This window comes from Centroberyx affinis, unplaced genomic scaffold (genome assembly GCF_046629955.1).
Source record: "Centroberyx affinis isolate AG114_WGS23_722 - 3 ecotype Tasmania unplaced genomic scaffold, CSIRO-AGI_Caff_v1 ptg000721l_1, whole genome shotgun sequence".
NCBI lineage: Eukaryota > Metazoa > Chordata > Actinopteri > Beryciformes > Berycidae > Centroberyx > Centroberyx affinis.
The window spans coordinates 165,750-226,697 of record NW_027279338.1 but is presented as its reverse complement, the minus strand read 5'-3'; the positions used below and the strand labels follow the sequence as shown (position 1 = coordinate 226,697).

General features: G+C 41.4%; 1 protein-coding gene across 1 annotated transcript; it reads right to left on the bottom strand.

The window, feature by feature from the left end:
* Positions 1-3,691: 3,691 nt before the first annotated feature.
* On the bottom strand, positions 3,692-13,956 carry LOC139644257 (scavenger receptor cysteine-rich type 1 protein M130-like). The gene is made up of 10 exons (XM_071519680.1): positions 13,839-13,956; positions 13,441-13,743; positions 12,569-12,874; positions 12,180-12,473; positions 7,130-7,435; positions 6,738-7,034; positions 5,116-5,241; positions 4,404-4,733; positions 3,931-4,001; positions 3,692-3,811 (listed from the first exon to the last, which is right to left on the bottom strand). The coding sequence occupies exons 1-10, from the start codon at positions 13,954-13,956 to the stop codon at positions 3,692-3,694; spliced, it is 2,271 nt and encodes a 756-aa protein (XP_071375781.1).
* Positions 13,957-60,948: the final 46,992 nt, after the last annotated feature.

Here is a 60,948-nt window from a genome sequence, read left to right as displayed (position 1 = left end):
CATTCTTTGCATAATGTTGCACAGTTTACGTTGTTTACAAGTTTATGAGTTCTATGTAAAGTGTCGTTTACACAAACCCAGATGAAGATTTGTCACCTTAATAGTGCACTTCAGTAATTTACTAATTTAGAGATAAATGATTTTAGCCGGCTTTCATTCCAAAGCCCAGTGCACTTGTTGCCATAACGACGGGCCCCGGACAGATTTGGCAGTGACATGCACAGCCGATAACCACAGCGTAGTAACAAAACACCAAGCTCGTTGATTTCAGTGAGGCACCTTTATTTGACACGATTCATTAATTTATTACTATTCATATTGCACGTCCAAAGGAAATGCAATCAAACCTGTAGCCTATCTCAAGTTCCAATCATTCACTTATTCATCATACCCATTTATATACAGTCAATAATAAAGTGTACTTCTTCTTCTTCTTCTTCTTCAGTGGTCATACCCCAGCGCCAGACAGAACAGCGCCTCCCTGAGTGCCGTGAGAAGACTGCAGTGTAGCTTTTTATGTAACAATTAAATGTGCATTTTCAATAAAATGTATTTGAGTGGAATGAAAACTAAAGAAATGGCGTTCTGCCATGCTATTCAGCTCATGTCTTGGCTGTCTCTTGAATTCTGATCTCATTCAGCTGTAAAGGAATTAGTTGGAAACAGATTGACAGGTAGCTACAGTGTGTATTGACTATAGTAAATCATTGGATAAATAATTGAATTGAATATTTTTTGATGCAAGAAGCCCATACCTATTAATATTATTGTTAAAAGAGCATACTAGACTTTTCCGTCTACTCACACACTCAATAGTATGGTTGATAATTGAGGTAATTGAAATAGATTACACATTCCATCTTCATAAATGAAAGAACTATTAATCTGGTTCTCTATTCCTTATAAATATGCAGCTTGACATGATCATTGCACTCAACAATAGAAATAGTCAATACACACTGTAGCTACCTGTCAATCTGTTTACAACTAATTCCGTTACAGCTCAGTCACCATCTCAGCTCTCTACTGTGTCTCTAAGACCAGCAGGTGGCGCTGTTTCCTCATTTCTCACCACCTGAGTCCACTGAGCTTCTCTTTCAGCCAGCAGCATTCAGCAGGTCAAGAGAAGAGAGGAGAAGAGAGAAGAGAAGAAACGAGAAGACATGAGATGAGAAGAGGAGAAAAGAGAGGAGAGAACAGAACAGAAGAGAACAGATAAGATAAGAAGATAAGAGAAATCCTTCCATTTACGTCTCTTAGTTACTACTTTCCCGCTGAGCAACATTTGTTGTTTTTAATTCAACAGCAATATTAATATTATTCATCATCATCTTGTCAAAAATCTCACTTGACTCACTGTAATTCTCTTTTGATTCAAATAAAATCTTCAAGTGCTGAAAGGGCAAAACGATGCAGATCAGTTAGATCATCAAACATGTCAACAAGTCCCACACTTTGTCACCAAAATGAAACGGCTGCATCACAACTCTGCTTCAACACAGTAATATATACAGTTCAGTAATACAGTTATATTCAGTGATATACAGCAATATATTCAGCTCTACTGTGTGTCTCTATGCCCAGCAGATGGAGCTGTTTTCTCACAATTCTCAACACCTGAATCCACTGAGCATTGTTTTCATCTAGCGGCATTCAGCAGGTCAAGAGAATAGAATAGAATAGAACAGAGCATTATGTCTCAACAGATGCTGTTGAAAGTGTAGCGGTTCCTGCTGTATGTGGGAGACTGCTGACAGCCTGTTTGAAGTGCAGCGCTCTTTTGATAAAGTTCATATCTTTAACTTTCAGAGTCTGGCTCAGCAAACTGTAAAAACATGGCTGTGCTGCATTGAAACCAATGAGAATCAGAAGGCAGAGCTGTAGACACACAGACTGACTTCCTCCACTGCAGAAAGGCTGGAACACACTCAGCAGGACAGACACTTCGTTTTCCTCAACCACTTTTTGTCTTTATTGAGTTTTTTTGAGTTTCAAAGAACAAACATAAAATAGGGAAAATATAAAAATTCAGCTGTATAACACTGTTCTCTTTAAAAAGGCAATTTTTCAGCAGTGAAGTAGAAACGTTTTAGGTCTGAGCTCTTAAATGGGTTTCTTGGGCCCTGAGCTCATCAAGATCGGACCATGCAAACTTTTAATTCAAGCAAAATCTTCAACTAAAAAAATGAGAAAGTTGAGGTTACACAAGGTGTTTACAGGATAGAAGTGATAAGTAACAAAATGAATAATAACAAAATAAAGCAATATACAAATGAGTGTTGTAGATTTGTTTAGCATTTAGCTGACAGTCTTATCCAGACCTGGGTCGGACCAAAACCACCAGACCGTCTCCTCTCTCCTCTTCTGTGTGGTAAAGTTGGTGGAGGTTCGGATCTTCACAGCCAGTCAGTACAAACACTCATGAAGATGAACGATAGACTCTTTAAAATCTTTTCACAAGTTTGCTTTTCCTTCCCAAGTCTACTGACTGAAGCTTCACACAACATCACAACACTAAGCTTACACATCTAAATCAATACATTTGAAGCACATAATGATCTATAAATGATCTATAGAATTTTCTCAACCCATAGAGGAGCATGTGACACTTCAATTAAAATTAAAACAGGAAAATCACCAAACTGAGTTATGAGGTTTTTCCCCAACAGCGACAATATATGTTATATAGTAACAATATTTCAATTTGGCAGCCAAGCAAAATTACTAAATTGCTAAAATGACTTGTTACTTGCACACGCAGCAAAAATAATTTCCTCAGGATCTTTATCACCAAGATTTGTAGATGAGCTTCTCTCCTCCCAGAGGAATGAATGGAGGCTGTAAACAGAGCAGGACTCCTGCTGTCTGTTGTCAAGCCTTCACCAACTGACATGGAGGTCAGTATATATGGTCTACCAAGGTGATACATCACTGTTGACATATATATTTTGTTCTGTACTTTCTGTTTTTATTAATTTCTTTATAGAGATTAGTATTTAATAGTTTCCTGTTGTTGTTTTCTTCAGTTTCTGAATTGGACCCTGATGAATATAAATGTGTGACTCTTGTGTCTCTTTCTTCTTCACAATCCCTGAAGGCTTTCTCCATCTCTTCCACACCTCATATTATAGATATAACTGTGACAATAAATGTACCTGAACTAATGGCAAAACTGATAAACCGAATAAAAATGTATTAAAGTCAGACTGAAATGACACTCTCAAAACAATTATCATCATTTTCTAAAACAGTATTTATGTCATATGTATGTTTTTGTTAATTTCTGTCTTTGCTACACTCTAGAGACTCTCAGTTTGACAGGGACTGTTGTCATGAATATTCACATCAAGGAGTCATAACTGTGATCTGATTTGCTATGAGCCTTCACTGCTGACAGCCGATTGGCTGCATTTTAGTGATGCTGATGGACAGACATTCAACGCCTGCATTACCACATGACAGACAGGGGGCGCTCTTTGTTTTCACACATTACAAACTGGGAGTTTTGGGAACATCCATTACAGCAAAATGTCCTGACTTCCTTTTCAATTATCCTGTTTTTCCCTGCTGTGATTTCAGTCTGACTTTAAAGGGAACAGCTCTGTCACTGTAAAATCCTTCACTGAGGTGATGGACGGTTGTGTGAAAGCTGAGCGATCCATCTGGAAGTGAGATGAGCTCCTTGGAGATCCTACTCTGTTCCCTGGGCTCCTGCCTCTTCACCAGGCCCGCCTTCAGCACTGGAACTACCAAGGTTATAATAATCCAGCTCAATGTTCTCCTCTCTTCCTGGCTTCTGTCCCCTGGTGGCCTGGAGAGACATGACAGCAGCCATCTCTGTTACTGGATCACACCTCTCTTCTAGCTAAAAATATACAGTCTAACGACTTCATTTAACCCAATCCTCTACTGAATAAAGATGTTCAGTACCTTGAAGTAGCAACAGATGACAGTGATCAGCACCACAATCAGCAGCAGGACAACTAGTCTGATGATGAGATCTGTTGGAGAGGCTGAAACAAATTCAGAATCATCACATCAGATCACTTCATCACATCATGAGAACAACAGCTCCCATTAAAGATAAACGTTATGTTGCCCTAAAACCCTTAAAATCACTAAATGAAGGTCACTTTAACATCTCTGTTTGATTCAGTTCTTAGAGTATATGGTAATCTGATCCACTCCAAGATTATATTGATGTTGTTGGACAAAAGCCACATATCTGCAGAAAGACAGTTTTCAGGAATGAAGTAAAGCCTGCTGATCCATTTTATCATTTCAACAAGACATGAGAGTTAATGAGAGCATTAACTCTCATGTCTTGTTGAAATGATAAAATGGATTGTTAACACTGTCACATATTCCTGTTGGATTCAGCTTCAGATTCTCCTTCAGGTTACCTGAGACAGTGAGAGAGAGGGGCTGGCTCTCAGAGGAGAAGTTATGAGAGAAAACATAGATGTGATAAACACAGCTGTAGTTCCCTTGGTGGGCGTGGGCTGCAGCAGGAAACAGGAAGTGGGCAGAGTGATTGACAGCTGGCTGGATGTGGTCGTGTGCTGTGTTGGAGGCGGTGGAGGTGAGGTGGAAGGAGCCTCCTGGGTACTGTGGCTGGATGGAGCAGCTGATGGTGAAGCTGGAGCCCCTGAACACCTGAAGCCCCTGCTGCTGGGCCTCGGAGACACCGTCCATGGAGGGAGAGAGGGAGATGATTGGCTGAATCAGCAGATCTGTAAACAGAGAGGGAGATGATTGGCTGAACCAGCAGCTGTTTTGTCAAAGTGATGAATGCTGAGGTTGAAATGCGACAGGATTTGTCTGTTAGCAGCCACCATACATGACGGAGAACTGCTACATTCATATGTAATACAGAGGAGTCAGAGAGCAGCCTGTCACTGTGGAAGCAGCTGAGGATGTGATGTCACTGTTCAGTGTTACCTGAGCAGATCAGCTCCAGGCTGGAAGAGCTATTATATGAATCCATCTTTACTACACACTCCCTCACTGTAGCCTCAGACCCATCACAGTGAGGTAGAATCAGCCATACAGATCTTAGTGAGGAATCTTCTCTCCTTTCTGCTGAAACAGCAGAGCCACAGTCCAGCTGTCTACACACTACAGCTGCTGACTTCAGGTTCCAGTACTTGTCATCCACTGGTTTCCAGTCTCCATGTTGTTTCATCTCCAGTCCACCAGCACAGCGGCTGGCTCCTCCCACCAACCTGACATCATCAGGCTCTGAACAGAGACAAGAGAGTCATTAGTAAAAGAAGTAAAGTCACTTTGATTAGAAAGAGAGAGAGAGAGAGAGAGAGAGAGAGAGAGAGAGAGAGAGAGAGAGAGAGAGAGAGAGAGAGAGAGAGAGAGAGAGAGAGAGAGAGAGAGAGAGAGAGAGAGAGAGAGAGAGAGAGAGAGAGAGAGAGAGAGAGAGTCACAGTCTTGCTATAGAGAAATGCCTCAGAAAAACATGGAGGCTATAAACACTGTAGATCAGGAGACAGAGGATGAACAGCATATCTTGCTCTGGTGCTCCAGTACCAAGGTATTAGAGAGATATATTTCCCTAAATTTGTTGACAAAATACCAAGATTCCATGATCTGTCACATGAAGAGAAAAGCTGTCTCCTCTTGGGAGAAAACATGTAAACAGCCCAAACAGCTGCAGACTTTTTCCTGTCATCAGTTCAGAGAGACAGTGGCTCCTCCATGACTCACAGCCTGGAAATCCTGTACATGATTTGTTACACTTTCTTTTCCTTCATTATTATATTTAATCCCTTTATGTTTTCTCAGTGTTGATTATTATCATCATTATTATATTATTAGATTTTGATAGTTGTTATTACAAGTTTGTATGTTACATTTATTTTATTATTTCTACACAAACATTAATTACTTACACATAAAATTACTGACACTCACTGTGTGGTGAAGAGTCTGGGTATGGGAGCTGAGTAGAGTATGCAGCAACCCAGAGTCTACACTTACTCACACACACACACACACACACACTCTCTCACACACACACACACACACACACACACACACACACACACACACACACACACACACGAACACACACACACACTCACACACACACACACACACACTGATACAAGGGGGAGGGGGTTTTAATGTGGAAATATTGATCTGTAAGTGATATGCTGTACTGCTTTGACAACATGCATTTCTTTACTGTAATGACAATAAAGCATATTTGGAATTAAATTGAGAGGAAGAGAGACAGAAAGACAAAAAGACAGACAGACAGTGAGACAGATGAACAGAGACAGAGATAAAAAGTCAAGTTGCAATATTGATCTAGATTCAGTTCTTATTTGTTGAAAGGATAATACAAGAATATTTTTTTCCTGTCTCCATCATTGCCCATGAAAAGTCTAAATCCTCTGATGTATTTCCACAGTCAGAAGCTCCTACTGTCTGTTCTACTGCAGATTTGAACTCATAGACTCACATTGTTTTCCAAAATACATAAAAAAAAACTCAGAGACAAACTGCTGCCTTGACTAACATAATAAATTATTAGTTAACAGCTCCACTATTATAGCAGTTAGGGGGGAGCTGCCTTGCTGAAGGGCACCACAGTAAAAGAGGGGGATTGTCCTGGATAACTTTACAGTTCAGTCCAATGTAAACCACTGACTGGCACTGTGACAGAGGAAGGAAGAGACTGGAAACACTACTGTCATAGTTGATGTCATTGATGGTGTTACCTGAGCAGGTGATCTGCAGGCTGAGATAGGAAGAGACAGACTCTGTTAGTACACACTCCCTCAGTGTAGACCCAGACTGAAGACAGGGAGGATTGATCCTCCATACAGATCTTAGTGAGGAATCCTCTCTCTTTTCTGCTGAAACAGCAGAGCCACAGTCCAGCTGTCTACACACTACAGCTGCTGACTTCAGCTTCCAGTTCATGTCATCCACTGGTCTCCAGTCGCCATGTTGTTTCATCTCCAGTCCACCAGCACAGCGGCTGGCTCCTCCCACCAACCTGACATCATCAGGCTCTAAACAGGGACAAGAGAGTCATTAGCAAAAGAAGCAAAGTCAGTTTGATCAGAACAGAAATGAAGCCAAATCCAAGCTACAGCTCCTCTTCTACCTGAGCAGGTGAGTCCAACAGCTTTGCCAGGTGAGCAGGTGTTTCTAGCTGAGCCTGAGCTTCCACAGTCCAGGAGAACGGACTCACTGCCTTCACACTGGAACACTTTGGTCCACATTGGAGCCTCCACTTCTCCATAGAGCGCCCCCTGGAGGACTGAAGGAGCCCCACAGCCAAGCTCCCTACAAACCACATCTGCATCCTGCTGGTCAAAGTCAGCTTCACACACTGAGGACCAGAACTGGTTAGACTTCACCTCCAGTCTGCCTGAGCACAGACTAGTCCCATTCACCAGCCTCACAGACTCTGTAAGTTACAAAAAAATATATTTCATACATTCATTGGTCAGTAACAATAGAATAATCAACTTCCAACAAACAAAAACAAGTACAAGCCTTCCTTCAACTCAGTTCAATTAATCTCTAAAGATAAACTCCTCGCCCTCAACAGAGCACTAAGACCAGATACAGTATATATTAATTTATCTAGATCCTTCATAGCACTATAATAATTATAATCAACCACAATAAAATGAACCACAATTGCCGACATGCAGAACAGTTTTAAGACTCTGGGTCCAACCCCACAGGTTGTGACTAAACATCCTCCATAAACCACTGGTTCCTTTAAAAGCTAGTACAGAGAGTCAGACCATTACAGTCTCTCCTTCTTGAACATACTCCATACTCTCATAAGTCCACGTCTCCATCTCCATTTGCTAAGACGTCCTTCAGCTTTCTCTAAAACATTTTCCCAGTTCTTATTTACAAAAGACTCAGTCCCCAGAAACACTCCCAGATATTTAAATCCCCCTTTTTTCCAGGTGAGCCCACCAGGTAAACTGAGCATCCTACACAACCCCTCTCCAACCATCAGTGCCTCGCTTTTACCCCAGTTAACCTTTGCTGACGAAATTAAATTACATTATTACATCATCAGCATAAGCAGAAAGTTTAAAAGTTGAGTTTATGCAGCAGGGGCTCAATAGCCAGAGAATACAAAATACCAGACAAAGGGCAACCCTGCCTGACTCCCCTCTGAACTTTAAAAGGAGCACTCAAACCACCGTTCATTTTAAGTACACTCCCAATGTCACTGTACAGAGCCTGGATCTTAGCTATAAAACCTGGGTTGAAACCGAAAGCTTGTAGAGTTTGCCATAATTACTGGTGTTCAACCCGGTCAAAAGCCTTTTCCTGATCTATGGAAATAAGACCAGTTTCAAACCCCAATGAACTAGAGACGTCCAAAACATCCCGAATTAGAGTGATATTGTCTGTGATCAACCTGCCGGGCACTATTGCCCGGCACTATAAAACTATAAAACACTATTTGGTTTAACACTCTTCATAAAAACACTGAAAAAGGAAATCAGATCAGATCAGAAAAACCAACTGGGTTCAGATGACATCCTTTAAGGACACTTAAGTGATGTTTAAAACAATAAAAGCGATCAAGCCTGGCCGTAGAGAGCACATTATCCTTTGAGTGTGTCCAGGTATACTGCCTCTGGTTTTTGTGAAAACTTCTCCACACAATCGCTCAGTTCATTTGATTCAACTAAACATTGAAGCCAACTCCGTGAAGCAGGATGTGGTTCCTGATGGTTCCTGTCTAATTTATCATTTTCTGTACAATTACAATCACCTCCCATAAATAAATATTCCTCACTATTACAACTATGAATTGTCTTACATAGCACATCAATAAAACACAGTTTTCCAGCACCAAGAACTGGAGCATAAACATTTATAAAAAACATTCTGACATTCTCATATTGTGCTTTAATTTTCAGTAATCGACCAGCAACTATTTCTTCTACATCATAAGAATCTGGCATAAAATCTTTGGAGAACAAAATCCCAACACCACCACTGTTGTTAGATTTATGACTAAGAAAGATTTCCCCATTCCATTCTCTCTTCCATTCAGTTGCATTATCAATGGCACTATGTGTTTCTTGCACAAATAAAACATCCAATTTCTTGATATCAACCAGTTTAAAAAGAGAAACGCACTAATTACACCTAAGAGAGAATATGACATGAATGTATTCATCATCAAGTATTTGCATTTTCACCTTTTGGACAAGTTTTTTCAGGCAGAAAAACTCTTGCTCAGTAAAGCTTTCTCAAACCTGCATTTTTCACGACACACCTGGCTGAATCAACAAACAGTTTCAGGTGTGGAAAGAAGCTCTCCACCTTCACTGCCCTCACACCTTGGTGGCTTGTAGGAACTTCCTAATCTTACAGTTTTTTCTGAATGCTTAAACACTAACAATGATTCTCGAAGCACTATCTCTGAAACCATTAACACTTTTAGCCAATGCATTTACCAAGTGTGTCAAACTGAATGCACGTTCTCTGCTTTACACTCAGTTTGTCATTTTATAACACTTTTTGCAAAACTGTAAACACAGCTCACTGCTTTACACTCAGTTTGCAATTTACAGTAATACTGTAACACACTTCTAGCAGCACTGTAAACTTATGGCTAGACCCACAAAGAAAGCGATATTTAGCTTATTTTTTTCTGTTTTTTTTTTTCTAGCACAAATGATTTTGTTTTCTTCTATTGCACTTTTGTTGTTTGTGGAGTGTTACTGTAGAACATTTTGAGAAAGAAAATAATGTAAATAACTTTTTCCCCTCATTTGTATTGACAGTGTGTTATGTTTGGAATACACATCCATATTTTACACATTTGGATACCTGTGTGTTTACTACATGTATGACAAAACCTCATTGCAAACTGCTATGCCCTGCACACACAAAAAGCAAAAGCCACAAGTGTTTTTCATTTATACTATCAGTGCGTAGTTGGTGCTTCGTGTGCTTATTCAAATGATGGTTTGTGTGTACTGTATTGATGCAAAAACAAAATTTTTTAAAAGAGTTTGAAGAGTTTTGCAAGAATTGTTTGCTTTTGTGTAACAGAGTTAAAAATGCATTCTATTAATTCTTATTTCCAATTTGTATTTGTGAATTTTATTTATAATTTAATGATTCTGTTGAGTATTTGTGAATTTTATCTTAATGAGTTATTTTATTTACCGTTATTTTTATTAATGTTTCCTGTGGAAATTATCTTGCTGCACATTGCCTCTTCTGTACCACCTGAGTTTCCGTAGCCGCCCCTCTGCCCCCCACAGTGCCGTCTTGCATTGCTGGGGGTAAGTTGTGTGGAAAAATGCTGCCACGCTATTTAATTGTTTTCCTTGGAAATTGAACCGTTTATGTTGTAAACTTTAGTGCATATTGTTTATTGTTAATACTATTATGTTACCCAGCTGTTTTGTGTTGTTTTTGATCGTTAATATAAGTTTTGTGGAAGTTTTCATTTAACTTGCTAGGCGCCATTTGTATTACGGCAGGCTGCCCTGTGCCATGTGACCAACGTAGCGTCGCAGTGATTTTAGCATCCATTTCCTAGTGTAAATTCTGTTATTTGGCATGTTTAGGAGCAGATGTGCAGGGAAGACCAGAAGGCAACTCATGTGCGTTGTATTGTCTTCTGCAGGTATGCGTTTTCCTTTGTTAAATGTTATAATTTTCGTTGTCTCTGTTTAGTCACCCTACCTCACGCATCTTTTTACTTTGCCCACCAGGTGTCACTGTTTTTCCTTTTGTATATTGTTTTTCATGGTTCAAATTAAGTTTTGAAGAGGATAGAGTTAAGACTTAGAAGACTTAAGAAAAAAAAATGTTCCTGCATATTTGAATTGCTCTTGGTTAGAAATGTCATTGTATTAGGAATATTGTGTTGACCTGTGTAGATACTGTAAAATAATGTATCTACTGTATTTTAAGAAAAATAATGAAATCAGACAGTGCCGTCTTGCATTGCTGGGGGAACAGATGTGCAGGGAAGACCAGAAGGCAACTCATGTGTGTTGTATTGTCTTCTGCAGGAGAAAATAAATACTGGAAACCAACCATCCTTGTGAATCGTTCCTTTGCATGCCCTACCCACATCCGTTACATTTGCAAGAGATGTATAATGTTTTGCTGGTTTGGTGTAAGGTTTTGTGGTTAGTGTGTAGAGTTTTGCAAAAACAGCCTATAGTTTCAACGATAGTGCCTAAACAATCAGAAAAAACTGTAATGAGAGAGCAGCTGCTCTCTGAATCAGCTTGCACCTGAGAGGCGGAAGCAGAATCTGCATCACTGTCACGGTCATCTGTGTTCTCCTCCGGTAAAGAGGATGGGAGCTTCATTTCTTTAGAAGCTTTTTTTTTGCTTTTGAACTGTTTTGGCTGCTTTCTTTAGGTTTCCTTTTAACAGACATTTTCATAAGACTGTCATCTAGCATCACATCTTCCTCCTCCACTAAAACAGCCTCTGCCACTCTGGCAGCGGTCTGTCCTGCCTGCTCTCCAGTCTTTTTATTTTGCCCAGGCTGTTTGCTTTACTCGGTTCTCTCACTAATCCCATTTTATTATATGTTTGTATGTTACATTTATTTTATTGTTTCTACACAAACATAAATTACTTACGAAAAAATACTGACACTCACTGTGTGGTGAAGAGTCTGGGTATGGGGGCTGAGTATGCAGCAACCCAGAGTCTACACTGACACACACACACACACACACACACACACACACACACACACACTGATACAAGGGGGAGGGGGTTTTAATGTGGAAATGTTGATCTGTAACTGATATACTGTACTGCTTTGACAACATGCATTTCTTTACTGTAATGACAATGAAGCATATTTGGAATTAAATTGAGAGGAAGAGAGACAGAAAGACAAAAAGACAGACTGACAGATGAACAGAGACAGGGAGACAGAAAGTCAAGTTGCAATATTGATTTAGATTCAGTTCTTATTTGTTGAAAGGATAATACTTTTTTCCTGTCTCCATCACTTTTTTCCTGTCTCCATCATCACCCATGAAAAGTCTAAATCCTCTGATGTATTTCCACAGTCAGAAGCTCCTACTGTCTGTTCTACTGCAGGTTTGAACTCATAGACTGTGACAGAGGAAAGAAGAGACTGGAAACATTACTGTCATAGTTGATGTCATTGATGATGTTACCTGAGCAGGTGATCTGCAGGCTGGAAGAGGAAGGGAGAGACGTTGTTAATACACACTCCTTCAGTGTAGACCCAGACTGAAGACAGGACGACCTGATCCTCCATACAGATCTTGATGAGGAATCCTCTCTCATTTCTGTTGAAACAGCAGAGCCACAGTCCAGCTGTCTACACACTACAGCTGCTGACTTCAGGCTCCAGTACTTGTCATACACTGGTCTCCAGTCTCCATGTTGTTTCATCTCCAGTCCACCAGCACAGTGGCTGGCTCCTCCCACCAACCTGACATCATCAGCTGAACAGAGACAAGAGAGTAATTAGTAAAAGAAGTAAAGTCACTTTGATTAGAACAGAAATGAAGCCAAATCCAAGCTGCAGCTCCTCTTCTACCTGAGCAGGTGAGTCCAACAGCTTTGCCAGGTGAGCAGGTGTTTCTAGCTGAGCCTGAGCTTCCACAGTCCAGGAGAACGGACTCACTGCCTTCACACTGGAACACTTTGGTCCACATTGGAGCCTCCACTTCTCCATAGAGCGCCCCCTGGAGGACTGAAGGAGCCCCACAGCCAAGCTCCCTACAGACCACCTCTGCATCCTGCTGGTCAAAGTCAGCTTCACACACTGAGGACCAGAACTGGTTAGACTTCACCTCCAGTCTGCCTGAGCACAGACTAGTCCCATCCACCAGCCTCACAGACTCTAGAGAGAGAGAGAGAGAGAGAAAGAGAGTGAGTGAGAGAGAGAGAGAGAGAGAGAGAGAGAGAGAGAGAGTTTTGAATTTTAACAGCTTCTTATTAAAAACAATTTAGCAAATGATAATTGATAAGGATAATATCGGAATATTTTTTTCCTGTCTCCATTATCTCCCATGAAAAGTCTAAATCATCTGATGTATTTCCACAGTCAGAAGCTCCTACTGTCTGTTCTACTGCAGGTTTGAACTCATAGACTCACATTGTTTTCCAAAATACATAAAAAAAACTCAGAGACAAACTGCTGCCTTGACTAACGTAATACATTACTATGTTAACAGCTCCACTATAGCAGTTAGAGGGGAGCTGCCTTACTGAAGGGCACCACAGTGAAAGAGGGGGATTTGAACCAGTGAGCTTCCAGCAACAAGCCCACTTGTCTTCCCTTTAGGATGCCATTGTCCTGGATAACTTTACAGTTCAGTCCAATGTAAACCACTGACTGGCACTGTGACAGAGGAAGGAAGAGACTGGAAACATTACTGTCATAGGTGATGTCATTGATGGTGTTACCTGAGCAGGTGATCTGCAGGCTGAGATAGGAAGAGACAGACTCTGTTAGTACACACTCCCTCAGTGTAGACCCAGACTGAAGACAGGAAGGATTGATCCTCCATAAAGATCTTAGTGAGGAATCCTCTCTCTTTTCTGCTGAAACAGCAGAGCCACAGTCCAGCTGTCTACACACTACAGCTGCTGATTTCAGGTTCCAGTGAGAGTTCCAGTCATCCACTGGTCTCCAGTCTCCATGTTGTTTCATCTCCAGTCCACCAGCACAGCGGCTGGCTCCTCCCACCAACCTTACATCATCAGCCTCTGAACAGAGACAAGAGAGTAATTAGTAAAAGAAGTAAAGTCACTTTGATTAGAACAGAAATGAAGCCAAATCCAAGCTGCAGCTCCTCTTCTACCTGAGCAGGTGAGTCCAACAGCTTTGCCAGGTGAGCAGGTGTTTCTAGCTGAGCCTGAGCTTCCACAGTCCAGGAGAACGGACTCACTGCCTTCACACTGGAACACTTTGGTCCACATTGGAGCCTCCACTTCTCCATAGAGCGCCCCCTGGAGGACTGAAGGAGCCCCACAGCCAAGCTCCCTACAGACCACATCTGCATCCTGCTGGTCAAAGTCAGCTTCACACACTGAGGACCACGAACTGGTTAGACTTCACCTCCAGTCTGCCTGAGCACAGACTAGTTCCATTCACCAGCCTCACATACTCTGGAGAGAGAGAGAGAGAGAGAGAGAGAGAGAGAGAGAGAGAGAGAGAGAGAGAGAGAGAGAGAGAGAGAGAGAGTGTCACTGTCTTGCTATAGAGGAACGCCTCAGAAAAACTTGGAGGCTGTAAACACTGTAGCTCAGGAGACACAGAGGATGAACAGCATTTCTTGCTCTGGTGCTCCAAGTACCAAGGTATTAGAGAGATATATTTCCCTAAATTTGTTGACAAAATACCAAGATTCCATGATCTGTCACATGAAGAGAAAATCTGTCTCCTCTTGGGAGAAAACATACAAACAGCCCAAACAGCTGCAGACTTTTTCCTGTCATCAGTTCAGAGAGACAGTGGCTCCTCCATGACTCACAGCCTGGAAATCCTGTACATGATTTGTTACACTTTCTTTTCCTTCATTATTATATTTAATCACTTTGTGTTTTATCATTGTTAATTATTATCATCATTATTATATTATTAGATTTTGATATTTCTATTACAAGTTTGTATGTTACATTTATTTTATTATTTCTACACAAACATTAATTACTTACACATAAAACTACTGACACTCATTGTGTGGTGAAGAGTCTGGGTATGGGAGCTGAGTAGAGTATGCAGCAACCCAGAGTCTACACTGACTGACACATGCACGCACGCATGCACGCACACACACACACACACACACACACACACACACTGATACAAGGGGGAGGGGGTTTCAATATGGAAATGTTGATCTGTAACTGATATACTGTACTGCTTTGACAACATGAACAGAGACAGAGAGAGAAAAAGTCGAGTTGCAATATTGATCTAGATTCAGTTCTTATTTGTTGAAAGGATAATACCAGAATATTTTTTTCCTGTCTCCATCATCGCCCATGAAAAGTCTAAATCCTCTGATGTATTTCCACAGTCAGAAGCTCCTACTGTCTGTTCTACTGCAGGTTTGAACTCATAGACTCACATTGTTTTCCAAAATACATTAAAAAACTCAGAGACAAACTGCTGCCTTGACTAACATAATAAATTATTAGTTAACAGCTCCACTATAGCAGTTAGGGGGGAGCTGCCTTGCTGAAGGGCACCACAGTAAAAGAGGGGGATTTGAACCAGTGAGCTTCCAGCAACAAGCCCACTTGTCTTCCCTTTAGGATGCCATTGTCCTGGATAACTTTACAGTTCAGTCCAATGTAAACCACTGACTGTCACTGTGACAGAGGAAGGAAGAGACTGGAAACATTACTGTCATAGTTGATGTCATTGATGGTGTTACCTGAGCAGGTGATCTGCAGGCTGAGATAGGAAGGGAATAGCCCTGTTGATACACATTCCCTCAATGTAGACCCAGACTGAAGACAGGGAGGATTGATCCCCCACACAGATCTTAGTGAGGAATCCTTTCTCTTTCCTGTTGAAACAGCAGAGCCACAGTCCAGCTGTCTACACACTACAGCTGCTGACTTCAGGTTCCAGTCAGAGTGCCAGTCATACACTGGTCTCCATTCTCCCTGGTGTTTCACCTCCATTTCACCAGCACAGCGGCTGGCTCCTCCTACCAACCTGACATCATCAGCTGAAGAAGAGACAAGAGAACAATTAGTTAAAAAAAAAAGTAAACTTACTTTGATTTGAAAAAAAAAATCAAACCAAATCAGACAGCTGTTTCTCTTTTTTAATTCTCCATTTCTATTTATTTTTCTCCATTTACCTGTTGAATTGTGTTTTTCTTCAGCCTGGAGTCCTGAGCAGAAAAAGCAGAAAATGAATGAGTATCATGATTCAGTGATTTGTTTTCTCATGTTATTGTCATTGTCCATGTCACTTTCCATTCCACTGTTTGTCCCGGCACCTATTGCATGCTCAGCCGTCCCTCTGTGACTTGGCTCGCCCGAGGTTTCTAACAGTTTTTCCTAATAAGGTTTTCTTGGGAGTTTTTCCTTTTATGCTTCGAGGGTCTAAGGCTGGTGGTGCTGGGTAGGTTAGGATATGTAGAATAGGTAGGCTTGTTGTGTCTTGCTCTAACTTGCTATTGTGTGTCTTGTGCTTTGTTTTGCTTCCATAAGTTTGTGTTACATCATTTTTGTTCTATGATTGATTGTTAAATCTGTTGATCAGTTAGATCTTGGTCGGCTCTTTCTCTGTAAAGTCTTTTGAGACAGACTTGTGATGAAGGTTATAGAAATAAATGAACTTGAACTGAAATCAGAGCCGTGGACAAATTAAACACTCAAGGAGTACTGGAGGATCTCAATTACAAAGCACAGAGATTATGGACTGAAATGGAGCAACGCGTTCGTTCAGGCAGAACACTGAAGTCGTGCACACTATCAGATGATTGGCTATCAGCTGTCCAATCCAAGCTGACTCTCATCACCAATCACATTCAAACAAGTCAATGAGGCGGTCTTTATAATCTGCCAGCTCGCACTGCTGATCATTCATGACACTGCTGCTGTTGACCCAAGTCGATGCAATTCCTTCCGCAACGTGAGCTCACAAAAATATGTGAAATGAACACAAACTCTAAAACGGCAATTTACGTGTTGTGGATACGTATTATGGGAAAAAAACGTGTCTCCACCACGAATTGAATTACATCCCAAAGGTTGGTTAACGGTTACATTTAGGCAACTAAAACAAGTTTGGTTAAGGTTAGGGTTAAGGTTATGTTAAAGTTTAGACAACTAAAACAACTTGGTTAAGTTTAGGAAAATGGTTTGGTCATGGTTAAATAAGAAAAGTGTTCGTTCAAAATTAAAATGTGACTTACAGTTGCATGTCCTATGGAAACGCTGCGAATCAAACCCCGGTCACCCACATCAAAGGCAAACATATTCACCCATCCACCACCCCGACCACAACACTCTGGCTAGCCTGTGCTACTTCAATGTCACAGTACTTCCAGTCTGTCCTTCCACCACCCCAACCTCCTACTGTATTATCTGTTCCCAGGATGCTGTGCAAGCTATCTCTGAATTATATCTGGTTTTATGTTGGTTCATATTATTAATGATTTGTCTACTATGCCTTGGGGGGTTTATTGCGCTCCCTACAGAATCTCTCACATGCTGCTTGGATTCATTGGGAAGCTTCCTCAAGAGCAGAGCCTTTTCCGCCAAATACAACTGTATAACCATTAGTGCTATAATGGTCCAAACTCCTTTGACGCAAGTCTCTGACTGAACTCACACTCACTGTGATTCATTTTGACAAGGTCACTGTAAATCAATGTGTATATTTGACTCATTAAATATAAATGATGAGATGAAATATACTGAATTAAATCCAGAGGGAAACTCAGGTACAGCAGTCAGCAGGGAAACACTCAACACCAAACACACAAACACTCACTACACTACAAAACACACATTTCACAATACAAAACTCAAGCACACTCCTCAGCTAACTAAATTACAATGTTGTGGCAATAAGTGTGTTTACATTCACACTAATAATTCCATCTTAACCCGATTAAAGCAATACTTTGACTATTGACATGTCATGTAAAAGTGTTTATCTGATTATAAGGTCATAATCACAATAACATAACCTGGTTAACAACCTACTTTCCTGCTCAATCTCTCTATGTATTGGGGCTGGTAAAGATATTTTGTTTTTTCTCACACTGTGCAGGTCAAAGGTCAGACACAGTCAGGTTATTTCTTTAACATTACTTGTGATAATAGTGAAACTTATAGTAATAACAATACTTGGGTCAGAGCCATGGCCGTAGCCAGCTATGAGGTCACTGAAGTCTGGACCTCGGTAATTATTTCCTAAAACAAGACTAGGTCAAAACCTAGTATATGGCTGGACCGTGTATGAAACACTAGAGGGCTTTTAATTTGACACGACGGATACAGGAAGTGGCGACACATTGCGACAACCGGCCGAGATGAGTGTCTCTCCCCTATCTGTGCATCGACCAGGCAGCCTACTGTGTGCAGTAAGTAAAAGGTTAAGTAAAAGATAAGTTATTGCTAAGAAGCTTTCATGAACAACATTAACTAGAGCATCAGTGTTGATACAGTATGCAGCATTTCACTTATTTGAAGAGTGCAGGACTCAAGCAAGGCTAGCTGGCTTGAGGCTGATAGCTAACTAGGTAGTTAAATGTAAACACTAGTTAACAGCAAAGAGAGAGGCCAATCTGAGAGTTGGTTTTCTCAAATGAACTTCTGTAATTAATATTTTTTACATTGATAAAACTATTTGGCATGGTGTCTGCTACAGTGGACAGATATTTGGAAGCCATTTTGAACCATTTAAGTTGTAGTACCATGTCCCAACCACCAGGTGGCGGACCCCCAAAGCGTTGTCTACAATTCCATTTGATTATTATCTTTGGCTCTCTTTGTCAGTTTGAGATATTGCATCATAAATTCAAAATGGCGGAGGGGAGAGGAGATGCACCAAGTACCTCAGGAATATCTGTTAAATCTTTTTATTCTCAGAAAACCAGACAGGTAAAAAAAATATTTTTCAACTAAATAAGATAGAAGTTAGAAATACTTTTATCCAGATTTTAATAATAATGTTTCTTGTACATTTTTTTCTGTGACTGAAAATACTAATTTTCTAATACTAATAATATGCATTTCTAATACTAATAATATGCATGGTGTCCACTGCAGAAAAAACATATGTTTTTAAAAAAATGTTCTTATGTGTATTCATACCATTTGCTCTTAGTAAATGTTTAAAAACATATGTTTTTTATGACCTATATTGAGTTCCATTGAATCACTTTTTATACCGTTGATGCATGGTGTCCACTGCAGTGGACAGATACCTAACTCCTTCAAAATAAAATATATTGAAAAAAAAAGTTATTGGCATGATTTTTCACTTGTTTAAAAGTATAAACAAACATTAAAAAAAAAATTACTTTGTGATTCAATAATTCATGCTTGAAAGGTATAAGAAGTGCCTGTTGTAACAGTCGCAAATGTGCCTACTATGCTTTTGGAACATTGTTTGGTTGCAGTAACAGATTAAGTCACTGGGTGGCGCTCCTTGTTTTTACTGAGAGTTACAGTCACAGGTTCAGTACTACTCCCAGTCTGTCTCCCGATGAGTAGCTTGTGTCTTCAGTAACGATTTGGTACGTGTTAAACTATATCAATCTACATGTATGTTGAGAGATTATAGTGCCGTAGAGACCAGGCATTGTATGGTTGACAAGTATAGGTGAATAAAGTGGTACATGTGGCTGATTCTAGAATTGCGGGTACATTTCAAGTACAGAAAGAAAACAAAAAATAGGAATGTTTTTTCCATTCAACATGTTGTATTATCGTAGAACACACTTTAAATTTAACATTGTCAGTATTTGCTGATCTTAAATCTGTAAGATTTTAAATATTTTTTCGGAAAATCAATGTACTAACAGAAAAATCGGTCAACTCTGTTATAGACAAATTGGGTTAAATATACAGTATATAGTCAACAAATGTTATACAATTTAAAACCATGCCTTCCCTAAGAGAACTTATGTCTCTACATCCATTAATTCAACTTTAAATCTAATAAGATAAAGACATTTTGTTTTGGAGTAAAAAAACAAGTTGCCAAGATAGTGTGCATTTTCTCTAAATATAGTTTTAATAATGAATGAAATGCTTTGGAATTTCATGTGGTAAGAATGTTAGTTATGAGACAGCTTCTGATCATTTTGTTAACAATAAAACATATCTAATTATCATTTTAAAGACAAAATCTTCAAGAAATTGGTATTTATCATTCAAGGTACACTATGCAACTTTTTTACACACCTACAAAGAAAGAGACAGAGCTCTTGATACAAGGAATAGCAGTTTGCAAGAGCTAACATGAGTTTTAGATGTACTTTAATGTCATAAAAGGTTTATTTACAATTGTAATGTTTGTAAACATTAGAGCAACACAAGCTTGTATTTTGAGTTATGGTGTGGTGAGAACAAAAAGAGAACCAATGTCCTATCTAGAAGTCATATAGTTATGGAATATAAGACTATATAAACAAGATTATTACTCAAAAAGTTACATGGTGCACCTTTAATGTGTTAAATGTGTAAAGAAACTATAAAGAAATTAAGGAGTAGGCTATACCTTTAAGACAAAACATTTTACAAACATTCAGTTTATATACTATCATTTTGACTAATACTAACAATCAAATAACTACACTTTTCTCAATCTACCAATAACTTTGTGTACAGTTACTCTAATTTAATTACTCATGGACTCATGGACCTATGCACTCATCTAACCTGGATGTCTGTTGTTCAAGGTCAGAGGCCTGTCTCTCAACATAGGCAGTCTTAGCCAGCTTCACTAATCCTAACATTGGTGGTCCCTGATAACCGGTCTCACATAGTTGGTTATCAACTGGCTCTGTCAACCCAGGATTACCTGTCCAGCTATGAGCGCGTTCACATGAAAGAGGCGGGGTTTGTAACAAATAGCCAATCACATGCAACATGGACAGATCCAGATCAGACAATTTGGATAAGATAAGATGAAAGTATTGATCCCCGTGGGGAAATTAGATTGTTGCAACAGCAAAATTAATATGATTCAGCGGGGAAAAGGATATAGAATATAAGCGCAAAGCTATAAAAAGAAGTAATAGAAATAGGCAAAAATAATAAAATAATCAAACAATAAAAGCCATAGACAATAAATAGACCTAATTATAGGATTATATAGGCCTAAGCCCTAATATATACTGCTGACATTTTCAACACATTGGTATCGGAAAACATAACCGCGAAAAAGTAAAGTTGTTTCTGCTTCTAAGGCTAGAGAGGATTACTGGAGGAACTGCCCCTTCATTAGGACACAGTGGGCATATTTTCCATTGATAAAATAATTTGTGGACACATTGAGGCTGTAAAAAGATTTTCTATTCATAAAGTTGGCCATAAAATTATACAAATTAAATAAAAATCATAAAATTATTCAAATTTCATTAACCTGGAATGGTGTACCTAAAATGTACCCTTTACATTAGAATGACCCATTCATATTAAATTTATTTATTGTATTATTAATTTATTGTAAAATAATGTAAAATGCTTAAATGTGGTTGGGAACATTTGACTCTGTTACTCATCGTCAACTCTGTTATCGTTAAACTGAGTAAAACTAAAACATTAACAGAGTTGACGGTAACAGAGTTGACATTTTTCACCATTTTGTGCCTTAACTCCATGTGCTAACCTCAAACCAGATAGCACATGGCATGTCTAAAAACAGAATTTTATGGATTTTCATCATATTATTGTTCTTCAAAAATTGAACAAGATATTCACTGCAATATCACAGTAACAGATTTGACAAATAATTAATCTACTGTTGGTGTATCTTCAACATTTTGTACAAAATCATGAGAGAAGAAGCATGACAAACCTCACTCTCCTCCAGATGTTTCCCGCCAGAGGAAGTGACATCACTGAGTGCAGGTCACATGCTTTATATATGAAGGCTTTGGAGATTTTTTTGCGGTTTTATAACAGAGTGTAACAGAGTTGACCAGAACATAGGGACAGGCTCAAAATATACTTTTTTATTACTGAAATTACATATAATACAGAAAATAGATATTCTCAGCAATTGATTTTTATAACTGTTAATAGACAAAGCACAAAAAAACTGACGACAGCTGAAGACAGCCAATAATAGGTGGGGGGAAGTGATTTGGTTAATATTTTATGTATAAATTATGCTTAAAATATACATCAAGCATTATTATTAGTGAGTGTTTAATATAATTACTATTATTATTTAAAATTGATTCACAAAAGAGCATTTTTGGGTTAAATAACAAAAGGATAACCTGGCAGACGCGAAATGTACCCGCAATTCTATAACCACCCATGTGTGAAATCCCAATACTGATGTCGTCTGGCTCTGTCATGCTATCTTGGAGCAACCTAAAGCTAATGTAAGCTAAAACACGACCAAGCACGTTACACTGTCCTTTCACATTTTCAAATGCACAGATTTAAAAACGAATCTTACAACTACAGAAATTAAAAGCATGGAAAATAAAAAACTAAAAACCATCCAAGTATTTAAAATGTTATACGCCAGCTAACCTTCCAAAAGATAATGCATGTTGTGAAGATTAGTATACCAATATTTCCCTGTCGTATTTGCACTAACTGATCATAACTTATGTGTGTCTGTATCTGTCTTTCTTATTTCTTCTTATATCCTATATTTTCACTTTGGTATATTATATTACGCAAAAATGTTGTATGTTCATCAATAAAGGTTTTATTTTGAAAACTGTAAGCTGAAATCCTATTTTTGATATTCTGGTTTGCTTGACACAGGAACTGAGCTCTAAACACAGAATATATCACACACACACACACACACACACACACACACACACACACACCATTAAATCAGAGTCCTACCTGAGCTGCAGAGCAACATGAACAGCATCAATATGTGATCCATATCCAGTCAGTCAGGAGTCTGAACCAGCCTGTCGTTCTGAACCAGCCTGTCAGTGTGTCGTCTTAACTTGGTGTCTCTTGGTCTTCTGTGTCTTAATGTTTGACACTCAGCTCTCCTCTGCGCTGTTTCCTCTCTATCCTTTATCTCCTCATCAGGTTCATGTTTCTCGCTAATATCTGTAATGACAGGAAGCTGCTAGCAGTAACCACAGTGACTTCCTGTAGCTTCATGATGTCTCCAACATCTAAAGTCCACTGTTCATCATTCAGTTTGATTTAGAGAACCGTAGCTCCAGTTAGTTATGTGTGAGTTGATCTGCATCACTATCCATTGGTTCTGGGACGTCTGAGTGTACTGTTGAGCCTCCTGGAGCCCCCCCCCCCCCCCCCCCCCCCCCACACACACACACACACACTCACACACACACACACACACACACACACAGAAACACACACACATTCCTCCTCTTAATTTTAATCTTAACTAGTAGCCGAGTCTTCCATTTATTTGTATTGGGATGGTGAGTGATGCTCATCTTAGCTGCTGCTTTGAGCAATATTAGCTGTTTGTGTAAGAAACAGAAATGTAAGAAACACATAGAAGTAGGTAGAAACAGATTAAAAACAGAAACCCATAGAAACAGAAACAGTAGAAATAGATAGAAACAGAAATTTCTGTTTCTATCAGGCCATCCAGTCAGAGCCATCAGGAAAAGCAGACTCATAGCATCCGACCCCACCCACAACCTCAACAACTAGTATAACTTGTTACTCTCAGGGAGGAGATTTTGTTCCCTGCCCCTAAAATCCAAACGAGCCATGTCCACCTTTCCACCTACCCATCTACCCCTACCCACGTGGCTTTTAAGCATTTATTGTTTTTAGGGGTCCAAGCACGTAGTGCGGGGAACCCTATTGTTTTTGTTCGGATTCTACTTCTTCTTCTTCTTCTTCTGCCCTAAAAGTATCTGGATCTCAGAAACCGTAAGAGCTACAGTGACCAAACTTGGCAGATAGGTCCAAAGTCTCAGCCACTACTCAGGTTACGAAATCCACGTCAATTGCCCCCATGGTGGCGCTATAGCAAGCAACTTTATGTTTTGGCCTATAACTTCTGAACCGTATGGGCCACAATCAAAATGCCACTTTCCCTGGATTCCTTGGTTCATTTTGCATCCATCCATATAGACAATTTGGAGTGGACGTCACGGTTACGTCACTGCAGTTGCGTGCGCAATGTGGTGGCAGAAAAACAGAGGAAACAAGTAGAAGGAAACCGGCGAGATCACCGGAATAAGGGGTAAAAATGTCTTGTTGTGCCGTTGGATGTCAGAATAGGAATGCGAAAAAAGATGACCTTCATTTTTATAGAATACCGTTGTCGAAGACGCCCTTTGAAGCTAATCGCAGACGTTTATGGTTGCAAGCCATTAAACGGACAAACTGGACTGATGAAATCATCCGGAATTCTCGTCTCTGCAGTGCTCATTTCATATCAGGCAAGGTTTTCTCCACTGTTTATCACACACAAAGGCAAAATCAATGATGTAGTTAATAACGATAAATTAGTAACAGCAGCAACCACAAAGCTGGCATTCTCAGTAGGCTATTTCATAATGGTAAACAACGTTAGCAACATTAGCGTGTAAGCAGAAGTAGCATGTAAACAAACCATATTGCTCATAGACAGTTTAACTATAACATCACTCAGTATTTATGCAAGCATTTAATGAATGAATGGGGCATACGGTAATCTTATATCTGTGATATGACATTTACTTTACACTATGACTGAGCACAAACTTAGCTAAGCCTTGGGACCACATAATATAATTGCCGTTACAACGTAATGACTGAGGATGTCTTACAGGGGAGGCATCCATGGATCCAGAAAGTCCAGACTTTGTGCCCTCATTGTTCACTTATTCAAGGCAGAGTCAGTGTATGGAAGCTCCAAAAAAAATGGACAGGTAACCTTCACCCTTGATTTGCTATCATTTTACCTTACCAAATGGTGGTACTATATCTTAACTAATATTTCTTGGTTGTTATTTGTTTTGGTTATAGGTTTAATAGGAAGAGAAAGAGGCCCAGGGATCCTCCTTTTGTGATAATGCAGAGTCACGGATAGCTCCATAACGCAATCTGTTGCTTGCATAGTTGCCAGAGTAGTTTCAGATTGCATTATTGTCCAGTAATCTGGTTTATCTCATTTGATAGTAACTTGTTACATGTTTGGGAGGCCATTACATCTTTATATTCTTCCTGATCACTTAAAGCTTTTGAGTTGGATGTGTGTAATGTGACCCTTTCAAAAACATGGGAGTCGGACTCCACTCCTTAATTAGTCCTTTCACCTTAAGTATATAGGTGCAGTCCACTGGTCTGGCCAGTCCACTGGCCATTTATCCACCTCTGTATATTTAGATGATCAGTGTTGTAGTGGATGAAGACCTGTGTGTCAAAATGCTGTAAATTATTCATTAATACTAGTAGCATGGTGAATCCTTTTTGGCAAAGGTATGAAGTTTTCTCATCATACATACTATCTTCTATCTCTCTCAGATGAAGAAGATGCCATGATCCCTCAAGCCATCTACAGTGAACTCAAAGTCAGGCATGACCAGCTTCTGACAGAGTGTGTCAACTTACGCACAAAATGCAACGCACTCAAAGAGGAGAATGAGCAGCTGAAGGAGGCACTTGGCAGCAGGAGGTTTTCTTTCAGCTTAATCAGAAACAAAGCTCAACAGTTCCTTTTCTTTACTGGTCTGACCACTATCATTTTTGAGTGGTTGCTATCAAAATTGAAAGACAGTGTAGCAGTGAAGCATGGAACTTTGAGCCTGGAAGATCACCTGTTAGCTGTGTTAATGAAACTGCGCTTGGGCGTAAGCAATAAGGACATTGCCTTTAGGTTTAATGTAACAGATACTGTCATCTCCAATATTTTAAGAAACTGGCTCCCTATAATGGCACAGACATTAAAACCAATCATCAAATGGCCAACCAGGAAGGCTATTCTCAGGAAAATGCCAAAATGTTTTAAAAGGAAATATAGGCAATGTCGATGTATCATAGACTGCACAGAGATTTTTATTGATAGACCTAATAATCTTACTGCTCGAGCACAGACATGGTCAAATTATAAGCATCACAATACAGTTAAATACTTAGTTGAGGTAACACCAGCAGGAGCAATTTCTTTTTTGTCACCAGGTTGGGGTGGCCACGTTTCTGACAAAGAAATAACATCAAAATCAGGATTCTTTGAACTGCTGGAGCCAAAGGATGAAATTTTGGCTGATCAAGGGTTTTTGATTAGGGAGGACTTTGCAGCATACGGAGCCGCCCTTCATATCCCATACTTCACTAAAGGCAAGAAACAGCTCTCTGCTCATGAAGTTGACACATCAAGAAGACTGTCAAATGTGAGAATACACGTGGAAAGAGTCATTGGTCGATGGAAGAAATTCAAAATTTTAACATCTGTAATTCCACTTACTCAGGTATGGTTTCTCTTTATGTATGAATTATTTTAATTGATTTTGATTGACTTTCAATATTGACACCAACAATGAAATGAGTGCTGCATTTACATTTTACAGGGCATTTTAAGTTCTAAATTTGTCTATTTCATGTTTCATGAATATATACTAAGAATTATTTTTTATACTTGCACTGTCTGGTCTCATTACCACATTGCTCTAATTGTTGAACCTACAGCTCAGTCTTTGAATATTGTTTTACTGTAGTCGATACAAGTCCACTGTGTACGTAATGGTGTGACAAATGAACCTTGACTTTAACAGTAAGAATAAAAGTTCACAAGGCTGTATTTTTTTCTTCTTTAACAATGAATTTAATGACTTCATATGCAGTTTGTGAGTAGACAAAATTATTAAACATTTAAAATGTACACAAATCAGTATTTCAGTTTTTACTAACCATTTTGTCAAATGAACACAACATTTGGGTTGGAAATATACTAAATTCATATTAAGTGTATTGGACATTCTCTACTATTTAGTATTTTGTTTTTAAAATTTGAATCTATCGACCAAAATCCATAGATGTTAGGAGCAACATTGACTCCTTGTAAAACCACACACTGTTGAGTAAATGTACACAGATAAGATGACCACTAATTTAAAGTTGCAGATTGTAAAGGAACAATGTACATGAACTTGCTTTTAACTGTTTACATTATGCAGGGTCCCTACACAGGTCTGGAAAGTCTGGAAAAGTATTAAAAATCAAAAACAAATCCAGTCAGGAACATAGGGTCTGGGAAAAATATGGAATTTTTAAATGGAAACCGTGTAGGAACCCTGCCAAGCATCTCACATATTCTGATATTTGTTGCTGTGAAGAACAATCTTCATCTATACAGTGATATGACCTAGTTACAAATCAAGGTCTGGAAAAAGTATGGAGTTTTTTAATTGAAAATTTGTAGGAGCCCTGATTATGTCCATATGGAGCTATATTGCCTTTAGGTGTTGCACTGTTTGCAAAGCCACTCAGATGGCCTTCTTTTGATGTGAGCACACTTGTAGCGGAAACGACTTTTGCACTTGGCACAGTGAATCATCTTGCCATAGTCTGGCCTGTTGCAGTGTGGACAGTACAGTGTGTGTTCATCTAGGAGGCTGGGGTCCATGCTCCGGGTCAACAGCTCTGGCAGAAGATGGTCGAGGAAGAGTTGTTCAGCCTTGGGCATGGCTCTCAGCAGCAAGTCTTCATCTCTCACAATACGATTGATGACCATGACCTGTTTGATCCAAACTACAAAGTCACTGTAGTGAACATCACACACAAAAATCTGCAGCTGGACCTGGTAATAGTACGGGTGGTTCCTCTTCAGCTGCCCGGTTGTGTCAAGGCAGAACTGTGGGTCTTCATTGCATCCGGTCAGGCCCTCTCTGTATTTATATGGGCACTTAATCTCCAGTGTTCCCCTTCCACAACATGAACAGCTCACAATGCCATCAGGTGATGCACCAAGATGTAAGTGGTCTGGGCGAATAACAAGACCAGAGGGTCTAGCAAAGAAATTAGTGTGACCTTTACTCATTTCAGTCAGGAACACTTTAGTCACAGATGAAACCATTAATTGCAACTAATGGTAATACAGTTATATTTGGCGGATATGGCCCTGCTCGAGCAGCTCCCTGCTTACCCGGCAAGCATGCTGAAGGTATAGCAGGGGCGCCATGCAAATCCCCCCATGGGAGTGGACAGAGCAGAGCCAGAGCAGCAATACTCAGTAGTGTTGACATTTAAGAGCCACCGTGGCTCGATTGCATAGACTATAACAGGTGGAGGCTGGGGAGGTGGAGGTAAAGCTTTACCAAGCAGCAGAGTGTGCAGCAGTTGTGAAGCAGGAATCAGTGTAGGAGGAGGCCATTTAAATAGACCGCCTTGTTATGAGGATGGAGTATGATTGGTGTGTGTGGTGATCAGCTGGTAGATGACTAGCAACGCGTGACGTCCGTGCCCTGCCTGAACTAACGCGATGCTTCATTTCAGTCAGGAACACTTTAGTCACAGATGAAACCATTAATTGCAACTAATGGTAATACAGTTATATTTGGCGGATATGGCCCTGCTCGAGCAGCTCCCTGCTTACCCGGCAAGCATGCTGAAGGTATAGCAGGGGCGCCATGCAAATCCCCCAAACAGAACCATATGGCAAACATAACTGGTGCAGCCGATTCTTAGTAAGTTACCAGCTGATCAATAATGAAAGATCAATGTGTAGCAACAAGCTTGTTGCAGACCTCAAGCAGTGGCACCAGACGAGCCTACATGAAAGGATGCAAGCATGCATCCTGATAGGTCATTCTACTGTTATGTGTAATATCTATGTGTAGCAGCAAGCCTGCTGCAGACCTCAGAAATTCATTATCTGAAGAATAAGGATGCAAGCATGCATCCTGAAAGAGGCCATCCTACAGTTATGTGAAATATCTATGTGAGCAGCAAGCCTGCTGCAGACCTCAGCTATCACCTACTGCTTCTTGGGAGGGATGCAAGCATGCATCCCGTGTGAGGTCATACTACCTAAATCAAAGCAGTGAAACCCAGTCAACCACCTTATGCAGCATCTCTTATGTCATATGCAATTTATTGACGACAGCAATAGTATCAATTAGGCTATATGCACTCATGGCTTTGAGCTGAGACAATATCAAGAGTCCAGTCGAATATAAGGGAGAGATTCTTTGAGGAGCGCAAAAAATCCCCCAAAACAAAAAATTGCTTCTCACTAAAATGGGCTGCATTGAACTATTGCAGACCCATGTAAAGCAACAAGCAATTGTAGTACAAGCTTACAATCCCAGCTAAGCAGCAGCATGTCAGCATTATGCTTAAATACACAGCAACACTGAATCGAAAATGGAGCTCGCCCAGCCAGCCATAATGATGCATGCTTGCACCATAATAAGAGCAAATATTCAATGCAAATACTCAGCTTAGGTGAAGTGGAGCAATGGGAACTACAACTCCCAGCATCCTTATCGGCGCCATGACGTCATTGTTTGCAATGAAATCCCATGGGAATGCCCTGGTCCGCGGTGGGGTCTAATGGCCGCTGACGCTGGCAGGAAAAGGCCGGTTTCCAGGCTTGAAGCGGACATTCACGACCGAGTGAGAGCTGGATATAATGACCGGCCGTCGGCTCGAAGTAATCAGAGTTCGGACTCTCGCTCCTTTGTGAGAGTCGCGGCAGTGTCGCGGCAGGATGAGTCGCGCAAACGCCATTCTTTCCTTGACAATGCCTTCTTGAAGCGGTATTACAAGACTGTATTTTGCGAGATGGAAGCTCCGACAGCGGGTTTGGAGGCCGATGGTGCTGCCTCTAGAGATTCTTCATCTGACGAAAATGAGACATCTTGAGCCCGAGAAATCAGCGCGACCAGCGGCAACTTGTAGCAGGTAGGAGCAGCAGCATGACCAGTAACAGCAGCAGTAGCATAAAGCTTTACCAAGCAGCAGAGTGTGCAGCAGTTGTGAAGCAGGAATCAGTGTAGGAGGAGGCCATTTAAATAGACCGCCTTGTTATGAGGATGGAGTATGATTGGTGTGTGTGGTGATCAGCTGGTAGATGACTAGCAACACGTGACGTCCGTGCCCTGCCTGAACTAACGCGATGCTTCATTTCTTCAGTGTAGCATTTTCTTGCTGTATCCTCCATTTCTCTCCCCCAGAGTACGGCTGGTACTCGTAGATCCGTCTTATTGTATTGCATGATGTTTTTAATGTCATTGTCTGTAGGCTCTCCAGCTCTGCACAAATGGTGGAAGTTTGTGCTTGTTATTCTGCCTTCTCTGTGTGTGTGCCAGGCCCTGCATTTTGATTGCTCCCTGGTAGTAAGCTCGAGGGTTTCACATTGATCTGAAGTAAGCTTCTTTCTAAGTCTCTGAAACATCTCAAGACTCTTTTCCTTTAGAACATGTGGTGGGAGGCCCCTTAACTGTAACCGATTCAGATGCAGAATCTGTGTCACTGAGGTCCATACTGGTGAGAATAGCTGCATTAGGTGCAAGGCCTCTTAGTTCCCTTAGATCATCATCGGTGAGCTCTATAATGTAACAGAAATGGTCATTAGTCTCAGTTATAGTAGTTTGAAACTGCACATTTAAGTCCTCTCCTCACCAATCACTTTATGTCCAGAAAAATGCCCTTACAGTTGTAGTGGATGCACCTTCATCATCATCATCATCATCACACATCTGGAAGGGCCTCGCATCCTGTGTGAATCTCTTCCCTGATAACAGATCAGGAAAGTGGTTGGATCGTAAAGGAGGTCACTGACCTCTTGGTAAATCACTCCATTTTCACTCTTCATGGATGGTACCAAGAAACAGACTCAGTAAACAACCATAAAACACCAACACACAGCCTGTCTCTAGTAAGCCTCTAGGCCCCAGAGAGTCTGAAATGACACCCATTGGAATGTTGCCAAAATAAGAAGAAATCTGTGATACAGACTAATGAAAATTTGGATATCACATTGTGATGGACTTTAATGTATGTCTGTAATTTTGTGTGTAACTGTGATGTTTTATATGATAGTTATTCATGGTATTCGTGTTGTGCATCTTTACATGGGGCTTAGATGGCCATGTTTGATATTAAAATACTCAGTAATGTGTGCTGAAAGCAATCAGGTTAATGTTATGACGGTAAAGTATATTGCATAGAACTGGGAGACAAAACTTAAGTTTTGTGCATATGAAATTCGATTTTTTCCGCTGTAACACTACACACACTAGCCCACACACACGCCCCCTCACACATCACAACAAAACCACATGCACACATGCCCAACGTGGATTTCACGCCTACGTGGTCATGAACACGTTACAGTGAATCTACACAACTCTGCCTTAAACTTTGTCTCTGAGACTTTGTCTCCAAGATTCAACTCAACATCAGCTCCACGAGCCAAGAAGAAGAATCTGCTTCACCCTCCAACTGGTGAAGTGAGTCTGCCGCATCTGCCTGACAAACACACACACAAACGCCTATTCAGCGTGTGTGTCCTGCGTCTGCTACGACATCGCTATTCAGCTAAAACGCAAATCTGACAATCATCGGATCCGCTGGTCGGCGAGAGCCTTGAGAGACCAGCACGTCATTCGTCCAGAACTTCGAGTGGGTCAGCCTTGAGAGACCCACACACCACCAACTCGCCGAGTGTGCAGCCTGCTCTGCCCCGCTGTGACCCTGCCGAGTTCAACTCAGAATCTTCGTTGGATCTTCATCACCTACCAGGCCCGTTGAGCTGAGATTCTTCACAGCCTCCCAGACTCTGCGTGCCTCCTCCTCCTCCAGTCCCCGTCTGTGGCATATGTATGATCATTGTCCGCTGGGCATCACGCATGCACTACACATAGTTATTCCATTACATGACACTCCACTTCATCCACGTAGTGTCTCCCTATGATTCGTAACTCAGCGCTCTGCAAGTCTGTGCATAATCAGATATAACTCCGTTATTGATTATTCAGCTTGTTCAGTGTTCAGGTATTATTGCCTTTGGCCCCACTTCTTAGCTGGGTCATATCCTCCAGCGTTCAATTTATACCATTGTGTGTTGATTACCTCATTACTATTATAAACGCATTTATTCATGTCACTCATTCACCACATTTCACTTGTATCTACCTCATATGCCTTTATTGATTTCACTGATTATTGAGTGTGCTTTAGTAGAAATAAACATATTCTTTCACATAAAGTCCTCTCTTGTGTTTATTGTCTGGGTTTAAATTCAAGCAAGCTCGGAATTCATTCCTTCAAATGAGACTAATTGATTTGCCTGTTATCTGGTGCCCCATTCTTTCTATTGAACTAATTCTAAGTTGTTTGATATCAGACAACATCAATACGTAACACCCACTACACAGTGTTTTTAAGAGCAAAACTATTAGCTATATATTTTCATTAATGATAAATATGACTGAAAATGAACTTAATAACACTGAAATCAATTGATGTTCATGCCTTTCACATTAAGCTTGCCACTTTTCTCAGGAATATCTTTGAGCTGGCTGGCTGAAATTTATCTGACTCAGGGGTGCTGGCTTGACCTCTCTCCTGGACATGTCTTTCCACATGCAGGGCCCTGATGTGCTTGCTGTGTCTGTCCTTCCCATCCTGACATACAGCTCAACCTTAAAAAGCAGTGCGGCTGCATGGCTGCAGCACGACCCTAACCTGCGATGATTAGCCTACATTAGAGCATGAATTTGATGTAAACAATAGATCTAGATAATATTCACATATGCAGTTCATAGAGGGCATACTGTATTAGCCCTATAGTTACAGCATTAAATAATATTTAGGCCTATAACTAGAAATAACATTTTTACATACACCTAGATAGTGGTAGCAGCAGTAGTTCTAGTGATTTACATTGTTCTAACATACATTAAACAATGAAAAAGAGTTAATACTAACCCAGCCATACAAGTGCAGTTCGCTGTCAGTATATAGTTGTTTGACTTGTTGATGATAGCCCACGTCTTGTATAGCTGCGTTTAATGTCCTTGCCGCTGGCTAGGCAGTACATCGGTCCGTAACACACAAAAATCATTTGACAGGTCTCGGTATTCAAGGTCCTGGACATGACCACAAAGTACAAAATTGTATGCGTCAAGCGATTTGTATGCCTTGAGTTTCTCTTTCGTATATACGCTGGGCTTTTCCACAAGGTATACAAAGATGTCCGGCCACTGTAACTTCGGCCATTTAGTTGGATCCTTGACCCATTGATCCGACAGTGAGTACGGGTCAGGAAACCTGACCCCATTGCTAAGTGTTAGCTTATTGATGTAAGACAACCTGTCTTCTGCTGGCAAACCAGTAAAATAATTGGAGAAGGCGTCCGTATGATCCATATTCCTATCTTGTCGATCCATATTCCTATCTTGTTGATCCATATTCCTATCTTGTCGATACCGCTAACTGTCACTTTCTGCCACCAGTTCGGCTCCGCCCACAAAATACGTCATCGCTGTTTACAAACACAAAAAAGGTCTATAGGCCCTGCCCATTTCCGCCTAACTAGATTTTCCGCCATTTTGAATTTTGTCCAAAACTGTTTTTTCGCTACTCCTACAAATTTTGTCCAATCATCACCAAATTTGCGAAACAGCATGTCTGGACTGTCCTGCACAAAAGTTATCGAGCAGTTTTTTGATATTCCACACCGTTTTCATATAATCAACTTCCAAAGCTTGGTCAACTGTTGTGGGTGGGGCCTATTTCACAAAAATCACCATAACTCAGGAACGCATTGTCCTATGGTAACCAAACTTGGTACATGTGTGCAGGTATGTACTCTGAGCCAATATACAACAAATGGTGTCATTTCACCGATAGGGGGCACTATAGCAACATTTCAAATTTTAAAAGGCCATAACTCGGTGACTGTACAAGTCCCGTGGGTAAAGCTATCACCTCACACTGCTAATCTTGTGATAACTAAGCCTAATATCTTAAGTTTCTAATCTTTGGACAAATGACCGTATGAAAAGATTAACTTGACAGAAGTCACGGGCCAACACAAAAGCCGGTGTAAGACTGTATGTCCAAACTTCACAACATGTCAGTTTTTGTGTGTGCCTTTCTACCTTCTGTAATGTTTTGTCTATCTGTCTTTCTTATCAAATTGTGCTTGGACCCCTCAATCGCCGCTTGCGGCTATATTTATGTATTTATTACTGGTATGATGTATGACCTTGCCTGACCACAAATGAAGTTCCCTCACGGGAAAAATAAAGGAATTTGAATTTGAATTAGAATTGAATTGAGTTGAAACAGATAGAAACAGATTAGAAATAGAAACAGGTAGAAACAGATGGAAGCAGATTAGAAACAGAAATAGAAACAGATAGAAATGGACAGAAACAGATTAGAAATAGAAACAGAGTAGAAACAGATAGAAACAGAAACCGAGTAAAAAGAAACAGGCAGAAACATTAGAAACAGATAGAAACAAATAGAATCAGCAGTGCTGGACAGGCTCGCTGCTCCCTCTGGCGGTGAGTCTGAAACCTGCAAGGAATCTGAGGAGAAACTACAACTCCATAATATGAGAGGATTCTTCTAGAAATCAGAGGGGAGAGGTTTTAGAAAATATTCCTTCATTTACACAAATCTAAACTGGAGTCGGAGCCTGTTATGATTCCTTCCATTGACTTTGTTGGCCTGGTGAGTGATGTTTTCTGAGGTCCTGCTGTTTCTAACAACAATAATGATCAGAATAACTCACTGTAACTCACTGTTCATTTACAGCAGATCTCAAAGTGCAAAGAGGAAAGAACATCAGATCAGAATTAGATCAGTACTCTGTATCAGCAAGTACTCCAGATATAGTACTCGTACTTGTACTCAGTCACCATCTCAGCTCTCTACTGTGTGTCTCTAAGACCAGCAGGTGGCGCTGTTTCCTCATTTCTCAGCACCTGAGTCCACTGAGCTTCTCTTTCAGCCAGCAGTATTCAGCAGGTCAATAGAAGAGAAGAGAATAGAAGAGAACAGAACATAAAAGAGAAGATAGGAGAAATCCTTCCATTTACGTCTCTTAGTTCCTGCTTTCCTGCTGAGCAACATTTGTTGTTTTTAATTCAACAGTAATATTAATATTATTCATCACCATCTTGTCAAAAATCGCACTTAACTCACTGCAATTCTCTTTTCATTCAAATAAAAGTGCTGAAAGGGCAAAATGATTCAGTTAGATCATCAAACACTCCATGTTAAGTCCCACACTTTGTCACCAAAATGAAACGGCTGCATCACAACACTGCTTCAACATAGTAATATATACAGTTCAGTAATACAGTTATATTCAGTGATATACAGCAATATATTCAGTGATATACAGCAATATATTCAGCTCTACTGTGTGTCTCTATGGCCAGCAGATGGAGCTGTTTTCTCACAATGCTCAACACCTGAATCCACTGAGCATCATTTTCATCTAGCGGCATTCAGCAGGTCAAGAGAATAGAATAGAATAGAATAGAACAGAGCATTATGTCTCAACAGATGCTGTTGTAAGTGTAGCGGCTCCTGCTGTATGTAGGAGACTGCTGACAGCCTGTTTGAAGTGCAGCGCTCTTTTGATAAAGTTCATATCTTTAACTTTCAGAGTCTGGCTCACCAAACTGTAAAAACATGGCTGTTCTGCATTGAAACCAATGAGAATCAGAAGGCAGAGCTGTAAAGACACACAGACTGAATTCCTCCACCGCAGAAAGGCTGGAACACACTCAGCAGGACGGACACTTCGTTTTCCTCAACCACTTTTTGTCTTTATTGAGTTTTTTTGAGTTTCAAAGAACAAACATAAAATAGGGAAAATATAAAAATTCAGCTGTATAACACTGTTCTCTTTAAAAAGGCAATTTTTCAGCAGTGAAGTAGAAAAGTTTTAGGTCTGAGCTCTTAAATGGGTTTCTTGGGCCCTGAGCTCATCAAGATCGGACCATGCAAACTTTTAATTCAAGAAAAATCTTAAACTAAAAAAATGTAAATGTTGAAGTTACACAAGCTGTTTACAGGATAGAAGTGATAAGTAACAAAATGAATAATAACAAAATAAAGCAATATACAAATGAGCGTTGTAGATGGGTTCAGCATTTAGCTGACAGTCTTATCCAGACCTGGGTCGGACCAACACCACCAGACCATCTCCTCTCTCCTCTTCTGTGTGGTAAAGTTGGTGGAGGTTCGGACCTTCACAGCCAGTCAGTACAAACACTCATGAAGATGAACGATAGACTCTTTAAAATCTTTTCACAAGTTTGCTTTTCCTTCCCAAGTCTACTGACTGAAGCTTCACACAACATCACAACACTAAGCTTACACATCTAAATCAATACATTTGAAGCACATAATGATCTATTGTACAGATATTTAAAAAGAGAAACAAGCTTTCCAGCCTCAGATCTTCAGGCTGGTCTAAAAATAAAAGTTTCTCTGAAGGTAAAAGCCTGGTCTTCTTCTGTTTTCAGTGTCTCTACCAACCAGTGGAAAGCCCTACAGCTATGAGCTGCCAACATGTTGCTGCTGACCTGAGAAAACCTCTTATCTCCAAAACATCAACTTTTCAGGAGTTAAGAAAAGCAGCTTTGTTTTTAGCTTGACCACCATGCAGTTTTGAGTTTATCTAATTGGTTTAGAAAAGGTTTCATAAACTCAATGGTTGTAGAATTTTCTCAACCCATAGAGGAGCATGTGATACTTAAAATTAAAACAGGAAAATCACCAAACTGAGTTATGAGGTTTTTCCCCAACAGCGACAATATATGTTATATAGGAACAACATTTCAATTTGGCAGCCAAGCAAAATGACTAAATTGCTAAAAACGACTTGTTACTTGCACACGCAGCAAAAAGAATTCCCTCAGGATCTTTATCACCGAGATTTGTAGATGAGCTTCTCTCCTCCCAGAGGAATGAATGGAGGCTGTAAGCAGAGCAGGACTCCTGCTGTCTGTTGTCAAGCCTTCACCAACTGACGTGGAGGTCAGTATATATGGTCTACCAAGGTGATACATCACTGTTGACATGTTTGTTTTGTTCTGTATGTTTTTATTCATTTCTTTATAGAGATTAGTATTTAATAGTTTCCTGTTGTTTTCTTCAGTTTCTGAATTGGACCCTGATGAATATAAATGTGTGACTCTTGTGTCTCTTTCTTCTTCACAATCCCTGAAGGCTTTCTCCACCTCTTCCACACCTCATATTGTAGATACTACTGTGACAATAAATGGACCTGAACTAATGGGAAAACTGATAAACCAAATAAAAAAGTATTAAAGTCAGACTGAAATGACAATCTCAAAAACATTATCAATTTCTAAAACAGTATTTATGTCATAAGTATGTTTTTGTTAATTTCTGTCTTTGCTATACTCTAGAGACTCTCAGTTTGACAGGGACTGTTGTCATGAATATTCACATCAAGGAGTCATAACTGTGATCTGATTTGCTGTGAGCCTTCACTGCTGACAGCCGATTGGCTGCATTTTAGTGATGCTGATGGACAGACATTCAACACCTGCATTACCACATGACAGACCCAGCCATGTGTTCAATAATCCACCTAGACCAGACTGGTTTCATGGCTGGGCGCCAGTTGTTTGGTAATATACACAGATTGTTTAATATCTTATACTCTCCCAGCAATGGACAAACAGCAGAGGTTTTGATTTCCCTAGACGCTCATAAGGCATTCGACCGGGTAGAGTATAACTATTTATTCAAAGTCTTGGAAAGGTTTGGGTTTGGGCCATCTTTTCGTTCATGGATCAAAGTTTTATATAACTCTCCTCAAGCATCAGTTCGTACAAATAAGATTATATCTCAATACTTCTCTCTTTATAGGGGTACTAGGCAAGGGTGCCCGCTTTCACCTTTCCTATTTAATGTTGCTCTTGAACCACTGGCAATATCTATCAGGGGAAACACGAGATTTTCCGGTATTAGCAGGGGCGGGCAGGTTCACAAATGGTCACTGTATGCTGACGACCTTATACTCTACATGTCGGACCCGGGTACTTCTATCCCTATAGCTATGAAGACTATTTCTAAATTTGGAGTGATCTCAGGTTACAAGATAAATTTTACCAAGAGTCTATTATTCCCAATCAATGTGCGAGCACAGCAAATGTCGTTTGAAAAATTCCCTTTTAAAGTGACCCAAGACTCATTTACATATTTTGGTGTCTCAGTAACCCGGGAATATAAGGGCCTGTTTAAGAATAACTTTAAGCCAGCATTAGACAAAGCTAAAGAGAACTTTACACGTTGGTCCACGCTTCCCATATCGCTTGCTGGACGAATTAACTCGGTGAAAATGACCATCATGCCTAGATTTCTGTTTCTGTTTCAGACAGTGCCGGTTTTGATTAGGAAGGCATTTTTTAAGGAATTGGATGCAGCTATATCTACCTTCATATGGAGCAAGACTGTCCCTAGAATAAGAAAAGCATATTTGGAGAGGTGGAGGGAAGAAGGGGGCCTGGCATTGCCAAATTTCCTATATTACTATTGGGCGGCGAATATCCGGAAATTATCCTACTGGGTCTCTGGTCTTCATGATGGGAAGGGACCAGTGTGGGTTCAGTTGGAGCGAAATAGTGCTTCTCCCGTGTCCTTCTTGTCGTTACTGTGTGCTCCCCTGCCCCTTAGTAAGCATAGACACACGAATAACCCGGTTGTGATTGGCTCATTGAAGATATGGTCACAGTTTAGGATACATTTTAAACAGAAAAAGGCTCTGCCCTCCATCCCTATCACAGCCAATCCTTTCTTCCCTCCCTCTCTCTTGGATTCTACTTACCAGGCTTGGTCAAGGAAAGGGTTAACTTGTGTTAAAGATTTATTTAGAGATAATATCTTTGTTTCCTTCCAGAGGCTAAGGAGGGAATATGATATTCCACAAACACAAACACAACAAAATTTTTTCAGATATCTGCAGAGCCGCAGCTTTGTTCAAAAACACTTTCCCTGCTTCCCATCTTCTCCACCCAATAGCTGGATAGAGGAGTGTATACATTTGGATCCACTAGACAGGGGCCTTATATCCAGATTGTGTAGTATGATTCAAATGGTTGCTTGACCTGCCCTCTAAAGGAGTTATGGGAGGAAGACTTCGCAATTGAAATCTCAGACACTACTTGGCAGTTAGCGATAGAGAGGATCCACTCAGCATCTATTTGTATTCAACATGGATTGCTGCAGTTCAAAGTGTTACACAGATTTCACCTATCCAAGAGCAGGCTTGCCAGGATGTACCCCGGCTTGGATCCAACATGCTCTAGGTGTAAACGGGCCCCAGCCACCCTATACCACATGTTCTGGTCATGCGCATCTTTGGCTCCTTTTTGGTCCTCCATCTTTGAAACATTCTCCTACATCTGTGACAAGGACATTGGTCCAGACCCTACCATTGCTATTTTTGGGGTAGCCCCTGACGGGGTTACACTCTCTGGGACACAAGCTGAGGCTGTAGCTTTCTCATCACTTCTTGCCCGACGATTGATTTTATTGTGCTGGAAATCAGCTGCCCCTCCATCCCATGCATGTTGGGTCAGGGATGTTATGGCACATCTCAAATTAGAGAAACTAAAGCACATTACGCGTGGTTCGGCTCAGAAATTTGTGTGTGGAGTCCGTTTCTGGATTACTTTGACCGAAAATACCTCTCTCCTCTTAATACTCCTTAGTAGAGATTCAGAGATTTAAGTGTCAGCGGTTTGATTTTGACTGGGATTTGACATGCCCTCTGTACTACTGATATGATAAATGTGCATTGTGGATATAAAGTATTTGGGATTTGGCTGTTGTAGATACAGCAAAGCTTTTTTGACAGTGGTTTGCCAGAAAACATGAGTATCCTCAACAGCTAACACATCCCCTGCAAACTTTATTGTAATTATTGTAACCTTGTAGATGCTATAGTACTTAAGATTTGGCTGATGTAGCTGCAGCAAAGCTTTTTAACAATAGTTTCCGAAAACATGAACGTTCTCAACAGTTAACACATTCCATGCGACTGTATTGTAATTACTATTATTTTGTGCTTCATGCCTTGGTTTTCCTTATGTCCTATGTATCTGTGTGTTATGTTTTTTTGTAATTGAAAAATTCAATAAACAAATTTGAATAATAACCACATGACAGACAGGGGGTGCTCTTTGTTTTCACACATTACAAACTGGGAGTTTTGGGAACATCCATTACAGCAAAATGTCCTGACTTCCTTTTCAATTATCCTGTTTTTCCTGCTGTGATTTCAGTCTGACTTTAAAGGGAACAGCTATGTCACTGTAAAATCCTTCACTGAGGTGATGGACGGTTGTGTGAAAGCTAAGCGATCCATCTGGAAGTGAGATGAGCTCCTTGGAGATCCTACTCTGTTCCCTGGGCTCCTGCCTCTTCACCCGGCCCGCCTTCAGCACTGGAACCACCAAGGTTATAATAATCCAGCTCAATGTTCTCCTCTCTTCCTGGCTTCTGCCCCCTGGTGGCCTGGAGAGACATGACAGCAGCCATCTCTGTTACTGGATCACACCTCTCTTCTAGCTAAAAATATACAGTCTAACTACTTCATTTAGCCCAATCCTCTACTGAATAAAGATGTTCAGTACCTTGAAGTAGCAACAGATGACAGTGATCGGCACCACAATCAGCAGCAGGACAACTAGTCTGATGATGAGATCTGTTGGAGAGGCTGAAACAAATTCAGAATCATCACATCAGATCACTTGACATCATGAGAACAACAGCTCCCATTAAAGATAAACTTTATGTTGCCCTAAAATCCTTAAAATCACTAAATGAAGGTCATTTTAACATCTCTGTTTGATTCAGTTCTTAGAGAATATGGTAATCTGATCTACTCTAAAGATTATATTGATGTTGTTGGACAAAAGCCACATATCTGCAGAAAGTCAGTTTTCAGGAATGAAGTAAAGCCTGCTGATTCTCTCATTAACTCTCATGTCTTGTTGAAATGATAAAATGGATTGTTAACACTGTCACATATTCCTGTTGGATTCAGCTTCAGATTCTCCTTCACTGTGGAAGCAGCTGAGGATGTGATGTCACTGTTCAGTGTTACCTGAGCAGATCAGCTCCAGGCTGGAAGAGCTATTATATGAATCCATCTTTACTACACACTCCCTCACTGCAGCCTACTCAAGCTAATAACTTTATTACTTCTAGATCAAGTATAGTGGCAAGTATTACCTTAAATTAAACCTAAATTACTTGGGATCAAAGTAGCCAACTTTCAAGAAAATCTGAGGAACCAATCCAACAAAACCTCAAAGCAAAGGTTGAGACAAGCTAGCTAGATAACATGCTAACTACACCAACTGCCAACTGCCAACTGCCAAGAAGAATCAGAACTAGAAAACAACAAAACAACTATAAAAAAACAAAACAAAAAAACAACTACAATAAGAGGAGGAAAACTGAGGATATACAGGATTAACTAAAAATCCTGAGAGGTAGGAACATTCCTGACTCAACAACAAAAGATGGACACATCCCAACTGCAACCCAGTGTATGGAGACTAGATAACCTGGTGATCAACTACCCTGATGACATCACCAGTGAAGCAGCAAAGAAAAAATACAGAAGTAAACTGCTAAAAGACAATCCTGAGACACTTAGAGCAGACTACAGACGTCAAGGTGATAGAGCAGTTATAACAGACCTACTGTTCTTCACTGAGCACCCAGAAGTCTGGCACTCTGCTCTCAGAGATGAATACAGCCAGCTGAAAATGATTGGCAACAAGTCCATCCGACATTTGTATACAGATACTGTACCCAAATTCAGTATAAATATCTATAACACTGGCACTATAATGGTTCAGGGATCGGAAACCAAACTGAAGGGATTTGAAAGAGACTTTGACAGACTGAAAAGCGCTGCTAGCCTGAAAAAGGCCAATATGCCCTTTAAAGGAGTAGGCCTACTTACTGACCTGTCAGACTCAACTCCACAGCCTTCAACCCCTACCACCGCTGCTCCACCCTCCCATGCCCACACAGCCTCCAGCTCTCCCCTACTAGCCAGCTCGACCAGACCTCACACACCCAGAACACCGGTATCAGTGCAGCGCATCCAGGAGTGTCTCTCTCTCTAGAGGTGGAGATAACTGAGTTTAGAGAGAACAAACTCTCAGAGGCAGACACAGTCAAACAGCTGAATGACGAAATGAGACTGTTTAAAGAGAAAACTCATGAGAGCAGAGCAGCCCCTTCAAAACCAAGGCAGAGACACAGTCTCACAGACTGGCCTGAGCAGCCAGGAACAGCCACACCCCAGTCCCTCCAGTCCTCAATCCAGCCCTCCACAGACTGGCCCCAGCAGCCAGACAGAGAGACAGACCGTCTCCAACAGCCAGACAGAGAGACAGACAGTCTCCAGCAGCCAGACAGAGAGACAGACTGACCCCAGCATCCAGACAGAGAGACAGACCGACTCCAGCAGCCAGACAGAGAGACACCCCAGTCCCTCCAGCCTTTAGATTGGTCCCAGTCCCCCCATCCTTCCACAGGCTGGTCCCAGTCCTTCCAGCCTTCCACAGGCTGGTCCCAGTCCCTCCAGCCTTACACAGGCTGGTCCCAGTCCCTCCAGCCTTCCACAGGCTGGTCCCAGTCCCTCCAAACTTTCACAGATTGGTCCCAGTCCTTCCAGCCTTCCACAGGCTGGTCCCAGTCCCTCCAACCTTTCATAGATTGGTCCCAGTCCCTCCAGCCTTCCACAGACTGGTCCCAGTCCTTCCAGCCTTCCACAGGCTGGTCCCAGTCCCTCCAGCTTTCCACAAAACAGCTCTGCCCTTACAGTCCTACACACAACCCCCTGCTCAGACAGAGCAGAGGAACAGGAACCACCACAACGCCGCTTCCACCCTAAAACTGCCATCCTCATTGATTCCAACGGCAAATTCCTGGAACACAGACAGCTGTTCCCTCATCAAAGAGTGGGGAAGTTCTGGTGCCCCCACACTGATAACGCTCTCCAGCTCCTCTGCCATGACCACCTGGATGATCCTGACAATATTATCATCCACACAGGAACAAACGATCTGCGTCATAAGAGAGAGAGGGTGGCAGAGGCCATAATTAAGGTGGCTAAAAAAGCACTACAGGAGTTTCCTCAGGCCAGTATCACCATTTCCACACTACTGCCATGGACTGATTTCCCCTCTGACATGATCAGCAAGATAAACAGGGAGATCACCTTAGGGTGCACGACACTAAGCAATGTAAATATTGCTCACCCCACTCTGACACACGAGCACCTCTATGATCATGTCCACCTAAACCGTGACCACATCTGGATGTTTGCTGAGGACCTCACATTGGCCAACGGAGAGCCTTCAGTCCCACCCCTCATCAGCGGACCACCACATCTCAGCCACAGACAACAACACACACAGCCCAGGCCAAGGGAGAGGAGAATGCCACTTCGCCCAGCCCAACGCAGCAGAGCCCCACCCAACAGAGCCCCGCCTGGCAGAGCCCAACCTACTAGAGCCCCACCTGGCAGAGCCCAACCTACTAGAGCCCCACCTGGCAGAGCCCAACCTACTGGAGCCCCACCTGGCAGAGCACAGCTTGGCAGAGCCCCATCCAGGAGAGCCCAGCCCACTCTACCTCAGCCAGGCATTGGTGCCAGGCCTCTAGAGCCTATAGCTGGAACTTCACTATACACAGAAGCCCAGCCTGACACAGTTCAGACCATGCCGCCCCTTCAGAGACAACGTACCTATGCACAGGTAGTAGAAAATCACACTGACATTGGAGAGGTGAAAGAATTGCTCCAACTTATTTGTAGAATTCTTAGTTAAGGAAAAGAAAAAATAAATTGTAATAGTATTCTATTTTTACCACATTGAAATGTCATTGAATCAAATATAAATTTGGCCCAAATGTTTTACTTGTAATTATACACAATCTATGTATGTAATTAATAATTAATGAAATCTTTCTCTATAAGCTCTTGGAACATTCAGAGTTTGTAGTCTTCTACTTTCGGACCGAAGAGTACAGATCCAGAATTCATCTCATGCATCTCAGGTCAAGATATTATAATACTGTTAGAGACATGGTGTCGAAATGACACAGACACCCACTGCCCCCAAAACTACAAAGAAATCTTACTGCCATCCCTCAAACAGAAAAACATACGCCATGGTAGAGACTCAGGTGGAGTTATCATATGGTACAAGGAGGACCCGATTACAAGTAATTAAAAAAGCTACAACACACATCTGGCTTAAATTTAATAAAAGCATTATCAAATGTGACAGAGAATTATACATATGTGCAGCTTACACTCCCCCGTCAGAGTCACCATACTATGATGAAAACTCTCTGAAAACTCTTTGAAAATCTCCACAAAGAAATCAGCCATTACCAGGCCCAGGGTAATGTCTTATTGCTGGGAGATTTGAATGCCAGAACAGGATGTGAAACTGACACAGTGCATCCTGCTGGCGATAGCCATATATTTGGACAGTCCTCTCCTTACGTCACCCCCACCACTACCCACAGAAATAACCCAGACCATGTTGTAAACAAAACTGGAAAAGAGTTAGTGCATCTCTGTTGCTCACTAGGTCTGTATATGCTCAATGGCAGGATCAGAGGGGACTCCTTAGGGAGATTCACCTATTGTTCAGCTCTTGGAACCAGTGTAGTCGACTACGCCATCACTGACATGGACCCCTCCCTCATCAGTGCATTCACTGTCAGACCACAGACCCCACTAACAGACCACTGTCAGATAAATGTATATCTAAAAGGAACTGTACAGCAGAAAGCAATAGAACCTGAACCCTGTAAACTATATGGACTAAACAAGTCATATAAATGGTCTCCTGCCTGTGAGATTAAATTTAGAAATATAATCAGCTCTCCAGATATCATACATCTTATTAACACTTTCCTCTCAGTAGAGTTTAAAACGAATTAGTTTGACATAAACATGGCTCTAACCAAAATCAATAATATTTATCACAAATCTGCCAATAAAGCAGGTCTCATGTAAAGCAGGTAAAAACAGCCCTACATGTAGACAGAAACCAAAAAAGGAGGTGTGGTATGACAAGGATTGCAGAAGTGTCAGGAAAAAACTAAGACACCTGTCCAACCTAAAACACCGTCAACCACAAAACACAGACCTGCGCCAAAACTATGTTGAAACACTAAGAGAATACAAACAGATCCTAAGACAGAAGAAAAGAGAGCATTCAATCTGAAACTAAGAGAAATTGAGGAATCCATTGATCAAAATCAATTCTGGGAGAGATGGAACAGCTTAAGCAACAACAAATCAGATAATGTAGCCTTACAAAACTGTAGCATTTTGAAAAACCATTTTGAAAAACTCTATTAGCAAATTTCGCCCGACAGTCTAAATCATGAACAAAAACAAATCCGAGAAAAGTTGAGAATACTTGAATCAACGATCAAAAACAATCAGAATCCACTTGACTACCCAATCTCAATGAAAGAACTAGAAGATAACATCAGAAAACTGAAGTCTGGCAAAGCATGTGGAGCTGACAGCATCAGGACAGAGATGCTCAAACACAGCCCACCCGAGCTGCACCAGGCCCTGCTTAAACTGTTCAACCTCATCCTTCAGGCCGGCTGCTATCCTGAGATCTGGAGCCGAGGACTTGTTTCCCCAATGCACAAGAGTGGAGATAAACTGGACCCCAACAATTACAGAGGCATCTGTGTAAGCAGTAACCTGGGGAAGGTTTTCTGCAACATTATCAACGCCCGAATGCTGGCCTTCCTCTCCGAACACAATGTCCTGAACAAAGGGCAAATTGGCTTCCTACCAAACAACCACACTACTGACCACATTTACACCCTACACACTCTAATTAACCATCACGTACACCAAAAAAATAAGGGGAAAATCTTTGCATGTTTTATCGATTTTAAAAAGGCATTTGATTCCATTTGGCAAGAGGGATTATATTATAAAATTCTCCAAAGTGGCATAGGGGGTAAAGTCTATGACATAATAAAGTCAATGTATGTCAGTAATAAATGTGGAATAAAAATTGGAAACAAAAGTACAGATTTCTTCACTCAAGGGAAAGGAGTATTTCAGGGAAACAGCTTGTCACCAACTCTCTTTAACATCTACATCAATGAGTTGGCAATGCTGCTGGAGCAGTCTGCTTCCCCTGGCCTGAGCCTACGCAATAAGGAAGTTAAATTCCTGCTCTATGCTGACGACCTGGTGCTGTTGTCACCAACACAGCAAGGTCTACAGCAGCATCTGGACCTGTTGGAGCAGTACTGTCACAACTGGGCCCTGACAGTAAACTACAAAAAATCTAAAATAATGATCTTCCAAAAGAAGCCCAGATCTCAGGAAAGCAGATACACATTCAATCTAGGAAATACTGTACTGGAACACACTCTACACTATGACTACCTGGGACTCAAAATCAGCACCTCAGGTAACTTTGGTCTGGCAGTGAATGCACTGAAAGAAAAGGCCTGTAGAACCTTTTATGCAATTAAGAAAAGATTCTACAAAATAAACATACCAGTTAGAATTTGGTCTAAAATCTTTGACAGTGTAATCCAACCCATTGCCCTCTATGGAAGTGAGGTTTGGGGTCCGCTCAGTAAACAGGACTACACCAGATGGGACAAACATCCTACAGAGGTCCTGCATGCAGAGTTCTGTCGGACCAGACTAAACATCCACAGAAAAACACCAACCAATGCATGCAGGGCAGAACTAGGCCGTTACCCTCTGCTTATAAACATCAAAAAAAGAACTCTTAAATTTTGGATGCATCTCAAATCGAGTCCCCAAGACTCCCTGAGATCAAAGGCACTGCAAACCCAGGAGCTGAACCCCCAAAGGAGCCCCTTCTGCCAGCTGGTCAGGAGACTGACTGATACAGACCAACCTCAGACCAGCACTGCTCCAAAACCACCAATCAGAGTAAAACAAATTATACAACAAACAAAAGATACATATCTGGAACATTGGACAAATCAAACACAAACACAAAACAAACTTAATTGCTATCTGGCCCTAAACTGTAAATATAAATTGGCAGAATATCTTTTCAGTGTAAAAGACCCAAAGCAAAGGCAGATCCTGAGCAGATACAGACTGAGTGACCACAGTCTGGCCATAGAGAAAGGACGACATAAGAAGTCCTGGCTACCAAAAGAGCAACGAATATGCGGTCACTGCACAACAGGTGAGGTGGAGACAGAGATGCACTTCCTCTTGAAATGTGACAAATATAATCTAATTAGAGCAGAATACTTTAAGAAATTTGAATTATTAATCCCCAACTTCACTAAACTAAATTAAAGTGTCCAACAGCAGATCCTGCTGGGAGAGGGACAGGCAGCAGGTCTAGCTGCACAGTATGTGACCGCCTGTCACAAACTGAGGGACTGAGGGCCACAATGATCATCTTGACCTATAGTACTCACTACTGTTTGTTTACGTATTGTTATAATTGTTATAATAATTATTTTAATACTGTTATTGTTATATTATATTATTCTAACACTGTACTAACAATAGTGTCATAATTTGTAGTATTATGATACTAGTACAATTCTTATTTTATTTTATTTATTTATTTTACTGTAATATCAGTAATTACTTTGTTGTTAGATCCTTTTGTTGATTGTCCTGAGACGCTTTGGCAATTTTGTTGCTGTAACATTCATGCCAATAAAGCAAATTGAATTGAATTGAATTGAGAGAGAGAGAGAGAGAGAGAGAGAGAGAGAGAGAGAGAGAGAGAGAGAGAGAGAGAGAGAGAGAGAGAGAGAGAGAGAGTGAGTGAGTCACAGTCTTGCTATAGAGGAACGCCTCAGAAAAACTTGGAGGCTGTAAACACTGTAGCTCAGGAGACACAGAGGATGAACAGCATTTCTTGCTCCAAGTACCTTCTTCATTTCTTGCTCCAAGTACCAAGGTATTAGAGAGATATATTTCCCTAAATTTGTTGACAAAATACCAAGATTCCATGATCTGTCACATGAAGAGAAAATCTGTCTGAGAAAACATAAACAGCCCAAACAGCTGCAGACTTTTTCCTGTCATCAGTTCAGAGAGACAGTGGCTCCTCCATGACTCACAGCCTGGAAACCCTGTACATGATTTGTTAAACTTTCTTTTCCTTCATTATTATATTTAATCCCTTTATGTTTTATCATTGTTGATTATTATCATAAATATTATATTATTATATTTTGATATTTTTATTACAAGTTTGTATGTTACATTTATTTTATTATTTCTACACAAACATTAATTACTTACACATAGAACTACTGACACTCACTGTGTGGTGAAGAGTCTGGGTATGGGAGCTGAGTATGCAGCAAGTCTACACTGACTGACACACACACACACACACACACACACACACACACACACACGCACACACACTGATACAAGGGGGAGGGGGTTTCAATGTGAAAATGTTGATCTGTAACTGATATACTGTACATGCATTTCTTTACTGTAATGACAATGAAGCATATTTGGAATTAAATTGAGAGGAAGAGAGACAGAAAGACAAAAAGACAGAGAGACAGATGAACAGAGACAGGGAGAGAGAAAGTCAAGTTGCAATATTGATCTAGATTCAGTTCTTATTTGTTGAAAGGATAATATCAGAATATTTTTTTCCTGTCTCCATTATCGCCCATGAAAAGTCTAAATCCTCTGATGTATTTCCACAGTCAGAAGCTCCTACTGTCTGTTCTACTGCAGGTTTGAACTCATAGACTCACATTGTTTTCCAAAATACATTAAAAAGCTCAGAGACAAACTGCTGCCTTGACTAACGTAATACATTATTATGTTAACAGCTCCACTATAGCAGTTAGGGGGGAGCTGCCTTGCTGAAGGGCACCGCATTAAAAGAGGGGGATTTGAACCAGTGAGCTTCCAGCAACAAGCCCAGTTCTCTTCCCTTTAGGATGCCATTGTCCTGGATAACTTTACAGTTCAGTCCAATGTAAACCACTGACAGTCACTGTGACAGAGGAAGGAAGAGACTGGAAACTTACTGTCATAGCTGATGTCATTGATGGTGTTACCTGAGCAGGTGATCTGCGGCTGAGAGAGGAAGGGAATGGCCCTGTTGATACACACTCCCTCAGTGTAGACCCAGACTGAAGACAGTGAGGCTTGATCCACCATACAGATCTTAGTGAGGAATCCTTTCTCCTTCCTGTTGAAACAGCAGAGCCACAGTCCAGCTGTCTACACACTACAGCTGCTGACTTCAGGTTCCAGTCAGAGTTCCAGTCATACACTGGTCCCCAGTCTCCCTGGTGTTTCAGCTCCATTTTACCAGCACAGCGACTGGCTCCTCCCACCAACCTGACATTATCAGCTGAAGAAGAGACAAGAGAACAATTACTTAAAAAAAAAAAACAGTAAACTGACTGATTTGAAAAAGAAAAATCAAACCAAATTAGACAGCTGTTTCTCTTTTTTTAATTCTCCATTTCTATTTATTTTCTCCATTTACCTGTTGAGTTGTGTTTTTCTTCAGCCTGGAGTCCTGAGCAGAAAAAGCAGAAAATAAATGAGTATCATGTTTTCTGTTACACCCCAGCCTATGGGAAACCCGGTCGGAACACGAAAGGATGGCTCCCCTCTTTCCCTGTTCCCAAACACCACCAGCAAACAAAAGGTTTAAGCCCCAAACTGTTTATTGTTTCAGGGAACAGGCTTCAGGATGGGTACATGACCAAAATATCAAACAAAAAGAAAGCTAACACAAATTTCCTAATCTTACCTGTTTAAAGAAAGAAACAAAATTACAGGAGACTTACCTAACTCCTAACCAAGGAAAAACAGGAGAAAAAGGATCTCAAACAAAAAGGCCACCCACCCCTACAACTCCCAGGGCTGTAAGAGACCAATAAACAGAACTCAGACAGAACTAAGGTGCTGACAGGTTGGAAGCTGGCAAAGAAAGGAAACATGTCTGGACAGGTTATACTCTGGTGTCTCAGCAGGAACCAATCACCAGCCAGGACACACCTACACAATCACACAGCGCAACCAATCACAGCACACCACCTGTTGCCAATCAGACACACACAGATGAGAGAGAGAGAAAAACACAACAGGGGCCGTATCCACAAAGCCTCCTAGTACTAAGAGTTGGTCCTAGTGGTGAAATTCTAAGAAAACTCTGAGAGTGATGACGTTTTCTAAGAATTTCCCCTTAAAAGTAAGACTAAATCCTAGTAAAGATAAAAGCTATTCACAAAGCATCTTAGCCCTTAAGAGAGCTCCTAAGGTGGAAAACTGTTAAGAGTAGAGAGGAGGACTTTTAGGAGCTTAGGAGTTTCTTAAGGAGAGGAGGAAATGGCTGAAAGACGCAGAAAAGACGCATTAATGCTATTATTATTATGAAAGTTATAACAATGTTAAGATATTTAGCAACAGGCAAACAGTGCAGCAGTGATAATGCAACCACATAGTAGAATAATCACACAAACAATCACAGCTCCTTCACAGACTATTTAATTCCCACTGGAAGTGCGCCGACAAAACAGCAGCTATGGATATAGCGAGTTTTCTCTGTATTGTCTGGTCATTGATGGGACACATGACCGCATCATCTGCAATATACTCTTGTTCACAAATCCTATTCATATAAGCTTGCCTGCCTTAGGCCCCCCTGTGACAATTGGCAACCGCGGCCATTCATGCATTAGGGAAATACGGGCCCCAAATGGAAGAACCCTTCCCGCCCAAACGGGGGCCCCTAAAAATCGGGAACCAAGGCGAATCGCATTAATATCCGGCCGGGACCCCACGCGAAAATCTTGGTTCCGATCCGACTTACGGTGCCCGAGCTATGATTTTCCAAAGTTTGGAGACAGTGTTCCCGTTTGTCACGCTACGCCGGACCGTCCACCAGGGGTAGACCTCAAGCCGTGACGTTCGGGAACATTTTTGACAAACGGGTTGACAAACGGGAACATTCCTGACATTCGAGAACACGACCCCGGACGCGCATCCGAAACGGCAAAAATGTTCCCGTTTGTCAATTGACGAACGGGAACATTTTTGACAAACGGGTTGACAAACGGGAACATTTTTGACATTCGGGAGACACTCGCGGACGCGCATCCGAAACGTCAAAAATGTTCCCGTTTGTCAACCCGTTTGTCAAAAATGTTCCCGTTTGTCAACCCCCGTGTCAAAAATGTTCCTGTTTGTCACTGTGACATTTGGGAACATTTTTGCCATTTGGGTTGACATTCGGTAACACTGACCACCCCATTCTAAAGTTTGCCAAATGTCAAAATGTAAGGGATATTTTGACATTTGGCATAGTTTTGAATGGGGGGTCGGTGTTCCCGAATGGACAATGGCAAATGTCAAAAATGTTCCCAAATGTCACAGTGACTAAGGGGAACATTCTTGACACGGCAGGTTGTCCGAATAGGTCAGCTTTCAAGAGGAGCCTCTATATTCTGACATTTGGTATACTTTTGAATGGAGTGGTGAGGGTTTCCATGTGTCAGTGTACCCCTGAGTGAAAGCATGGAGTATCAGTGTAGTGTCAGGACCACAAAGTCCCATTTTGACAGATGGGAAAATTTTTGCCATTTGGGTTGACATTTGGGAACACCGACCCCCCATTCAAATGCATGCTAAATGTCAGAATGTAAGGGATATTTTGACATTTGGCATACTTTTGAATGGGGGGTCGGTGTTCCCAAATGGACAATGGCAAATGTCAAGAATGTTCCCCTTTGTCACTGTGACATTTGGGAACATTTTTGCCATTTGGGTTGACATTTGGGAACACCGACCCCCCATTCAAATGCATGCCAAATGTCAGAATGTAAGGGATATTTTGACATTTGGCATACTTTTGAATGGGGGGTCGGTGTTCCCAAATGTCAAAAATGTTCCAGAACGGACAAAAGGTCACGTTAAGGCCTCGTTAAGGCCGTTTCACTAGAGTTTGACCCTTTAAACTAGAGCTAGAAACTTGCAACCTTTCCAAACTGACAGTAGGTGTTGCGGTGAAGAGCTGACATGAATTTGGTGGTTCTGCATGCATGTTAAGGTGCCTAAAAACCTGCACAAATGGGACAGGGTAAGGGTGACCCTTATATTTTGACATTTAGTATACATTCGAATGGAGTGGTGAGGGTTTCCATGTGTCAATGTACCCGGACAGCCGAGTGAAAGCATAGAGTATCAGTGGAGTGTCAGGACCACAAAGTCCCATTCTGTAAATGTTAAAAATATTCCCAAATGTCACAGTGACAAAGGGGAACATTTTTGCCATTTGGGTTGACATTTGGGAACACCAACCGCCCATTCAAAAGTATGCCAAATGTCAAAATATCTCTTACATTCTGACATTTAGCATACATTTGAATGGGGGGTCAGTGTTCCCGAATGGACAATGGCAAATGTCAAAAATGTTCCCAAATGTCACAGTGACAAAGGGGAACATTCTTGACATTTGCCATTGTCCATTTAGGAACACTGACACCCCATTCAAAAGTATGCCAAATGTAAAAATATCCCTTATATTTTGACATTTGGCATACTTTTGAATGGGGGGTCGGTGTTCCCAAATGTCAGAAATGTTCCAGAACGGACAAAAGGTCACGTTAAGGCCTCGTTAAGGCCGTTTCACTAGAGTTTGACCCTTTAAACTAGAGCTAGAAACTTGCAACCTTTCCAAACTGACAGTAGGTGTTGCGGTGAAGAGCTGACATGAATTTGGTGGTTCTGCATGCATGTTAAGGTGCCTAAAAACCAGCACAAATGGGTCAGGGTAAGGGTGACCCTTATATTTTGACATTTAGCATACATTCGAATGGAGTGGTGAGGGTTTCCATGTGTCAGTGTACCCGGACCGCCGAGTGAAAGCATAGAGTATCAGTGGAGTGTCAGGACCACAAAGTCCCATTCTGCAAATGTCAAAAATGTTCCCAAATGTCACAGTGACAAAGGGGAACATTCTTGACATTTGCCATTGTCCATTCGGGAACACCGACACCCCATTCAAAAGTATGCCAAATGTCAAAATATCCCTTATATTTTGACATTTGGCATACTTTTGAATGGGGGGTCGGTGTTCCCAAATGTCAGAAATGTTCCAGAACGGACAAAAGGTCACGTTAAGGTCTCGTTAAGGCCTCGTTAAGGCCGTTTCACTAGAGTTTGACCCTTTAAACTAGAGCTAGAAACTTGCAACCTTTCCAAACTGACAGTAGGTGTTGGGGTGAAGAGCTGACATGAATTTGGTGGTTCTGCATGCATGTTAAGGTGCCTAAAAACCAGCACAAATGGGTCAGGGTAAGGGTGACCCTTATATTTTGACATTTAGCATACATTCGAATGGAGTGGTGAGGGTTTCCATGTGTCAGTGTACCCGGACCGCCGAGTGAAAGCATATAGTATCAGTGGAGTGTCAGGACCACAAAGTCCCATTCTGCAAATGTCAAAAATGTTCCCAAATGTCACAGTGACAAAGGGGAACATTCTTGACATTTGCCATTGTCCATTTGGGAACACCGACCCCCCATTCAAAAGTATGCCAAATGTCAAAATATCCCTTACATTCTGACATTTGGCATGCATTTGAATGGGGGGTCGGTGTTCCCAAATGTCAACCCAAATGGCAAAAATGTTCCCAAATGTCACAGTGACAAAGGGGAACATTCTTGACATTTGCCATTGTCCATTTGGGAACACCGACCCCCCATTCAAAAGTATGCCAAATGTCAAAATATCCCTTACATTCTGACATTTGGCATGCATTTGATTGGGGGGTCGGTGTTCCCAAATGTCAACCCAAATGGCAAAAATGTTCCCAAATGTCACAGTGACAAAGGGGAACATTCTTGACATTTGCCATTGTCCATTTGGGAACACCGACCCCCCATTCAAAAGTATGCCAAATGTCAAAATATATTTTGACATTTGGCATATTTGAATGGGGGGTCGGTGTTCCCAAATGTCAGAAATGTTCCAGAACGGACAAAAGGTCACGTTAAGGCCTCGTTAAGGCCGTTTCACTAGAGTTTGACCCTTTAAACTAGAGCTAGAAACTTGCAACCTTTCCAAACTGACAGTAGGTGTTGCGGTGAAGAGCTGACATGAATTTGGTGGTTCTGCATGCATGTTAAGGTGCCTAAAAACCAGCACAAATGGGTCAGGGTAAGGGTGACCCTAATATTTTTACATTTAGCATACATTCAAATGGAGTGGTGAGGGTTTCCATGTGTCAGTGTACCCGGACCGCCGAGTGAAAGCATAGAGTATCAATGGAGTGTCAGGACCACAAAGTCCCATTCTGCAAATGTCAAAAATGTTCCCAAATGTAACAGTGACAAAGGGGAACATTTTTGCCATTTGGGTTGACATTTGGGAACACCGAACCCCCATTCAAAAGTATGTCAATCACCATCCTCACTTGATTATTCCGATAAACCTCACTGTTTTTCTCTAGTTGCCGAGGAGGGGATTCGGCGATGTGGACTTGTTCTAGGCCCCGCCCACACTGTCTGTGCAAAATCTGGGGTCTCTGGAACGTTTATCTGACAAAATATGCACATTAGAAATATAATATGCACATTGACACCAAATGTCAAAAATGTTCCCAAATGTCACAGTGACAAAGGGGAACATTCTTGACATTTGCCATTGTCCATTTGGGAACACCGACCCCCCATTCAAAAGTATGCCAAATGTCAAAATATCCCTTATATTTTGACATTTGGCATACTTTTGAATGGGGGGTCGGTGTTCCCAAATGTCAACCCAAATGTCAAAAATATTCCCAAATGTCACAGTGACAAAGGGGAACATTCTTGACATTTGGTGTCAATGTGCATATTATATTTCTAATGTGCATATTTTGTCAGATAAACGTTCCAGAGACCCCAGATTTTGCACAGACAGTGTGGGCGGGGCCTAGAACAAGTCCACATCGCCGAATCCCCTCCTCGGCAACTAGAGAAAAACAGTGAGGTTTATCGGAATAATCAAGTGAGGATGGTGTGAGGATTGACTAGTTGTACAGCCCCTGTCAAATTTGGACAGATTGGTGACAATTGACCCAAATGTCAAAAATGTTCCTATTCGTCAACATATATATATATGTTCCATATGGACCATAAAAACAGTAATATTTAATAATGTTCCCATTTGTCACCACTGTTTACCATACGTCAGAGGAAGAGGAGCTTCAACAATGCTCACACAGTCCTTGCGTCGCATCAAAAATCCCACCGGAACACTCCCCTAACATGTATTCCCCAATGTCAAAAAAGGTTACCATCTGTCAAAATGGCACGCATGTGCCCCCGTCAGGATCCGGCGCGTCGGCGCGGTGTGTTCCCATATGTCGGGTTTGTTCCCAATTGGCACCATTCAAGGTGTGCCAAATGTCGAGCACATTGACACCGTGTAACAATTTTGACAATGGCAGCACTTCTCCATTCATTTTGACTGACAAATGGGAACACTTCCCTTACCAATATAAGGGATTTTAGGCTAAGATAAAAGCTCTCTGAGAGGACTCTCACAATGTTTGTGGATACGGGCCCAGGTGAATTAAAGTACCATTGAGAAGTAAGCCTTAGCTTTGTTACCTGCCCTGCAACACTTTGAAGTGTATGTCGGTTCCAGCGCCGATCCAGTTGTAGTGTTCTCAGACCACAACCCCTTGGTTTTTCTATCGCAGATGCGCAATAGCAACCAGCGACTCATGCGTTGGTTTTTTGTATAGAAATTCATTATAAGAGAGGAAAAGATAATGTCATGGCCGATGCTTTATCTCGTTCGTACGATCCCTGAGTATCAAACATTTCTTTAGGGGTGGGATATTTGATATTCAGGAGGGGAGGTGTTATGACCCTTGGTGATATGTGTGGTTTCCCTTTACTGTTGTGTTCTTCTGCTCTGGGCCCGTATCCACAACCATTCTGAGAGTCCTCTCAGAGAGCTTTTATCTTAGCCTAAAATCCCTTAGCAAGGAATCCTAGTTTAGGAGTGATTTAGGAAAGTTCTCAGAGCAACTCTGAGCAAGGAATTGACAAGAACTTTTATCTTAGTGAGGAGGTGTGGTTGACCCCGTTGCTAGGTATGATGCTCTCTTTGGACGCTGTCATTGGTTGATCAAGAAAAATCAACACGCCTCTTTCTGTCATCCAGAATGAACACAAGGAATCACACAAGATAAAACACAATTTACTCAATATTAACACGTGGTTTGCTTATACAATCAAAATAAAAATAGAGCTCATTGGACAAAATCTTTGAAAACCATACGAACGGTACTTTTTAATACTTGTACAGACCTCACAGGTTGACGCATTCTGCCTTTATTTGGGTGGATGCAGTAATGTAATTATACTTTACTAATTTGATGTTAAGATTTGGTGAAAATGGCTCAAGACTCAGTAGTATTAGTATAATTTATAGACTATATTGGCAAGCTTATATGAATAGGATTTTTGAACAAGAGTATTTTGCAGATGATGCAGACATGTGTCCCATCAGTGACCAGACAGTACAGAGAAAACTCGCTATATCCATAGCTGCTGTTCTGTTGGCGCACATCCAGTGGGAATGACAGTTTTTTCTGATTGCTTAGGCACTATCTTTGAAACTATAGGCTATTTTTGCAAAACTCTACACACTAACCACAAAACCTTACACCAAACCAGCATAACATTATACATCTCTTGCAAAAGCAAACAATTCTTGCAAAACTCTTCAAACTCTTTTAAAAATTGCGTGTTTTTGCATCAATACAGTACACACAAACCATCATTTGAATAAGCACACGAAGCACCAACTACACACTGATAGTATAAATGAAAAACACTTGTGGCTTTTGCTTTTTCTGTGTGCAGGGCATCGTAGTTTGCAATAAAGTTTTGTCATACATGTAGTAAACACACATACACACAGGTATCCAAATGTGTAAAGTATGGATGTGTATTCCGAACATAACACACTATCAATATAAATAAGGGGAAAACATTTTTTTTCTCAAAATGTTCTACAGTAACACTCCTCAAACAACAAAAGCGCAGTAGTAGAAAACAAAAACATTTGTGCTAGAAACAGAGCAGAACAGAAAAAAATAGGCTATCTGGCCATAAGTTTACAGTGTTGCTAGAAGTGTGTAAACTGCAAACTGAGTGTAAAGCAGTGAGTTGTGTTAACAGTTTTGCAAAAAGTGTTATAAAATTACAAACTGAGTGTAAAGCAGTGAGTTGTGTTAACAGTTTTGCAAAAAATATGTTATAAAATTACAAACTGAGTGTAAAGCAGAGAACAGCATTTTGTACTGTGAAAGAGGACCACAATGGAAATAAGCCCTCGGGCTTTTTTGTGTATTTTAATCCTTGACAATTTTAAAAATCTTATATGGGGACTGTTATCATGATCAGCCTATCATGTATGTTTTTCAATTTTTGTCAAATGAATCTATCTATAACGTGCGTTCAGTTTGACACACTTGGTAAATGCATTGGCTACAAGTGTTAATGGTTTCAGAGATAGTGCTTCAAGAATCACTGTTAGTGTTTAAGCATTCAGAAAAAACTGTAAATAGGTTGCGTCACAATATGAGTCTGTGAAGGAGCTGTGATTGTTTGTGTGAGTATTCTACTATGTGGTTGCATTATCACTGCTGCACTGTTTGCTGAATATCTGTTGCTAAATATCTTAACATTGTTATAACTTTCATAATAATAATAGCATTAATGCGTCTTTTCTGCGTCTTTCAGCCATTTCCTCCTCTCCTTAAGAAACTCCTAAGCTCCTAAAAGTCCTCCTCTCTACTCTTAACAGTTTTCCACCTTAGGAGCTCTCTTAAGGGCTAAGATGCTTTGTGAATAGCTTTTATCTTTACTAGGATTTAGTCTTACTTTTAAGGGGAAATTCTTAGAAAACGTCATCACTCACCACTAGGACCAACTCTTAGTACTAGGAGGCTTTGTGGATATGGCCCCTGATGTACAATGAACTTTTTGGAGAAGTAGCAGACTGGATGGTCAATACCACCGTCATCCTCCTGCAGCAACACCGCACCCGTGCCTCGGGCGCTCGTGTCAACCTCCAACTTGACCGGGCGCGCAAAGTCCAGGGTGGCAAGCACTGGCGCGCTGCAAAGGAGAGCCTTAGCAGAGTTAAAAGTATCCTGACAACAAGGGGTCCACACAAATGCCTTGGTGGGACTGGACAAACTAGTTAGGGGAGCAACAACATCAGCAGAATTTTTACAAAAACCACGATAGTAGCCACTCTTCCCCAGAAAACGGCGAAGTCCACGTCTGGTTTGTGGCACTGGAAAATCATTTATTGCCTGCACTTTTGCAGCAACAGGACGCACTTGACCTTGGCCCACCTGTTTTCCTAAGTAGGTGACAACCGCCTTCACAAACTCACACTTGGCCAAGTTCAGTGTGAGGGAAGCTTCTCTCAAACGATCAAATATCTCAGACAAAGTTGCAACATGATCTGACCAGGAAGAGGAGTAGGCCACTACATCGTCCAGATATGCCTCACAGTTTTTGACACCTGTTAAAACCTTATTCATTAGTCTCTGGAATGTGGCTGGGGCATTCCAGAGACCAAAAGGCATGACAGTATACTGCAAAAAGTGATCTGGCGTGACAAAAGCTGAAATGTCTGAGGCACGAGGAGTCAGGGGCACTTGCCAATATCCCTTCAACAAGTCAAGTTTTGTTACATACATAGCTGACCCTACATGATCAACACAATCCTCCATCCGAGGAAGAGGGAAGGAATCAGGTTTTGTTATGGCATTCACTTTTCTGAAATCGTTGCAAAAACGAGGCGTCTGGTCAGGCTTTGGAACGAGGAGCGAAGGTGAGCTCCAGGGGCTGGAGCTGGGGACTGCAAAACCATGTTGGAGGAGATACTCAACTTCTTGCTTCATTACAGCCCTCTTCGCAGGATTGACCCGGTAAGGTTGCTGTTTTATGGGCTGATGATCACCTACATCTACATCGTGACTAAGGACAGTTGTCTGAGTGGGGTTGTCACCGAACAAAGCTAAATGGTTATCAATAAGCATGGTTATGTCACCTCGGGCTGAAACAGGTAAATGAGACAAGTGAGCATCGAACCATGTTTGTTGCGCAGCCCATCCACCTTAGGGCTGTACAACGGTGGCGAATCAGAAACAACGGCAGCGGGGGCCACCAACGAGGGTGAGGCATCGGGGCTGTCACGAGTGAAATAACTCTTTAGCATATTAACGTGACACACACAGGACTTCTTGGCACGATCAGGTGTTTTTATCTCATAATCAGTTTCACTGAGCCTACGTTCAACAACATATGGGCCATGAAACTTGGCCTGCTAACATGAACCGGCAATTGGCAACAGGACCAACACTTGATCTCCAGGCTGAAAATCTCTCACAGCTGATTTCCGGTCATATTTACTTTTCATTTTGGACTGTGCAGTTGAGAGAGCACTACGAGCCAACTCACATGTCGAATGTAACCTCTCCCTGAAGGAACTCACATAGTCCAAAATATTATGGTCTGGACTGGGTTTCTCTGCAAGCCACCTCTCTTGCAGCAGACGCAACAGGCCACGCACGGTATGGCCGAAAACTAGCTCCGCTGGGCTGAAACCCAGCGACTCCTGTGTGGTTTCTCGAACAGCAAACAACAGAAGAGGTAACCCCTCATCCCACTCACAACTGGACTCAAGACAGAATTTACGAAGCATAGACTTCAAAGTTTGATGAAATCTCTCCAGTGCGCCTTGACTCTCTGGATGATACGCACTGGAGGTGTGGTGCTTAACAGACAGTTCTGACATTACTTGAGCAAATACTTTTGACATAAAGTTGGATCCTTGATCACTCTGAATACGTTTAGGCAACCCAAAAGTGGTGAAAAATTTCACTAATGCCTTCATTATTGCACGGGCCTTTATTGTGCGTAATGGCACGGCTTCTGGATAGCGCGGCATGGCACACATGACGGTGAGGATATATTGATTACCCAACTTTGTTTTTGGCAGAGGCCCAACACAATCAATGATGACATGCTCAAATGGTTCTCCAACAACAGGAATTGGTTTCAACAGAGCGGGCGGAATTACTTGGTTGGGTTTACCCACCATTTGGCAACTATGGCAAGAGCGGCAGAATTTGGAAACATCTGTTTTTAACCCAGGCCCAAAGAAATAGCAGAGGATGCAATGGTAAGTCTTTCTAATCCCCAGATGACTAGAGAGACTGTGATCATGGGCCAAACTCAACACTTGGGAACGGAGCGGTTCAACAACTTGTTGAACAGCTTCACCTTTCAAACCAGATACAGGAGACCATTTACGCATGAGGACACCATCATCCAACCAGTAAGTAACAGGGTTTTCATCAACTGTCTGTGCAAGGGCGGTAGACAAGCAAGTAGCCAGAGTGCTGTCAGATTGCTGAGCCTGAATAAGTTGGGCTTTATCCACTGATAAAGTCAACTCTGCATCCTATAATTTCGGGCTAGCAGAAACACACATCTTCGAATCATTTAACACAGGGGTACTTTCTGAAGAGGTGGTGAGTGGATCCAACATAAACAAATCACTGAGATCCACTACATTACCAAGTTTGTGAGTCTGCACTCGCGTAACGGTGCACGCAGGAAAGATAGGGGGCGAATTTGGCACAGTGGGGGCAACGTCGCACAGATCCAAAATAGGATTTTCGATTACCTCGGGAGGAGGAAACACCTTTCCTCCTGCCAGGTCGTCCCCGAGGATAAGATCCACTCCCGACATGGGTAGTTGAGGGCGCACGCCAACTCGCACACGGCCCGACACTAGAGGGGAGGAGAGATAGACAGTGTGTAATGGCACGCGTAAAACACTCATTTTAATTCCCCACACCAAGATGTCAGAACCACCATATGTTTCGGGCAAGAATGGCAAAACACCACCATGGATAAATGAGTATTTTGCACCGGTATCCCACAGGATAGTGATTGGAACTCGGTCAGCCTCATTGTCAGTCAAAGCCAAAAAACCCTCAGAAAGGAATGGTTTGAACTCATCATCTATCTTATCGGGAGCTTCTACCGTTTGGTCATGCTGAACAATAGGTTTGGCTTGATGGCCCTTTGACAGGTTTGATTTGCTTTTTTCTCTTGAGTGTGGGACAGACTGCAATGAGGTGACCGGTTTCATGGCAATGGAAACACTCGCGGTCTCCGTTCGAGACGGGCGCGTTACGCCGAGTC

Excerpts from the sequence above, each read along its gene's own strand:
- LOC139644257 (XM_071519680.1), bottom strand. The coding sequence starts at position 13,956 with ATGTGGACCAAAGTGTTCCAGTGTGAAGGCAGTGAGTCCGTTCTCCTG. Across the intron at positions 12,474-12,568 it reads TGTTGGACTCACCTGCTCAG|CTGATGATGTCAGGTTGGTG; the intron begins GTAGAAGAGGAG and ends GTCTCTGTTCAG. Across the intron at positions 4,734-5,115 it reads GAAGTCAGCAGCTGTAGTGT|ATCTGCTGATTCAGCCAATC; the intron begins GTAGACAGCTGG and ends CTCTGTTTACAG.